This window comes from Thamnophis elegans, chromosome 12 (genome assembly GCF_009769535.1).
Source record: "Thamnophis elegans isolate rThaEle1 chromosome 12, rThaEle1.pri, whole genome shotgun sequence".
Taxonomy (NCBI): domain Eukaryota; kingdom Metazoa; phylum Chordata; class Lepidosauria; order Squamata; family Colubridae; genus Thamnophis; species Thamnophis elegans.
This window is the reverse complement of record NC_045552.1, coordinates 46,774,382-46,845,819: the sequence shown is the minus strand read 5'-3', so window position 1 is coordinate 46,845,819 and position 71,438 is coordinate 46,774,382. Positions and strand designations below refer to the sequence as shown.

Genomic DNA, 71,438 nt, shown 5'->3' with positions numbered 1-71,438 from the left:
TTAAAAATTATTCTTCCTTTTCCCTTCTCCCTTCCCCACAAAACAATTATGTGCAAGTACCATATTCCGTTGCACTGATATGATTCTGATGAAATTAATTCCTATACATAAAAACAGGTGCCACAATAAATTGGGTGGCATTTTAATAATGTCGGTTGGCTGCACTTAGAAAAGATTCCATCCTTATACTTCTGTGTAAAGACACCTTCATTCTTTGTATTGTTGTGACTCAAATAATCCACCTTTCACAACTACCTTGAACTCCAGCCTCCTCCTCCTCCTCCTCCTCCTCCTCCTCCTCCTCCTCCTCCTCCTCCTCCTCCTCCTCCTCCTCCTCCTCCTCCTCCTCCTCCTCTTCTTCTTCTTCTTCTTCTTCTTCTTCTTCTTCTTCTTCTTCTTCTTCTTCTTCTTCTTCTTTTTCTGGACCAGAGTTTTGACTCTGAGTTTACTATGTTTAAATTTCTCTTACTGAAAGTCTGCACCAAAATACATAAGGAGTTTTCATAAAGGGCCAGTGGCCGAGCTTCCTAGCTTGGCCACAATAAATCTACTGGTTTAAAAAATTGATACAGGCCATCCTTCCAGGGAATTCTGTGGAAACCATTTGCTACAGTAAGAGCTGTGGTGGTGCAGGGGTTAGAATGCAGTATTGCAGGCTAACTCACTGTTCACTGGCAGATGTTCAATCCTGACCAGCTCAAAGTTTACTCAGTCTTCCATCCTTCCCTGGTTGGTAAAATGAGGACCCAGATTGTTAAGGGCTAACTCTGTAAACCGCTTAGAGAGGGCAGGAAAGCACTGTGAAATGGTATATAAGGCTAAGTGCTATTGCTATTAGGCGCCCTGATGGTGCAGTGATTAGAATGCAGTATTACAGCCTAACTCTGCCCATAGCCAGGAGTTCGATCCTGACCTGCTCAAGGTTGACTCAGCCTTCCATCCTTCTGAAGTCAGTAAAATAAGAACCAGATTGTTTGGGGGGCAATAGGCTGACTCTGTAAACCACTTAGAGAGGGCAGTAAAGCACTGTGAAGTGGTGCATAAGACTACTGCTATTTCTATAGCTCACACATAGACCAATATTTCTCTTGGGAACTTTAAGGTGTGAAAAAATTCCCTAGCATGCTGGCTTAGGAAATTCTGAGAATTGATGTCCACACATCTTAAATTTTGTCAAGATTGAAATGCATGGTAGCAGAATATGCTGTTTTGCCGTGGCCTTTTGGGTGAACCCAAATTATGGCTTGTAAACCAGGCTTTAAGCCTTTAAACATGTTTGAGCATTAAGCTGAATGTGATTGAAATGTTTTTAAAAAAGATCCTTCAAAAGACCTCAGGCAATGTGTAAATTAACGATGGTTCCTCAGGTGTGCAATAGACAAGTCACTCTGCTTTCAGGGTCTTGATTCTGCCATTTGCCACAATTTAGCAATAGCAATAGCAGTTAGACTTATATACGGCTTCATAGGGCTTTCAGCCCTCTCTAAGTGGTTTACAGAGTCAGCATATTGCCCCCAACAACAATCCAGGTCCTCATTTTACCCACCTCGGAAGGATGGAAGGCTGAGTCAACCCTGAGCTGTGAGATTTGAACAGCCGAACTGCAGAACTGCAGTCAGCTGAAGTAGCCTGCAGTGCTGCATTTAACCACTGTGCCACCTCAGCTCAGCTGTAGCTGGTAGACCAATTTTCATTTCTGCAATCAAAACTGCAATAAAAATCTCGGTTCTAATGTTTATGAAAGCTGGGACATGACCACTGAAGTAAAGACAAGGCTAGAGAAAGCTCAAATAGCATTTCTTCAAAACGAAGGAGGTCTTCTGCAGTTCCCGACATAAGCCTAAGACTGAAAATCAGGGTCATCAGATGCTATATCTTTTCTACCCTGCTCTACGGAGTGGAGAGTCGGTCTCTGACACAAAGCCCCTTGAAGAGACGAGAAGTATTTGAAATGTGGATTTACAGGCAGCTGTTACGTATAAGTTGGGTTGACAAAATCAGAAATGAGGGGGTGATAAGCCACCTGGAAAAGCCAAGGGAAATCATCAAATCCATTAAAAATTGAAATAACAAGATTGGCTAAAATGTACCCAAACATGAAGCCGACCTGCTGGAAGTGTAAAAAAGTACAAGGGACTTATTATCACATATGGTGGACCTGCCCGGAAACACAAAAATATTGGACAAAAATTTGGAAATGGGTGCAAGAAATTACAGGAGAACAGATAAAATACAAACCCGAAATCTTTCTACTGGGAATAATCAAAGGGAAATATACAAAGAATATTAAGTACATTTTAACACATCTGCTAACCACAGCTAGAATAGCATTTGCCCAATGCTGGAAACAAAATAATACTCCCTCGGATGAATCAGTGATAAAAAAAAAAATTTGGATTGTGCAGAGATGGACAAATTAACCCTGAAATTAAAAGATAAAGAAGAGTCAGAATATTATGAAATTTGGAACAATTGGTACAAATGGCTGCAAAACAGGAATAAAATTAATTAAGCCAAGAAACAATATATATAAATATATATAGAACTGTGTTTAAAGGTGTGTAAATATAGAAGCGAAATATTAAATACATGTACAGGTATGATGACACAACAATGTTGTGTTGCAGAAGGGAAAAAAATAATTTAAAAAATCTGCTACCAAAAAAAAGTGAAATAATATTTTGGACATGTGATGCGACACCCAGAAAAATACAGCATCCTTCACTTAATCCTCCAAGAAAAGATTGAAGGCAATCCAGGCAGAAGAAGACCATCGTGGCTTCAAAATCTATGGGACTGGTTTGGACGAAACTCAGCCGCACTTCTTCGTGTGGCTGTTGGTAAAAATAGGATTTCCAACATGATTACCAACATCAGGTGACTGATATGGCACAAGAAGAAGATAATAGAAACTGATTTGTAAATTTTCCTATAGCCTCCTTCATAAGATAAAGGTAAAGGTTCCCCTCCACGTGCATGCAAGTTATTTCTGGCTCTAAGGAGTGGTGCTCATCTTCGTTTCTAAACCGAAGAGCCAGCACTGTCTGAAGACGTCTCCGTGGCCTTGTGGCTGGAATGACTGAACATTGAAGGCACACGGAACACTGTTACCAGAGGTGGGTTCCTACCAGTTCGCACCTATTCGATAGAACCGGTTCGTCAAATCTACCGAACCGGTTAGAAGAGGTTCCACCAGTGGACCCGGAAAGCAGGCCACACCTACAGAAGAGGTTCCAAAATTTTTTGAAACCCACCACTGGTACTTGGATATGATTATTCTACACTATCATGCTCATATTGTGGGAGCAAGCCACTCCCACAAAGGAGGCCACACCCACAGAGTAGGTTCGAACAATTTTTGAAACTCACCACTGACTGTTACCTTCCCACCAAAGGTGGTTCCTATTTTTCTACTTGCATTTTTTACGTGCTTTCGAACTGCTAGGTTGGCAGAAGCTGGGGCAAGTAACGGGAGCTCACTCGGTTATGTGGCGCTAGGGATTCGAACTGCCGAACCGCCGAGCTTTTGGATCGACAAGCTCAGTGTCTTAGCCACTGAGCCACCGCGTCCCTATATAGTATTCCTATAATACTATAAACTGGGACTCTATTTGGGGAGAGAATCTCTCCTTTTTCTTAAACCAGGAATCTTCCACTTAGGAGGGTTGGGTAGGGAAGAGAAACGGAAATAAGCCAGCTCGTGAGAAATCCTTTCCACATTGTATGGTCAGAGCTTAAAAGAATATGCATGGAAAATTCTGATTAATTTAGCTACCGCTTCCTTATAAGATCTAATCAAAAGGAATAGAAAGGGTGGGGGGGAAGAATGGAGAAAGCCTCCAATGACTCTTAGGGAAAACATTGGTATTTTTCTTCCACACCTTTCCTTTTGGGGTTTCCCTCCCTCCTCCTTTGCTGCAAGCCGACAGCACCAACACTTTGTGTTGTGTCCAAGGTTCCCCCACTGGGAGGACTGGCTGTGCTCGGCGATCCTTTATCTCATTTCCTGAACAACTCACAATCGCAGACCCCGAAGACGAAGAGGGCTACAATAGGCTGGCACGCCACATGGGGAGTTTTCGGTATTGCTTTCACCCCTGATCCAGCCTGCACCTAAGGAAGCGGAAATCATGTGCTATTTGCTTTGAAAACAAGAACAAAACAGTCATGCTCTCTTTCAGTTAAGGAAGATCTTCACGGGCAGCACAGATCGGCCTGAGATAGGACTGGGTCAACTTTATGAAGGAACCCAAGGGTGGTTTTCAAAAGACGACTGGACCTTTCTTGGTTTTTATGTTTGGAAATATTTCACATCTCATCTCGTTCTGAAGAAGCCTCTTAGAAGAGAAGCGAAAGGTTTTCAAGAAAAAAAAAACAAGAAAGTCCAACTGTCTTTTGAAAAGCACCTTTGGGGACAACCATGACCCCGAATGGTTGAGAATCTCCATAGTCTTCTGAATGTGCAAGAGAAGGTGAGAAGCTCCCAATAACAGAATAGCAGAGTTGGATGGGACCTTAGAGGTCTTCTAGTCCAACCCCCTGCTCAGGCAGGAAACCCTATACCCGGGATGGCGAACCTATGACACGGAGGCGTTGCCCAGTCAGCTGGCCAGTGCACATGTGCGCGCTGGCCAGCTGAGTTCAGCCTTTTTAAAAGTCATTTTTCACCCTCCCCAGGCTCCAGAGGCTTTATAGGAGCCTGGGGAGGGTGAAAACAGCCTCTCCTGCACCCCCCCCCCCCGGTCCCCGAAGCCCTCCGGAGGCTTCAGGAGCTTCCCTGAAGTCTCCGGAGCGCAAAAAAACGGCCCTATGGGCAAACCAGAAGTTCAGGAACGGATTTCTGGTTTTCTCGGAGGGCCGGTTTAAATCCTCCAGAGGCTTCAGGGGGCTTCCGAAGGCTTCCTTAAAGACTCCAGAGGACTAAAAACGGCCCTACGAGCAAACCAGGTCACTTCTGAAGTCATTTTTAGTCCTCCAAAGGCTTCAGGGAAACTCCTGAAGCCTCCGGAGGGCTTCCGGGGGAAGTGGCAGGGCTGTTTTTGCCCTCCCCAGGCTCCTATAAAGCCTCTGAAAGCCTGAAGAGGGCGAAAAAAGCATGCAAAAAATGGGGGGGTGTGCGCTGTCATGCATGCGCACTGGGGGTGGGGTTCGTGCATTGCATTATGGGTGTGGTACACTCGCGCACGACCCCCCTGCACTCCCCCTGCTTATGGCACGTGAGCCAAAAAAGGTTCACCATCGCTGCCATATACCATTTCAAACAAATGGTTGTCCAGTCTCTTCTTAAAAACTTCCAGTGTTGGAGTATTTACAACTTCTCCAAGGCAAGTTGTTCCACAAGTACAATGAAATATGAAGCCCCACAGATGTCTTAACTCCCATCCAGGATTTGGCATACAGATTAACAGAGTTGGAAGGGACCTTATACAGTAAGTCATCTAGTCCAAGAGATCCTACACCATTTTTGACAGATGGCAGTCCAGGCTCTTCTTGAAAGTTTCCAGGCATGAAGCTCCCACAACGTCCGAAGGCAACTTCTGTTCCATTGGTTGATTGCTCCCACTGTTAGAAAATTTCTCCTTGTTTCTAGGTTGAACTCTCTCCTTGTTCAGTTGTTTTATGGTTATGGAGAAAATGAACAACTCAGGGTTGAATTGTTGGGTCCCTAATGTTCTTTGAGCTTATTTCTCTTTCTCTATTGTTAGGTTAGGTAACTTTATCAGCACAAGGGATGGTTAAGGTTTGCTGGCTGTTTTTTTTTATGGCCATTTGTTCAACCAGCCATCTAAAACTATACCCAGCGTGAGATGAGGACATGCATTTAAGGCCCAGCGGGGAATGAAGCTGTGTCTGCTTGTTTTTTCCTGCCCTTTTGTTGTTGTTGTTCAGAAAACTCCACTTCTCCATCACGTTTCGATCACTTAAACATGAGCCAGCAGCCAAAAAAGCTAATACAATCCTTGGTTGAATAAACAGAGGCATAGAATCAAAATCGCATGACGTATTAGTTCCGCGTTATAAATCCTTAGTAAGGCAATACCCGGAATGCTGCATCCAGTTTTTTTTTTAAATATAAATTTTTGTTTTTATTACACAGACAACACATACACACAATAAAACAAAAACACAAAAAAGCATCATCACATACAGCATGTTGTTTGGTTACAGGTGTTTTAACATCCATATTCTCGAATAACATTTACCATCACAGATTTTTCATCTAGTATAACTAAATGCCTCACTTTCATTGTACAGTATATGTTCAATTACAATTAGTATTATTTTTCCCCAATAAATCATAATTCCTTTACATTCTTGATTGTCTATTTGATAACAGTATACCTTTATATAATCCCCATGTGAAAGAAAAAAAAATTACCAACCATTTATATTTATATATCACTATTTTCAATTACGCATAATTCCACCAATCAACTATCAGGTATGCTTATGTTCATTGTTATCCTTGTACTCATACATTCAAACAGAAATCTTATTCCTTCATTTTTCAACAAAATATTCTAAATAGCTCTCCAACAGCTCTCCCTCCAAAGGCAGAATATTTCTCTGGATGTGAAAAGGAAGAAACATGTTTTAAAAGACAGAATAGCTGCCTGTAGCTTCCTGCCCATCCCCACTTTGTCAATGGGCCATTAAGAAGGCCAAGCTAGTCCCTTTACATAATAAAGACTTCTCCACTTCAGTTCCATGGAGATGGGATCAAGGCATGATAATATTGGCCCTTTACTCAACTGACCACATGGCATCTGAGAAGTCAACCAAACCTGGATTCAAAACGCAGCCTAGAGGGGTTGCCCGGGCATGGCCCCATGGGAGTCTGACAACCAATCAGAATACAAGCTCAAGATCAAAGGCCAGAGAGGGCATAAAACCAGAGACTCAGCATCTCAGTCCTTCCTTCTCTTCTTCTCCACCAACATTGAAGCATGTGATCACCTTTTCTGTTCAGGGCTCAAGCCACGTGGTCCTGTCCACCAATAAACCATCTTTCCAAGCAGCCTCCATATCTCCAGTGTCTTTTTCCCCCACTTGGAGCCGAACCCAGAAGGACATTCCTTTCATCACTACAAGACCTCTCTAAGGTATCTTCCAACTCTATTCTTGATTGAAGTTAATTAAGCCTGACTGGACAAACAAGTCATGTACAAACAGCAGCAAACTTCCCTCCCCTCCATTCATTGTTTATATTATCTAGCTCAGTAACAAAAGCACATCTGTACGAAGACTCGGGAGAGGAGAGGTTGGTGTTTCAAGCATTTTCAATGGTGGAGGGAGCTCCATTGTCATCAAGGTGTCGTTTTTCTGCTGAGTTGATTCAAACAGAAAAGAAAGGCTCTAGCATGAAATTCCAGGGGTTTAACCCCTTTGAGGAGAGCAGAGAGTCAGCATCTAGAAAGCTAGACAAGTCGGGCTCAATCTAATTGCTTGTTGCCGGGAAAGTGTCACTCAGAACAAATATATCGCTTTTTGGTTTTAGATTAGATTGACACAGTTGGAAGGGACCTTGTAGGTCAGCTAGTCCAGCCCTCCACCTAAACAGGATACCTTACACCATTTCTGACAAATGGCAGTCCAGTCTCTTCTTGAAAGCCTCCCGTGATGAAGCTCCCACAACTTCTGAAGGCAACTTCTGTTCCATGGATTGATTGTTCTCTCTGTCAGAAAAATTCTCCTTTATTTCCAGGTTGAATCTCTCCTTGTTCAGTTTCCATCCATTATTCCTTGCCTGGCCTTCGGGTGCTTTGGAAAATAGCTTGGCCCCCTCCTCTCTGTGGCAGCCCCACAAATATTGGAAGACTTCTATCCTGTCTCCCCTGGTCCTTCTCTTCACGTCATGCCCAGTTCCTGCAACTGTTCATCAGATGTTTTAGTCTCCAGTTCCCTAATCATCTTGGTTGTTTCTTCTCTGTACTTTTTCTAGAGTCTCAACATATTTTTTATAGTGTGGTGACCAAAACTGGATGCAGTATTCTAGGTGTGGTCTTATTAAGGCTTTATAGAGTGGTGTTACTACCTCCCTTGATCTTGATTGTATCCCTCTGTTAATGCAATTTAGGATTGCATTGGCTTTTTTGGCTGCCGCTGTACACTGCTGACTCATATTTAGTTTATTGTCCACTAAGACTCCAAGATTCCTCTCATAGTTCCTGCTATTAAGCCTGGTTTCACCCAGTCTATATATGTACTTTTGGTTTTTCTTGCCTAAGTGTAAGACTTTAATTTTCTCTATGTTGAACGTCATTTTGTTAGATAGGGCCCAGTTTTCTAGTCTGTCATTCCTGTCAGCTTAGTATCATCTGCAAATTATTAAGTTTCCCTTCTTTTTTATTAGTATGTCAGTGCAGAAGAGTTTTCCTTCCTTCCCTTCTCATTCCCTTCCCATTTCCTTCCTTCCTTCCCTTCTCATTCCCTTCCCATTTCCTTCCTTCCTTCCCTTCTCCTTCCCTTCCCATTTCCTTCCTTCCTTCCCTTCTCATTCCCTTCCCATTTCCTTCCTTTCTTCCCTTCTCATTCCCTTCCCATTTCCTTCCTTTCTTCCCTTCTCATTCCCTTCCCATTTCCTTCCTTTCTTCCCTTCTCATTCCCTTCCCATTTCCTTCCTTTCTTCCCTTCTCATTCCCTTCCCATTTCCTTCCTTTCTTCCCTTCTCATTCCCTTCCCATTTCCTTCCTTCCCTTCTCATCCCATTTCCTTCTTCCCTTCTCCTTCCCTTCTCCTTCCCTTCTTTCCCTCTTTTTATTCTCTTCTCATTCCCTTCTCGTTCCCTCCCTTCCTTCTTCTCATTCTCCTCTCATTCCCTTCTCATTAAGTTCCCCTTCTATTCCCTCACCTGTCATTTATGAAGATATTCTTTTGTTTTGTTTCTATGGCAGGCTGGCTTGGATGGACAGAACATTGGAAATTGCCCCTTCTGTCAAAGCCTCTTTATGGTGTTATGGCTCAAAGGTGTCAGATTTAATGTCACCACCGTAGATATGACCAGGTAAGAGGGACGGAGGCGAGATTTCATGCATTCGCCATTCATTTGTGAACACAACTAAAGTCTTGCGTTTAAACCAAACTAGAATCAGAAAATGACTGAGTGAATAGAATTGTCAAGGCAGCCTCCCTCAGTAACCAAGAAAGAAACCACTCAACTCCATTTTGCAGAATTAAGAGTACTTTTACTAGTTATGAGTAGATAGCAGCTAAGCAAAGCAAGATCTGAGACAAAAGCGTGCATAATCATAGATATCAATATGTGACCCAACTCCTTCCCCCTGGTAACCCCATCCCATAGTCCAATCCCCAAACCCCTCAGGTGTCATGTGGGTTTCATCTTCAAAAAGCATCATCAGGTTGGTATGCCGGACAGTTGGCCTTGGCGTCAAATCCACTAACTTCAGACGGTGTGAACAACTCCCTTTTTACAATCACTCCTATACTGAAAGCTTCCCCTTCCAAATACCATGCCATCTGTCCCCCGTCCCCCCATTTCAATGGCAGCCGAAAGCAAGTAGCGAAGCAGAGGCTTTCTTGGTCAAATGTGATTGGACACACAAGGAATTTGTCTCGAGTGCAGAAGCTCTCGGTGTACATAAGAACAACAAAGGGATAAGTCACATATCATAAATCATAAGCTACAATCATACATCATAAGCTTCAATCATACATCATAAGATACGAATGATTGATAAATCATAAGATACCAATAGTAGTAGATGAGAAGATGGAAGAGACGAGAAGATGACAGGGATAATAGCAACACAACCTACTTACTACATGAGTCAATATTATTAATGGGACCTTGATCAAATCCTGCAACATATACTAAGGAAAAGTCTGTACAAAAATGTTCAGGTTTGTGAAAAGATGGTTAAGAGAGGCAGCATATTGGGGAAATTACAAACTCAGTTGCAGACATATTTATACAAGTGTCCACCGAAACCCAGGCAAATTTCGATATTTTTTTCAAAATCGGTGAAGATTTTTGTCCACCCTTTGCAGATGGATCTCTAGGTATTCCTAGGAGTTAAATGAAGGCTGATCTAAGGAAAAAGAAGAAGAAAGTAAGATGGAGTAAGATGGGGAAATAAAATCAAAGTCAGGACCATCTTTATTTATTTACTAGCCAATAACCCAGCATTGCCCAGGTATTTATTTATAGGGGGAAAATGTCCGGATCAAACACAATTTCTAATGTTGGATTTTCCCGCTTATTGGAGGGATCCTCCTAGAGGAGCACTGTGAAGCTGTTACCATGGCAACTCCACTGCACTGCACAGTAGAAGCCATTTATGGCAGTACAGTAGAAGCCATGTTAAGGCACAACAGGCTGTATGTTAACAGAATACACACCCCGAAGGGTGTTAGGGATGTCTTAACCCCCCACAGGACTTGTTTCCAGAGAGTAAGTTATCTATGTACCAAGTTTGGTTGAAATTGCTCCAGGCATTCCAGAGTTATGCTGGAACACACATACGCACACACATACAGAGCCATTTATATACTGTGTATATATAGATTTTCTTCCTCTCTGTTGTAATTTCTGTTTAGGAAACCAGATGAGCTGAAGGATTTGGCCCCGGGCATCAACCCTCCGTTTTTAGTCTTCAACAAGGAGCTGAAAACAGATTTTCTGAAGATTGAAGATTTTCTGGAGCAGACCCTCTCCCCCCCTAAGTATCTTCATTCCCTATTTCGAACGTCCATTCCCTTTTCTTACTCAAATTTCTTTGCCAATTTTATGTAGTGCAACTTGGAGGTGGAGACCCTTTGAGACCTCTGGATAATAGAGTTGGAAGGGACCTTGGAGGTCTTCTAATCCAACCCCCTGCTCGAGCATTTGACCCCATATCATTTCAGACAAATGATTGTCCAATCTCTTGGATAACCATCCAATTCACCTGAAGGTAGAACAAGAAGCAATGGATGGAAACTAATCAAGGAGGGAAGCAACTTAGAAATAAGGAGAAATTTCCTGACAGTGAGAACAATTAATCGGTGGAACAACTTTCCTCCAGAAGTTGTAAATGCTCCAACACTGGAAGTTTTAAGATGCTGGATAACCATTTGTCTGAAGTGTTGTAGGATTTCTTGCCTAAGCAGGGGGTTGGACTAGAAGACCTCCAAGGTACCTTCCAATTCTGTTATTCTATTCTATTTGTTGTCTCTTCTTTAAAAACCTCCAGAGTACTCACAGCTTCTGGAGGAAAGCCATTCCTCTGGTTAATTGTTCTCACTGTTAGGAAGTTTTTCTTTAATTCTAGGTTGCTTCTCTCCTTGACTAGTTTCCATCCATTGTTTCTTGTCTTCTGGTTCTTTGGAAAATAGGTTGACTCCCCTCTTCTTTGTGGCAGCCCCTCAAATATTGGAAGACTGCTATCAAGGTTCCCCCTCGTCCTTCTTTTCTCTATACTAACCATACCCAATTCCTGCAACCGTTCTTCATCTGTTTTAGTCTCCAGGCCCTTCATTGTCTTAGTTGCTCTTCTCTGCACTCTTTCCAAAGTCTTTTTGGAATTGTTGGAAGAAATCTCCTTCTGGGTTCAGTTCCAAATGGGGAAAAAGACACTGAAAACATGAAGGCTGCTTGGAAAGATGGTTTAATGGTGGACCAGATCACATGGCTTGAGTTCCTGAGCAGGAAGGGGAGAATCACATGATTCCAGATGTTGGGTGAAGAAGAAAAAAAAGAGAATGAGATGCTGAAAGTCCCTGGCTTTATGCCCTCTCTGGCCTTTGATCCTGAGCTTGTATTCTGATTAGTTGGCAGACTCCCACGGGGCCACGCAGGGACCACTCTCTGTGTGGAGTCCAAGTTTGGTTGAGCATTGCTTCTTCCCAGGTGCCCTGTGGTGAGATGGGCAAAGGGTGAATACTATCATATCTTAATCCCATCAACCTGGAGCTGAAGGGGGAGATCTTTGTTATGTAGAGTATACTGGTTCAGGCCTTTTAATGGCCCATTGACAAAGGTGTGGGCTATTAAGAGTAAGGTCTGTTTCCTACCTAAGAGCCTGTTTCTCCATTTCTGACCCAGGGAAATATAATATTCTGCCTTTTTCAATATTTCCCAGGAGATTTCATTTTTCTAGGAGAGGGATGGGCCCTAACTTCCTACAGTCTCAACATACAACTAGGCGCATTCAAAAGTCTGCTTTGCTCAAGGTCATTTAACCTCTTGCTTGGGAATTCTGAATTGCTGCTGACACTGAAGGACCGAGGCATGTTGCAGAGATGGCTTCTGGCAGAGAGGCTGCGACCCGATTTCGCGATGAGAGAGGGACAGCTTGCAAGAGCCATCTGTTTCCCACCAGGACCAGGGAGGAAATGGGGTGGCCAGAGAGATTAAAAACAATGGAGGGAAGTCAAGCATCGGGCGGAGGATGAATGGGAAGGCTAGGGGAACAGAGAAAGATGGGCGAGTTTTCTTTCAAGGGGGTGCAAATGCTGCAGAAAAGGGTCAGATTTGTGGCTTATGTGGGTAGTGTTGTGTCTCTTTGCAGAGCCACGGAGGCAGGCTTGTTTAAGATAGTCCCCTCCTCCCTCCCCCCCCTCTCTCTTTTTTTAAAGGATTAAAAAGTAGCCACGGAGCCAAAAGAAACGCTCCGCTCCAAAGGTTCGAAGGGAGGCCAAGATGCGCTCATTGTTGGCAACCACTGTCTGAATTGTCTGGCTGCAGCTGCAGTAAACAGGAGGCTCTTGAAAGGACAAGAGCCCCAAAGGAGAGCATTCCTTGCAGCGCGTCACACATGTGTGTGGGGGGAGGGGGGGGAGAGGGAGGCATAATCTGTCTTTTTAAGATACAAGAACAGAAAGTTTTATCCTCGCTTAACATGGCAGCCAAGCCCAAATATTTCAGTATTCAGTATGAAGTGGAGAGAAGTAACAGGTTTAGTGTTATCTCTTTCTCTCTTCTATTTCTCTCTCTCTTTCTCTCTCTGTGTGTCTCTCTCTCTTTCTCTCTGTCTGTCTTTCTCTGTCTTTCTCTGTCTCTTTCTCTCTCTGTCTCTCTCTCTTTATCTCTATCTGTCTCTCTCTTTCTCTCTCTCTCTCTCTTTCTGTCTCTCTCTCTCTCTGTGTCTGTCTTCTCTATCTGTCTTTCTGTCTGGCTGTCTGGCTGTCTCTCTCTTTCACTCTGTCTCTCTGTCTCTCTTTCTCTCTGTGTCTGTCTCTCTCTCTCTGTCTCTCTGTTGGTTTGTCTGTCTCTCTCCTCTCTCTATCTCTCTCTTTCTCTCTGTCTGTTCCTCTGTCTGTCTGTCTGTCTGTCTGTCTCTCTCTCTCTCTCTCTCTCACACACACACACACACACACAGAGAGAGAGAGAGAGAGAGAGAGAGAAACTGCAGTCCATGAAGTGGGCTTCCAATAAGCACCCCTTCTGATGTCTCGGACTACAATACTCATCATCCTCAGTTGGCCCGATCTTTAATTTAGGGGAATAAAGCAGCCCAGGGTCGCTTTAGATTGCGAGATGGGCCACATATTAAACAAACAAACAAATGTTGAGAACTGTAACCCATCCCATCCGAAAGGGACCACACTGGGGAAAACTACCAGGAGGAGAATCGTGTTCTTTTTAATGCTCTCGGTTTCTCAGTTACGTTGTGGAAACTCACCAGAAAAGGCACTAAAATATTCAGAGGCAAATGGAAGGATAAGAAAATAGAGACGGCATGGTAATGGTGCCCTCTAGCGGCCAAAACTTTTAATTGCTTGTATTTAGCTCTCTCTTTTTTGCTGAACGCCACCACACCTCCTCCCCCTCCTCCTGCCCCCTCCTAGGTGCAGAAGACCTGCAACCTTTAATAATTTCCAATGCTCATAAGAAGATTTCACATGATGAGTCGTGCGGTGGCCTATAGGTGGTGCTCTCCCCTCACTATCAGGAGGCTGTGAGTTCCATCCTAGGTAGAGGCAAATATTTCTCTCTCTGGGCACAATGAGAATATATCTGCTGAACAAAAGTCCACATTGGCGATAGGAAAGGCATCCAGCCAAAAAACACTCAGCTCCATTCAGTTGCCGAGACTCCACCCCCGCAAGGCATTATTGGGTCATAAAAGGGAGATGATAAGGAGATTTCAGATGATGCTCTTTGGCTTCTAGGCTGCAGTGGCTGAAATGCACAGCTTGCAATTGAGTAGTCCTGCTCTCCGTGATGAAGCATTTAATTATTTCCTTGCTCAATGTGTCTGACCCCTTCTCACAAGCTTGCTTTTAATCTGCTGGGTTCTATCCTCTTAAACTGACTATTTCTATAGTATGTGGAGTTGCAAACAGATAAAGATATTCCTCCATTTCGCCCTGTATCTTTGTAGCATCCTCAAATTTCCATTCCCGTTTTCCTTGTCATTGTGATCTAGCCCAGAGATCTCCAAACTTGGCCACGTTAAGACTTGTGGACTTCAACTCCCAGAATTCCTCAGCCAGCATATCTTCCCCAGCCATGGCTGCCTGGGGAATTCTGGGAGTTGAAGTCCACAAGTCTTAAAGTCGCCAAGCTTGGAGACCCCCTGATCTAACCTAATAGTAATTGTAATCTAATAACATCCTTGGTTATTAGTCTAGAATTCTATAATAAATTGCTTCTTGCAAGAATTAGGCGTTACTTACTTTGTAATGGTGGAGAAAGACTGTTCTTATTTCTTATCTATCTAGGGCTCTGGTTTATTCAGGTTTTTGATCCCAGGTGTATCATCGTAACATTTTCTGCATTAAAAATCTTGTTTCTTCAGAGATTTGAGTTCTATAACAATTGATTTGGAAGCAAATGTCTTGTGTTATTCATTGGCGTGGTGGAAAACTAACGTTGACATTTCTTGTTAAGGTACCCACAGCTCACCCCCCAAAACAAGGAGTCCGTGGATGTGGGCAGAAACATTTTTGCCAAATTCTCTGCATACATCAAGAACCCCCATAAGGAAGCAAATAAAAGTAAGGAAGAAGGGAAACACTCTTTAAAAAAAAACTCTTACAAATGCTAAGCCAGTGTTTCTCAACCTTGGCGACTTTAAGTCCTGTGGACTTAAAGTCGCAAAGGCTGAGAAACACCGCACTAAGCAAAATTAACTACCATTCACCATTAATTTACAACCATTCATTTAAGGACCATTCGAAGTCACAACAGCGCTGAGAAAAGAAACTTATGACCAATCCTCCCACTTACAACCATTCCCCATTCCCCATGCTCCCCTGATCCAAATTGCACGAGTTGGCAAACCGGCATGCATTTAGGATGATTTAATGTCCCAGGTCAGTGATCACCATTTGTAACCTTCCCAGATGGCTCCCCGAAAAGCCAAGTCGATAGGGAAAGCTGGTTTTGCTTAACAACCACATGATTCACTTAACAAGTGTGGTACCGAAAGACCCGTGGTGGCGCAGTGGTTAGAATGCAGTACTGCAGGCTACTTCTGCTGACTGCTGACTGTCTGCAATTTGGCACTTCGAATCTCATCAGGCTCAAGGTTGACTCAGCCTTCCATCCTTCCGAGGTGGTTCAAATGCGGACCCAATTGGCTGACTCTGTACGCCGCTTAGAGAGTGCTGTAAACTACTGTGAAGTGATATGTAAGTCTAAGGTGCTATTGCTATAGCTAACTCTGCCCACTGCCAGCAGTTTGATCCTGACCAGCTCAAGGTTGACTCAGCCTTCCATCCTTCCGAGGTGGGTAAAATGAGGACCCAGATTGTTGGGGGCAAGAGGCTGACTCTGTAAAATGCTTAGAGAGGGCTGTAAAGCACTGTGAAGCGGTATAGAAATCTGAGTGCTATTGCTATTAGGAGCCGTGATGGTGCAGTGATTAGAATGCAGTATTACAGGCTAACTCTGCCCATAGCCAGGAGTTCGATCCTGACCAGCTCAAGGTTGACTCAGCCTTCCATCCTTCCAAGGTGGGTAAAATGAGGACCCAGATTGTTGGGGGGAATGGGCTGACTCTGTAAAATGCTTAGAGAGCGCTGTAAAGCACTGTGAAGTGGTATAGAAATCTGAGTGCTGTTGCTATTAGGAACCCTGATGGTGCAGTGATTAGAATGCAGTATTACAGGCTAACTCTGCCCATAGCCAGGAGTTCGATCCTGACCTGCTCAAGGTTGACTCAGCCTTCCATCCTTCTGAGGTCAGTAAAATAAGAACCAGGCTATTGCCTTTCTTTCCTCCCTCCCTCCCTCCCTCCCTCCCTCCCTCCCTTCCTTCCTTCCTTCCTTCCTTCCCTCCCCCCCTCCCTCCCTCCCAGTGGTTAAAGTGCAGTATTGCAGGCTAATTCTGTCCACTGCCAGCATTTCGATCCTGATCGGCTCAAGGTTGACTCAGCCTTCCATCCTTCTGAGGTTGGTGAAATGAGGACCCCAATTGTTGGGGGCAAAATGCTGACACTGTAAACCGCTTTGAGGGGGCTGCAAAGCCTTGTGAAGCGGTATATAAGTCTAAATGCTAGTGCTATCACAAATCAACCACCTTGGTTAGCAATGAAAATTCTGATCCCCACTGTGGCCGTAAGTCAAGGACCATCTATAATCCATTAGAAGTGAAGAATGATGCATTGGTTTCCACGTCTTTTTTCTTGTGCTTCAGGTTTGGAGAAAGCTTTAGTGAAAGAGTTCCAGCGCTTGGATGATTATTTAAGAAACCCCCTGCCTGAAGAAATTGACCAGAACTGTGCTGAAGACATTCTGGTTTCCGAGAGGAAATTCTTGGATGGAAACCGGATGACGTTAGCAGACTGCAACCTTCTGCCCAAACTCAACATCATCAAGGTGAGTGTGTCTTGCTCTCTGATGGACTTCCATTTCTTTTTCTGAAATGAGTTGCAGCCCCTGTGTTTTGTCTTCCTTTCTCATCCAAATTTGTGGGGAAGAAGTTTATTGGTGAATTGTAGCAGCAACCCTTTGATCTCAGTCTCTCCGGCCACTATTGTTTGGAAATTTAAAAAGGAAGGAAGGAAGGAAGGAAGGAAGGAAGGAAGGAAGGAAGGAAGGAAGGAAGGAAGGAAGGTAAAGGAAAGCACAGGAAGGAAAGGAAGGAAAGGGAAGGAAAGGAAGGGGAAGGAAGGAAGGAAGGAAGGAAGGAAGGGAAAAGAAAGGAAAGGAAAGGAATGCAAAGGAATGCAAAGCAAGGCAGGCAGGCAGGAAGGAAGGAAGGAAGGAAGGAAGGAAGGAAGGGAAAGGAAAGGAAGGAAAGACAGGATAGAAAGGAAAGGGAAGGAAGGGAAAGGAAGGGAAAGGAAGGAAGGAAGGAAAAGAAAAGAAAGGAAATGAAATGAAAGGAATGCAAAGCAAGGCAGGCAGGCAGGCAGGAAGGAAGGAAGGAAGGAAGGAAGGGAAGGGAAGGGAAGGGAAGGAAAGGAAAGGAAAGGAAAGGAAGGGAAAGGAAGGAAGGAAGGAAGGAAAGGAAAGGAAAGAAAAGGGAAGGGAAGGGAAGGGAAGGAAAGGAAAGGAAAGGAAAGGAAGGAAAAGGGAAGGGAAGGAAAGGAAAGGAAAGGGAAGGGAAGGGAAGGAAAGGAAAGGAAGGGAAAGGAAGGGAAAGGAAAGAAGGAAGGAAGGAAGGAAGGAAGGAAGGAAGGAAGGAAGGAAGGAAGGGAAGGGAAGGAAAGGGAAGGAAAGGAAACGAAAGGAATGCAAAGCAAGGCAGGCAGGAAGGAAGGAAAGGAAAGGAAAGGAAAGGGAAGGAAAGGAAAGGAAGGGAAAGGAAGGGGAAGGAAGGAAGGAAGGAAAATTATATCTGAATAACAAATAACCATATACACTCTTTTTATGATCCTGTAATTCCTTAATTCAGGGTAAAGTCAGGCAACTGGATGGAGCTGAGCATTTACTCGCCGGATGCCCTTCCTGGTGCTTACATGAAGTTCACAGCAGATTTTTTTTTTCTTTGCATGCTAAGACATTTGCCACTATCAAGGATTGAACTTTCGACTTTCCAAGGGGGAGGCGAGCGTCTTCACCACTAGGCCATTGTGCTGCTCATAAATACACATGTATATAAAACCTGAAGCTAGGTTGTGTGTTGTAGTGGCAACGGGGAAGACCACTCTTATCCCGAGGAGTTTAGTGACACATTTTGATTTTGTCTTCATATTAAGAATTTTTTTTAGAAGTTTAGAGCTTGTTCTCAGCTAATTTGCTTGTTCTCCACTCTTGCTTGCTGAATAAAGAAGATGGGAGGAAAATCTTCATATAGCAACAGTGCTTCGACTTATATACTGCTTCACGGTGCTTTTACAGCCCTCTCTAAGCGGTTTACAGAGTCAGCATCTTGCCCTCAACAATCTGGGTCCTCATTTTAGCTGCAAAACGGTTAAAATTTCCGACTTTCATTTCCCATTAATAAGTAATAAGAAAGCTTAATTTTTTCCCCTTTATTTACTGGTTTGCTCATTGTCTCTGGATCCAAAAGAACCAGTTGCCTGGATACCTCATCATTTGCTCCGACACTTGGGAAATCTGCTTATTTTTCTCACTGGCCAATTTTTCTCCATTGCTTCTCTCCCATTTTCTAGATTGCCGCCAAGAAGTATCGCAACTTTGAGATCCCTTTGGAGATGACTGCAGTTTGGCGCTATCTCCACCAGGCTTATGCGCGGAATGAGTTCAGCCACACTTGTCCAGCTGACGAGGAGATCGAACGCACTTATGCCAGCGTGGCTAAGAAGATGAGCTAAAGACCAGGCTCTGGAAGTTGGTGCCTGCAAAGGTCTACCAGGGAATTGGGTGTGCAATACTAACCCCAAGCTGAATATTCCTCATATGCTAGTCTTAAAAAAAAAAATACTTTGTATTTTTAGGGGGAGAATCATTGTAGTCATCTTTTCCTGCCAAACCTTTTGACCATGAGTTGGCCATATATGAGAGATTCTTCTCTTGGCGTTTCTTCACCCACATGTACACTTTTCATGGAGCAAAGGAAGTTAAATCTGACCCTCCAGCGTGGTTAGTTCTGTTAAGAGATTCCGAGACATTTTTGCAAGGCTTCCAAGAATCAACTGATCAAACACTACCTTGTTGAAGAAGATTACTTGCCTCTGCACCTAGGAAGGATCTTTTTTTCCCCATCCAGACTTCTAGGTTGGGGTTTATAAATAGCCTAAGCACCATCCAGAGGTAGTTATTCAGTCAGTTCGGACCAGTTCACTCAAACAGGTAGTGGAAATCGCAGGTGGACGAAAGGGGAGTGGGCTTAGCAATAGCAATAGCAGTTAGACTTATATACCGCTTCATAGGGCTTTCAGCCCTCTCTAAGCGGTTTACAGAGTCAGCATATTGCCCACAACAACAATCCGGGTTCTCATTTTACCCACCTCGGAAGGATGGAAGGCTGAGTCAACCCTGAGCCGGTGAGATTTGAACAGCCGAACTGCAGAACTGCAGTCAGCTGAAGTAGCTTGCAGTGCTGCATTTAACCACTGCGCCACCTCGGCTCTTTTGCAGGAAACAATTCGTTCGTTCGTTCATTAGATTCGTTTCAGGAGTGTGAAGATCTGTCCGTGAATCTCAGAGACTCTGTGCCCAGTCTTTCCACGCACAGCACCTCATTCGGAAAATATTTGCATGGCAGCTTTCCAAGATAGATAAGGTCTGTGGTCATAAATACTCCTTTGAAAGACTGTTTGCCAGGCCTTTGCTGAATGTGAATGAGAGGAAGTCACATTCGTTTAATAGAAGGGTTTTGTCGGAACCAGGATTCTGCCTCCTGCTTTTTGGGGAAGCCTACGTCAGAACACTTACTCCAGCTTTCCTTTGCTTTACACACCTGTGAAGGTCACAGATGCAAGGATTGGTCCTTTCTCATCACTATCATAGCTTCGAGATCAGTTCACACACGAGACAGTTACTAAACAAGGACAACCTGTAAGAGAAGACACTGATGTGTAAGAAGGACACACTCAAGAGGGAGGCAAAAACAGATCTGTGTGTATCGCTGGGGGGACTGGCAGAAATACTCGCATTAACCTGGTTTGTAGATTATCCTAAACCGTGCTTGTTTTTGATCTCAGCATGGCATGCGAGCCAGGTGGTTTATTTAACAAGCTTTTTTTAAATAAATAAATAAATACTGGCTTAGCTTTACCTGCAAGTCAAACCATGGCTTGCCTGGTTAAGAACTTTAGGGAACCGTTATCATCCTGCTTATCGTTTTGCGCCATTTTCAAGTTCCTTGGCATCAGGGCTCTGCCTGATGTGACCTCTCTTCGGGAAACAGGTATTTTGTAAGTTAAAGTGCTCCATCATAACATGAGAAGATACTGTAGGTCAGGGTGTCCAACCTTAGCGACGTTAAGACTTGTGGACTTCAACTTCCATAATTTAGATCAGTGTTTCTCAACCTTGGCAACTTGAAGATGTCCGGACTTCAACTCCCAGTATTCCCCAGCCAGCGAATGCTGGCTGGGGAATTCTGGGAGTTGAAGTCCGGGCATCTTCAAGTTGCCAAGGTTGAGAAACACTGATTTAGATACAGATAGAGCATCTGTACAGAGTTGGAAGGGACCACGTAGGTCATCTAGTCCAACCTCCCACTCAAGCAGCCTTTCTGACAGATGGCAGTCCAGTCTCTTCTTGAAAGCCTCCAGTGATGAAGCTCCCACAACTTCCGAAGGCAACTTCTGTTCCGTTAGTTGATGGTTTCCACTGTCCGAAAATTTCTCCTGATTTCCAGGTAGAATCTCTCCTTGATCAGTTTCCATCGATTATTCCTTGTCTGGCCTTCGGGTGCTTTGGAAAATAGCTTGACCCCCTCCTCTCTGTGGCAGCCCCTCAAATATTGGGAGACTGCTATTCTGTCTCCCCTGGTCCACCTCTTTTCTAGACTAGTCATGCCCAGTTCCTGCAACCGTTCATCATATGTTTTAGTCTCCAGTCCCCTGATCATCCTGGTTGCTCTTCTCTGCACTCTTTCTAGAGTCTCAATATATTTTTGTATATTATGGTGACCAAAATTGGATGCAGTATTCTAGGTGTGGTCTTACTAAGGCTTTATAGAGTGGTATTGGGACCTCACTTGATTCCCCAGCCAGCATGTCCACAAGTCCACAAATCTTAAAGTTGCCAAGCTTGGACACTCCTGCTGTAGATGAATAAGAGCCCCCTTCCAAAGCAAAGATAAGTGTCTGTTTACTTTATATTCCTGTAATGATAATAAACTTTATTTTACATACAACCTCCACTGCTGACTTAGATGATATTTATGGTAGTTAAAGGTAAAGATTCCCCTCGCACATATGTGCTAGTCGTTCCCGACACTAGGGAGGGATACTCATCTCCGTTTCAAAGCCAAAGAGCCAGTGCTGTCCAAAGACGTCTCTGCGGTCGTGGCACGACAAAACCACGGTCCACTAAAGCGCGCCCGATTAAAGCGCGTCGCTGATGTCATCAGCAGCGCGACAACAGCGACCGCGGAGAAAAAAGAGCGCTTTAAAAAGCGCTTTGAAAGCAAGCCGATTCACGTTAAGGTAAGGGTTAGGTTTAGGTTTAGGGTTAGGGTTAGGTTAAAGGTTAGGGTTAGGTTTAGCGTTAGGTTTAGCGTTATGTTAAGGGTTAGGTTTAGGGTTATGTTTAGGGTTAGGTTAAGGGTTAGGTTTAGGGTTAGGTTAAGGGTTAGGTTTAGGGTTAGGTTTAGGGTTAGGTTTAGGGGTTATTTTTAGCTTTAGCGCTCACTGTTACCTTCCCGTGGGTCCTATTTTTCTACTTGCATTTTTAATGTGCTTTTGAACTGCTAGGTTGGCAGAAGCTGGGACAAGTAACAGGAGCTCACTCCGTTATACAATGCTAGGGTTTCGAACTGCCGAACTGCTGACCTTTCTGGTCGACAAGCTCAGCGTCCTTACCACTGAGCCACCACATCGCTTTTATGGTAGTTACTGATATGTAAAATAAACACATGGGTTCAAAGTGTTTCTTCCATCAAACTCAGCTACAATGTCGTAGACTGTTCAAGAGATGTTAAAGTCACACGTTACATCCAAGAATGCACAGATCCAACAGAAAATACCTTCCAGAAATGATGTCCCTTAAGGTGCTTTTTCAAAAGGCAACTGGACTTGTTGTTTTTCTTGTAGATGCTTTGCTTCTCATCCAAGAAGCTTCTTCAGTTCTGTCTGAATGGTGGAGAATGGAAGGATTGATATTCCTTTGCATAATCTAGTCTGTAGTACTGTCTCTGAGTGATAACGGCAAGGAATATCAATATTCTTGCAAACAGCTTTGAGGAAAAACAAAGTCCAGTTGCCTTTTGAAAAATTTGGGACAACCATGATCTGGAATGACTGAGAATGTCCACAGACTTCCAGAAACAATAGAACTCTTTTGAGGCTCACTATTATAGAAATTGCTGAAGATTTGATGCAAATGGAATTTGATCAATCTCAAACCAAACTAAGGTAGTAACAGAGGTGGGTTCCTACCAGTTCACACCTATTCGGTAGAACCAGTTCGTCAAATCTACCGAACCGGTTAGAAGAGGTTCCACCAGTGGACCCGGAAAGCAGGCCACACCTACAGAAGAGGTTCCAAAAATTTTTGAAACCCACCACTGGTCCTTGGATATGATTATTCTACGCTATCATGCTCCTATTTATAAAACTCAGTGCCTCTGTGAAAGGTAAGGATGACTACTGCGTTTGTGGTGCAATCAGAACACATTGCGTGTGTTGAAGTTGTTTTAACGCAAACCAAAGATGCCTTTTAAAAAACTAGTTTACATCCTATTCTTATGCATGCCAGTGCTGTGTGTGAGGTAATTTAAGGCGGTTCTGACAAGTGTCGTCGGCATCGTCATATCCGGTCACGTGGGCGGCAAGCCACTCCCATCCGGTCACATGGGCGGCAAGCCACTCCCACAAAGGAGGCCACACCCACAGAGTAGGTTCGAACAATTTTTGAAACCCACCATTGGGTAGTAAGCCAGACTTTCCCCTGCAATGCCCCTTCATTCTGAATAGTTTTCTTCCCAGGCTCCTTCTCATGAACAGTTGGAGTTCCCCACAGTGATATTTACAAAACAGGTGGAGCAGGAAGGCGAAAAAGAATAGAAACATTCTTCTAGCTTGTTGCGCATCATAAATCTGTCAGAAAGGTTGTTGAACTTTCTCTTCGTTGAAGAAACAAAATTAAATCTTATCTCCAACTGTTCATGAAAAGGAAGCTTCAGTTTGCAGCTCCAAGTATGGCTCATTAAACAGGAATAGCTAAAGTTCCAGGAGAAGAGCCTAATGCTGGGAATGATTGAGGGCAAAAGAAGAAGGGGACGGCAGAGAATGAGGTGGCTGGATGGAGTCACCCAAGCAGTCGGCGTGAGCTTAAATAGACTCCAGAGGATGGTAGAGGACAGGAAGGCCTGGAGAAACGTTGTCCATGGGGTCAAAATGGGTTGGACACAACTTTGTGTTAACAACAACCAAGTTCCAGGAGGAAAGCCATGCTAGGCTGTGGTAGCCACAGATCAGAAGGTCCCTGGCAGCAACTATTCAGAGGAATAAATTTTGTTGAAAGCATAAACTTTCATGAACTTTGACTCCCTTCATCCAATTACAGGTTAAGATTTGGAAGGGATCTTGTAAGGCATCTAGTCCAACCCTCCACCCAAGCAGGAGACCCTACACCATTTTTGACAGATGGGAGTTCAGTCTCTTCTTGAAGGCCTCCAGTGATGAAGCTCCCACAAATTCCGAAAGCAACTTCTGTTCCACTGGTTGATTGCTCTCTGTGTCAGAAAATTTCTCTTTATTTCCAGGTTGAATCTCTCCTTGTTCAGTTTCCATCCATTATTCCTTGTCTGGCCTTCAGATGTCATGGAAAATAATTGCTTGAGCCCTTCCTTTCTGTGGCAGCCCCTCAAATATTGGACGACTGCTATCATGTCTCCCCTGGTCCTTTTTTTCACTAGACTAGCCACACACAGTTCCTGCAACTGTTCATTGTATGTTTTAGCCCCCGGTCATCTAATCATCCTGGTTGCTCTTCTCTGCACTCTTTCTAGAGTCTCAACATCTTTCTTACAGTGTGGTGTGGAGGATCTACATTCTACAAGTTTCATCAGATTCATGGAGTTTCTGCATTTCTGCATGAAATGAGCTTCTGCTTTTTAATCATATCCGTATATCTGAAAAAATGCTACCTTGAGTCAGCCATGTGCTGCAGCTGCCAAAAAAGTCAGTTCTAGCCTGCAATAACAGAGCAATAGAATCAACGTCAAGTGTTAATACCACTTTGTAATGCCTTGGTAAGGCCACCCTTGGAGCACTGAGCCGAGGTGGCACAGTGGTTAAATGCAGCACTGCAGGCTACTTCAGCTGACTGCAATTCTGCAGTTCGGCTGTTCAAATCTCACCGGCTCAGGGTTGACTCAGCCTTCCATCCTTCCGAGGTGGGTAAAATGAGGACCCGGATTGTTGTTGGGGGCAATATGCTGACTCTGTAAACCGCTTAGAGAGGGCTGAAAGCCCTATGAAGCGGTATACAAGTCTAACTGCTATTGCTATTGCTATACTGCATCCAGTTTTGGTCGCCACAATGTGTTAAAGACGTTGAGACTCTGGAAAGAGTGCAGAGAAGAGCAGCAAAGATGATTAGGGGATATCGGGGGCTAAAACTTATAAAGAACAGTTGCTTGAATTGGGTATGTCTAGTCTGATGAAGAGAAGGACAAAGGGTGACATGATAGCAGAGTTCCAATATCTAAGGGGTTGTCATGAAGAAGAGGGGGGAAGCAACATATTCGCCAAAGCACCTGAGGGCAGGGGAAGAAGCAATGGGTGGAAACTCATCAAGGAGAGAAGCAACCTAGAACTACGGAGAAATTTCCTGACAGTTAGAACAATTAACCAGTGGAAAGACTGGCCTCCAGGAGTTGTGGATGCTCCAACACTGGGATTTTTAAAGAAGACATTTGACAACCATTTGTCTGATATGATAGGGTTTCTTGGCTGATCTGGGGGTTGGACTAGAAGGTCCCTTCCCTTTCCTGGCTGCCTATTGGTCTCCGGATACGCTTCAAGGCGCTAGTCGTCACTCATAAAGCCCTTCATGGTATTGGACCTGGGTACTTGGGAGACCGCCTACTGCCAATTACCTCCACTAGACCAATTAGATCCCACAGACTAGGCCTCCTCCGAATTCCATCCGCCGGCCAGTGTCGACTGGCGACTACCCGGAGGAGAGCCTTCTCTGTGGCTGCTCCGACCCTATGGAACGAACTCCCCATGGAGATTCGTACCCTCACCACCCTCCAGGCCTTCCGCATAGCCCTTAAAACCTGGCTGTTCTGACAGGCCTGGGGCTAAAGATTCGCTGCCCCTATCTCGAATGGTATGATTGTTGTGCTTTTTAACTATGTATAGTTTTGTGTTCTTGTTAAACTGTTTGCATCCCCCCCTTCCCTTTTTGAGTTGTGAGCCGCCCTGAGTCCCCTTAGGGAAAAGGGCGGCATACAAATGAAATAAAACTCTAAACTCTAAACTCTAAACTCCATACTCTGTTATTGTTTTGATAAGATTGGGTTCGTGATTCCAGTGGGAAGATGCTTGAAATACCTGTCATCTCTCTTTTACAAGACAGAGTAGGACAGCACCTTCTTTACAAATTGCTCACTATCTGAAGGCTTTCACAGATCATCATCATCATCATCATCATCATCATCATCATCATCATCATCATCATCATGTCCTGTGTGGAGCACATGGGGCAGCGAGTGTTTTCCAGAGGTTTTGCTCACTCACAACATCTTCGGCATTTTCCCAAGAGGCATTAATAATCTTAACTCCACGCAATAATTTTATTTAAGCTTAATTATCTTAATAACTAAGGGATGCAGTGGCTCAGTGGCTAAGACACTGAGCTTGTCGATCAGAAGAAGGTCAGTAGTTCGGGGGTTCAAATCCCTAGTGCTGCATAACAGAGTGAGCTCCCGTGACTTGTCCCGGCTTCTGCCAACCTAGCAGTTCGAAATCAGGTAAAAATGCAATTAGAAAAATAGGAACCACCTTTGGTGGGAAGGGAACAGCATTCCATGCGCCTTCAGCATTTAGTCATGCTGGCCACATGACCACAGAGATGTCCTTGGACAGCGCTGGCTCTTCGGTTTTCAAACAGAGATGAGCACCGCCCCCTAGAGTCAGGAACGACTAGCATATATGTGTGAGGGGAACTTTCCCCTTTACCTTATGTTAATAACTGCAATTGGGCCAACTCTGTTTTGAGATAAACCAGCTGATCCCAAGTCCTGATAAATTGAAGGGGGGTGGGTGTTGGGCATAGGGTAAAACAAAGACATTGCTGAAGAAATAGGAAGCAAACTGAAACTCACAGAGTTCAGAAGTGTTTTATTTACAGGGCGAGGTGAAGTATTTAACCGTAACCAACATGACTTTGCTCATCTGGATTAGATGGGGAAGTGATGGGTGGCTGCAAAAGAGAAACCCACTTTCTGGAAGGATTGATCTGAAGATGTTTTCTTGGGGGGGTGGGGGGGTGGAAATTGCAGTTTGAGCAGACAAGGCACAGCTCTTTCCCAAGTTCAGTTGGTGACACAATACTTCCAGAAACAAGCTGAAAAAAAGAAAAAGAAGAAATGGATGAACAGCAAGGAACGGTCTGTGTTTCTCTTCCTACAGAAGGTTTCTGCTGTTAGAATTGCAGTATTATGAATTCTCAAGCTACCTTCCACTCTGGTTGGATGAGAATTAGAGCAGTGTTTCTCGACCTTGGCAACTTGAAGATGTCCGGACTTCAACTCCCAGAATGCTGGCTGGGTAATTCTGGGAGTTGAAGTCTGGACATCTTCAAGTTGCCAAGGTTGAGAAACACTGAATTAAAGGGACTGGAGTCCACACATCAGGAGAGCATTGTGGTAGAGGAAGCTCTCCTCTGGGGAGATATAAATCAAAGCAATCAATCCCCCTGGATTCTCCCCCAATCTCATCCTCATTCGTGGGTCAGATGTGTTCCTAACTATGAAGTCGTCTCCCTGCAACCAAAATTGTTAATTGTGGGCAAATGGTGACCCACTCAGCGGTGTCCATGTTAACCTGCAATGACATCAGGGTGACAATACATGAGTCACAATCTCATTGAGCAGATGGCGCAACTAACGTAATGCAGTCATGACGTCTGATCCCATATGTCAGTTCCATCATTTACATGATGAAGGCATGGTATCTGTATCCTCCAATGTCCCTCTAGCAACCAAGTGTAGGTTCCACTAGAGGAGCCATGAATAGTTGGCAGCTCCATGTGTTTGTTTGGGGCATGTTTTTTTTTTAAAGGAAACGGGCATGGTTTCACTTTAGGGATGTAGAATATCCTTTCCATTCTTATTTTTAAGAGTTGAATTTCTTTTTTAAAAAAATCTCCCCAATGCAAATGTTTTGCTTGTGTTGTGGCCCGTCAGCAGATCTGGGAACAGATTCGGACAGTGAGGAGGTTGGGGAGGAAGATAGGCCAGTCCTGGAGTCTGGGGAAGGCTCTGCGTCAGAGGCAGAGACGGGACCAGGGCCGTCTGACAGTTATCAGCTGCCTTCGGAATCAGAGATCAGTGGGCAGAAGAACAGCTGGAGCCTGTTCTCCATGCACAGAGTTGCCAGGCAAAGAGAACGGCTAAGGAACAAGAGTCGACTTGGGAGTAAGGCCACAGGTGGATGATGAATGGCCCCTCCCAGAGGAAATAAAAGAGGAGCGAAAGGGGAGTGGAGTTTGCAGGAGGCAATTAGTTCATTCCTTCATTCTTGCCAAGTATTGCGGCATCTGAAAGATATCGGCCTGGCCACTCTCCAAGCCTGATCAAGGTGGGTAATTGTGAACTATCTTGAAAGACTATGGGAGAGGAAAAACTTTGCTGGAGGGGGAATTCACTGTAAATTAAATAAAAGGGGTTTATTGGGCCAAGGACTCAACTTCATGCTGCTGGGGAAGCCTAGATCCGAACAGCTTATGCTACAATATCAAGATTCTTTGGGAGTCTACAAGTAAGCTTCAGAGGGGTAACTTATGGATTGCCCATCCTTGTTCTATACAGGCCACAGAGTTCTTCAACTGAGGTAAGGACCAAGCTAATTTTGGCTGATCTCAAAAAACTAAGCAAAATCAGGATTTGTTATTGTCTGTGTGGGAGACCACCAGGAAGTCCAAGAGCTGAAGACTAACTTAGGGAACGGGGGAAAAAAAACATCCTGCAAGAAATCAATGACAAACCATCTTGGGGAGTTGTCCATGAAGTCACCAGTGATGGAACTCAACTCCGTTCAAGAAGGAGGCTGAAAGATAGCTCACCTCTCTTGTTTGGTTTCTGAGGAGTCTGATCTGCTTTGACAAAAGCTTGAGTCCGGAGCTTATCTGCAGCTTCCAATTTCCATAGTATTGACTTGACATCTTCAATCTAAAAAAATAAAAATAACATTGCTACAATGACCAATGGCTTATTGGGGGAAATGACCCTGCTAAACCTGACGAATGGAATGGAATGGAAGAGAAGGGAAGGGAAGAGAAGAGAAGAAAGAGAGGAATGGAATGGAAGAGAAGAGAAGAAAGAGAGGAAGGGAAGGGAAAGGAAGAGAAGAGAAGATAGAAAGAAATGAAAGGGAAGGGAAAAAATAGAATAGAATAGAATAGAAGCAGGACAGAACAGAATAAGAATAGAGCAGAATAGAACAGAATTCGAATAGAGCAGAACAGAACAGAACAGGAATAGAGCAGAATGGAACAGAATTCGAATAGAGCAGAACAGAGCAGAACAGAACAGAATAGAATAACAGAGTTGGAAGGGACCTTGGAGGTCTTCTAGTCTTCCTGCTTAGGCAGGATAGTTACATCACTTCAGACAAATGGTTGTCCAATCTCTTCTTTAAAACTTCCAGTGTTGGAGCATTTACAACTTCTGGAGGCAAGTCGTTCCACTCTAACTTCTTATTGTAACTTTTTGGTTATGGGAGAAACATTCTTCAGAATTTGACCTACTCTGAATTCTGCAATGTGTCCCATCAACAGAAGGTGCGTCTTTGGTGAAAATATGTGTTCCAGACACGAGGGAGGTGGGGGTGGGAATTATCTTTCAAACTCATGAACACTGGCTAATCTTGCCAGTGAGGAAACACCAGTTTGAAGAAATAGGCACAGCATTTTATACAGATGATCATGCATTTTTCAATTTAAAAAAGCCTTCCCAATCCAAATGAGATCAGAGGAAATGAACTTATGATTGGAAAGAGTGAGAAAAAGAAGAAAAATGGATTGGACAGGTTCAGCCATTTTTGGCCTGTGCATGCAGAAGATGTGTGCACTATGTAAAATTGGTCCTTTATTACACACCACAAATTGGGCAGAATTGCCTAGAAGCCTCACCAGATTTGAAGGGGCATCATCCTGGTTTGATTCTTTTCCTCCTACAAAGAGACAAAGAGATCTAAACATAGTTATCTCCCCCAAACAGCGAAGAAGAAAGAGAGAAAATGAAAATTTGTACCACTGAAATCTTGTGGGGTCATTTTGCAAGAACAAAAGGAGAGCGAAGACAAGGAGGGCGATATTAGTGGAACATTTTATGATCTATGCATCTGTCACTGGACTCCGTCAAATCACCAAATAGATTTGAATAGGAAGAATGCCTCCTTCCTCTTTCTACTTTAAGCCTCTGGATTCCTGATTGCATCTGATTTTTTTTTCTCAAACATTTTTTTTAATTGCATCTGGTTTTTTTGAAGTTGCACCATACAGTGTTGAAGAGCTCCTGGAAATAGGTACAATTAGATGAGCACAACAAAGAATGTTCTTTCTGCACCAACTCAAAAAGCTCAAACTGCCCAAGGAGCTACTGATACAGTTATATAGAGGAATTTTTGAGGAGAAACTTCCTGTCAGTTAGAACAATTAATCAGTGGAACAGCTTGCCTCCAGAGCTGTGAATGCCCCAACACTGGAAGTCTTTAAGAAGATGTTGAATAGCCATCTGTCTGAAATGGTATAGGGTTTCCTGCCTAGGCAGGGGGTTGGACTAGAAGACCTCCAAGATCCCTTTCAACTCTGCTATTGTATTATTGTATTATATAATTATTGAGTCTGTCATCTGCACCTCTATAACTGTCTGGTTTGGTTCTGCAACCCAACAAGACAGACATGGACTTCAGAGGATAATCAGAACTGCAGAAAAAACAATGGCTACCAACCTGCCTTCCATTGAGGACCTGTATACTGCACTAGTCAAAAAGAGGGCCGTGAAAATATTTACAGACCCCTCGCATCCTGGACATAAATTGTTTCAACTCCTATCCTCAAAATGACATTATAGAGCACTGCACACCAGAACAACTAGACACAAGGATAGTTTTTATCTGAACGCCTTCACTCTGCAAAACAACTAATTCCCTCAACACTGTCAAATTATTTACTAAGGCTGCATTACTACTACTATTAATCTTCTCATCATTCCTATCACCCATCTCCCACCACTTATGACTGTAGGACTGTAACTTTGTTACTTGTATCATTATGATTTATATTGATTGTTTCCTAATATGTTTTGATTGCTCTTACCTTAGGATTCTTGATGAATGTATCTTGTCTTTTTATGTACACAGAGAGCATCTGCACCAAAGGCAAATTCCTTGTGTGTCCAATCACACTTGGCCAATAAAGAATTCTATTCTATTCTATTCTATCCCTATCCCTATCCCTATCCCTATCCCTATCCCTATCCCTATCCCTATCCCTATCCCTATCCCTATCCCTATCCCTTGCTATGCTATGCTATGCTATGCTATGCTATGCTATGCTATGCTATGCTATGACACTTGAGTTTGTCCACTAATGTTATGCCAATGCAAATTTCAAGAAATCCATGGATCCATTAATCTTGGTGAAGCTAGTATTAGTATTTAGTATTTATTAAACTTGTATGCCGCCCTATTCCCAGGGGGACTCAGGGCGGCGAACAAACACATGGGGAAGGGGCAATACAAAAATGAACAAGACAAACAGAATACAACAAATGCAGCAATTCAAGTGGGGCTGGGAACTCAACAGCCCCAGGCCTGCCGGAACAGCCAGGTCTTGACGGCTATGCGGAAAGCCTGAAGGGTGGTGAGGGTCCGAATCTCCACGGGGAGATCGTTCCAGAGGGCCGGAGCAGCCACTGAATAAATACTGTTTGAAAACTAAGACCGACAGATTTAGCAACCCTGTTCTGTATCATTAGGAATAGTTCCATGATCCAAACACAATTAAAGACATACATTTTAAATGGATGGACTGACTACGATTAACACAAAAAAGCTGAATTGAGTTCTTGTTAATAATCCTACAGTTATCATATCTAAGATCAACATTATGTGTAAGAATGTAGTAAATTGCAGGATGGACATTCTCATATTTATAATTGACTTTAGAAAATGGTAAGGAAGGAAAAGAAGAAAAAGGAGAGAAAACAATATCAGGCATCAGTTCAGATCTCCCTGAATAAATTAAATGAAACTCCCTTCCTTTCATATATTGATTCGTTTTTTTAGTTGTAAGAGTAATTGTAAGAACCTGAAAAACATAGAGCAGAAGTGAAAGTACTTTACTTCCTAAGTCTTTTTATGCTGTAGTGTAGGAGGACATGTACAAATAAATAGCTAATTGTATACGGTATGGAAATACTTCCTGGTTTTCTTCCAGTAAAGAGAAAATGAATTATGCAGTAAGGATGTCCTTAATTAATTCAGGAAGAAAAAAAACATTCTAAATTAGATAGAGAATACAGAATAACAAAGGGATGTGGTGACTCAGTGGCTGAGATTCTGAACTTGTCGATCAGAAAGGTCGGCAGTTCGGTGGTTCAAATCCCTAGTGCCGCGAAACAGCATGAGCTTCCATAGTCAGGAACGACTAGCACATATGTGCAAAGGGAACCTTTACCTTTTACAGAAAACAGAGTTGGAAGGAACCTTGGAGGTCTTCTAGTCCAACCCCCTGCTCAGGCAGGAAACCCTGCACCAGACAGGTGGCTATCCAACATCTCTGGAGGCATGTCTGATTGTTCTAACCGTCAGGAAATTTCTCCTTACTTCTAAGTTGCTTCTCTCCATAATTAGTTAAACACTTCACACTTAAATCAATCCAGATTCTACACCAAAACCTAGATAACCAATGAGCCTTAAACTAAATTGTTTTTTTTACCTATTTAACACATGCAATATAATGTCATGCATTTAGAAAAGCTGAAGATTTTGAAATTAAAAAAAAACAAAACTAGAAACCCAGACAAGGGATCAAAACCCCAGATACTGAAGATGGAAATGCAACGAAGACTGAGATTAAGATGCAGTCTTGTTCAACACATTACGTGCATTGTCACAATGAAGTGGGTAGGAGCAAGGGGAAGGAGAGGGTGGCAAACCGTTCATCTTCACTAACCATTCCACCATCCACCTTTCTGGATCTTAGTTTCTTCTTCCAGAACAGAGTGAGCTGGATTCGTGTTCCGAGGTTGACGAAGCCCAATGGAAGGTACGTCATCAGGTACAAAGCTCATTGTATTGTCTACCAAGTTAAAATCTGTAGGCACAAAATCTGAGCAGAAGTGATGGGGTGGGATGGTTTCCAACTCTACGAACATCTTAAGGAGAAGCAGACAGACCAGGGCACACATGGACAATACTAAAAACAGAAGCTGTTTGGGGCTTATGGTATTATCAGGAAATAATGTCTTGGTAATCATATCAACCCAAGTCAGAGATGAGCTCCATGGAAGACTAAAGATTCTGGGATAAATTTAAGCCAATTTTCTTCATCTGGAAGAATCTAAAGAAAATCATCTATACATTTTAATAATAGATCATTGCATTAGATAACTTTATAGCTGAAGTAGGCAAAGCCTGGAGGCTGGCTTTATTCCTCCTCCATGTTCTGACCGAGGCTTCCCAAGAGCATGAAGCAAACTCCAGGTCCAGGTAAAAACCCTTTTATTAATTGACGTGAATTCTGCTCATTCACAGCCAGCCAAGTCTTTCAAGGGAGGATTTACAGTCACACTTATCTGGCTTGGAAAGCTGCCAGGCTGATATCTGCTAAATTTGGCAAGGAGTCTCAGAGAGTCATGAACCAATGAAGCGAACTAATTGTCTCCTGCAAACTCCACTCCCCTTTCGTTCCCTTCATCTGGCAACTCTGTGCATGCGCATACTGGGAACAGGCTCCAGCTGTTTGTCTGCCTCACTGATGCCTGACTCTGAAAGCAGCTGATAACTGGTATCCGGCTCTGGCCCCCTCTCTGCCTCCGACACAGAGCCCTCATCAGAGCCTTCCCCAGACACCAGGACTGGCCCATGTTCCTCCCTGACCTTTTCACTGTCCAAATCTGCTGCCAGTTCCACTGGCTGCTGGAGACCCACAACACTACATGGGATTTGGTTGTACAATACTGAAGCCAACTGCTTGGATTCAATAAATGTATAATCTACCTTATAGACTCCCCAAACGCATAGCCACTTTAGCAAACCAGAGGGTGCCCGAGGTCCATCTTCCCCCTACCGATCATCCTCCAGCTGTCTTGGAAGAACAAGCCCCTTAGTTCCCAGATGGAGGGCAGCCAACGGGATAAGACCTTGATCCAACAGGTTCTTCTTACACCTTCTGCACTTGAAAGCTAATACGAAATTCGGATTCGTGATAAGCAAAGGTCCTTACCTTGCATGCGATCCATATCTGGATAAACTGGGTAAGCGTTCATACAGCAGTTCGCGGAAAGCATAAACAGGACATACAATATCTGGGGATGCATCTCTGTTTTTTTCTGACCCCTTTGCAGCTTGGATCCGTCATGAGAATGACGAGCAGAAGGGGACTCCTTTTATACCTTCTCCATCCATCTATCTCTGCAGGATCAATACGTTATCATCAACTTGCAAATGACTCTCATTGTCCAAGCCATCCATCCACTTCAGTGACAAACCAACAAGCCCTTATTGCCCATTTTGTCATCCTGGTGCATCATTTTCACCCTCCCCCTTTTGTACTTCAGTGGTATCATTGCTTGAACAGGTAGCCCTTAATAAATATTTGGCCTGAGCTGGAGACTTCATCACTGTTTATTTCAATCCCGACATACTTGGAATAGAAGCAGTAAATTGACGTCAAATGCTCGTGGAAATTGATGGTTTTGGCCTGGGCTGAATGGGACTAAAAGTGAAATGGGTAGAAGCTTTCTTTAGGTATGAGTAACTAATCAGCATTTCCTATTTATATACTACTTCTGTGCAAAAGCCATCTTCCCCTTCCATTAAAGAAAAGCTTCTAATATCTCTCCCTTAGTGATCTATTTCACTCCCACTTCTTTTTTTTTTAGAGCGTTTTATTATTTTTCAATTACAAAAATAAACATTCCATCTTTCCTTAGGAAATATGTCATCTGGGTACAAACATCTTTATGCAACATCGTTCCTCTTTTGCCACATCTTTCATATTAATATTATTTCCCTAAGATTAGTATTATAATATATGAGCATTTAAACATTATAAAACTCTCCATTTTTCTTTTACTATCTTCTAGTAATAATATATCAACATTAAACATCATTATTCTCATCATACACATACTAACAGTTTTGTATCTTTATCTAAGTGCATTGTATACTTATTTTTCAGCTTTCTTCATTTCCAAACTTTTTTTTCTCTCCAACCATTGGTAAAATACTTCTCAAATCATATAACATTTAGTTTGTTCTTTCTCCTTAATTGCTAATGTTAATCTATTCGTTTCTGCACATTCTAATATTTTCCTTATCACCTTCTCATCAATAGGGATCTCTACACTTTTCCAATGTTGTGCAAATTCAATTCTAGCTGCAGTTAATGCATGAATGATTAAATATGCATTCTCTTTATTATAAATTTCAGGTAGAATTCCTAGCAGAAATATTTCTGGCTTCAGCTCAATATGTTGTTGTATTATCTCTTCCAACTGTGTCTTAATTTTTGTCCAATACTTCTTTGCCTCTCCACATGTTCACCACCTATGATAATAAGATCCAGGTGTTTGGTGGCATCTCCAACATTTAGCTGAGTTCACTCCCACTTCTTAATAAAGCTTTGTTGGAATCAAGAACCCTTCAACGGATCCCACAACAGGTAGAGTTGTGAAATGACGCATAAGGTATAAGGAGGGTTTGTTAGAATAGTGTAGACTCCAGATATCACAATTGTTGTAACCGGGGTGTGATTCTATAGAAGGGCTTAGCCTTGATCACTTCCGGAAGACATTAATTGACTGCCTTTGTTGGCTTCTGTTGATGGATTGATTGCGTTAGTGTTGGTGATTGTTCTCCAGGCATTTCTCCAGAATGATCTGTCTTCAACGTGGCCTTTTAGGTCTGCTAATGGTTATCTCTTTGCTGCTCTATGTCTCTTCCTCGTTTTCCATTGACTTTTCCCACAATGATTAACTGGAAACTGTGTCTCTGCATGATACATCCAAAATATTATATTGCCTTGATCATTAAACTTTCCTGTGAGAATTACAGAGGATTTGTTCTGTGGCCCATGTGCCTGTTTTCCTGCTTGCTTCTCTAGCACCAAAGTTCAATTGCTCGTCCTGTCTTGTTTCTTCCAAATGCAGCTTTAACATCCATACAATTTAACAGGGGGGAAACAATTGTTGGCTGAACCATTCTGAACTTCACTGGTGTAGGTGTATCACAGCAGTTAAATATCCTTCCCAGAAAAGCAAAGACAACCATCTTATCTTACCATTGCCACAAAAGATTCAAGTCTCTCCCCTCCTGAATTCCATTGACCCGTATCTAGCACAGGGCTGTTCCTTGCCTACATTCTTGTGTATAGCAATGGAACTAACACTCAGATTTATACACCGCTTTGCAGTGCTTTACAGCCTTCTCTAAGCGGTTTACAGAATCAGCCTATTGCCCCCAACAATTTGGGTCCTCATTTTACCCACTTCGGAAGGATGGAAGGCTGAGTCAACCTTGAACCTGGTGAGATTTGAACTGCTGAACTGTAGTCAGCTGGCAGTCAACAGAAGTAGCCTGCAGTAGTGCACTCTAACCACTGAGCCACTGCGGCCCATATAGGCTTGGCTAATAAGTCTTTCTGAATTGCAACTTAATCGGTGGTACTGATTTTTTTTCTCCAGACAACCTATGTCTAATTATGGGTGTGTGTAGGTGTGTTTCCAAAATGTGTGTGTTTCCTTATTACACAAGGAACAAACAATATTGGAAGATCCATATTGTGGCTGGATGACCCAAAAGTAGCATCTGCCATGTCTTGTTTCCCTCCATCCCATACTTCTGGCCACAGTATATTTGATCATTAGATCTTGGATCTAATGGTTTAATGGGGTGGGGGCACTTTAGAAGACCACACATCTCTATTTCTTCATATGGGAATCCAACTTTGCTTCATTTGGTAGTTGAACTCCAAACATCCACCTCAAAGTTCAACTATGGTAGCCTCCTCCTTCCTTCCTTCCTTCCTTCCGTCCCTTCTCTTCTTCTCCTTCTTCTCCTCCTCCTTCTTCCTTCTTCTTCTTCTTCTCCTTCTTCCTTACTCCTTCCCCCCTTCCCTTCTTATTCTTCTTCTTCTTCTTCTTCTTCTTCTCCTTCTCCTTCTTCCCTTCCCTTCCCTTCTCTTGTTCTCTTTCTTCCTTCCCTTCCCTTCCCTTCTTCTTCTCTTTCTCCTTCTTCCTTCTTCTCCTCTTCCTCCCTATGGCAGGGTTTACTTTTCTGTAGTGTAGTAGAAACGAGACAAAGACTTCCATGAACTTGTTCAGAAAAGTTATGGAAGTTCTTTTGAAACTCATTTATCATCCTCAGTGTTGAAAGACTCATTTTTCCCTCTAGACGTGCATCTATGGCTCATCTGCGAGGAGTGGCAAATGACAGATGATCTCCATATCCTCATCCATCTTGACTTGGTGTGCTGGAGTAGCTTATTGTTGCTTGAGTTCCCTCGCCCATAATCGCATCCATCTCTGCCTGGCCTTCAATTTGCTCCTTTTTTACTGGATGTCAGGCATCTTCAGATGAAAAGTATTTAATCTGCTATGGCTAGTTCAAGGCAAAATGGGGCATGAAAGAAAGCTGCCCAAAGGTAGGGATGTGGAAGTATGGTTTTCCATTTTCCTCCTCAATCAGCCAACACCTCTTAAACATTTGTTTAGATCTCACTTTATCAGAAGCAATCCTAATGCAGCTTTGAAGACACAAGCACAATGAATCTATAAAGGGGGTGGGAATGCCCAACACTCAGTTAGAGGGAGGAAATCATCTTCCCATAGATGGGGCTTCACTTGTTTATGCAGTCCTTTTCTGGCATGCCACAGACCAATGCCATTCCACGGATGGGATTGGGGACCATTATAGAATATTCATGGATGACAGGATGCTATGATTGGCTTTGAAGTATCTGGGGATCTTCTCATACTTATCATGAACTTGACTTTGGGGTGATGTCTTTGGCCCCCAACCTTCTCACATTTTGCAAGCAGGTAAAATCAGGTTTTTAGGGATGCGGTGGCGGTGCCTAAGGTGCTGAGCTTGTCGATCAGAAAGGTTGACGGTTCGAATCCCTAGCGCCACGTAACGGAGTGAGCTCCCATTACTCATCTCAGCTTCTGCCAACCTAGCAGTTTGAAAGCACGTAAAAATGCAAGTAGGAAAATAGGAACCACCTTTGGTGGGACGGTAAGTGCTCCATGCAGCTTTGGCGTTTAGTCATGCCGGCCACATGACCACAGAGACGTCTTCGGACAGCACTAGCTCTTCAGCTTTGAAACGGAGATGAGCACCATTCCCTAGAGTCAGGAACTACTAGCAAATATGTGCAAGGGGGACTGGTGTTCTTTTATCTGTTGTTTTGGTAGCAATTTTTCCTCCCATCCCTCCAGGCCATTCCCTTTACACACTAAAGGCTCTTGAAAGGGTGGCTGTCACAGAACTTTCGGCTACTGCTCTTGATTATTGATTATTGCTTCTTACTGCTAATTGAATGTTTGTCTGTTTGTTGGTTTCTACCCAGACTGTACTCGGATTAAGGCAGGCTTTAAACCTTGTTAAACCAATCAATAATTCAACTTTGCCCATACTTCTTTTTGTGTCCCTCTGGACAACAATTAGAACACAAATACTACAAATGGCAAGAGATATAAGATTGTATTACTCATTGGATGGATACAGGATGATGTAATGAAATGCATAATAAAAATAAATTTAAATTTGGTTAAACTTAGACTACTATGCATAAAATGAAGTAATAATATAATATAAATGATTAAGAATGATAATAGTTGTGTGTGTTTGTGTGTATGTTGTATTTGTGCTGATAAATAAATAAAGCGAGACTAGTATAGATTTATTTCAAGCTATTTAGCTCTCATCAGCTAGCCATACCCTTACTGGGATTCGAACCTGGGCTGTATTACATATTAGGCAGATGTATTAACCACTAAGCCACAGGCTGTCCTCCGTTATCAGCTGAGCCAGGGAGAAAGGTATATATTTAAAGTCACAACCCCTGGTATGCCCAAATATGGGAGGAAGTTCACTGCTTCCATTCTCTGTCCATCGGCTCGTCATAAAAGACCATCCAGACAGAAACCCAATATTTTTACTGTTGCCTTTTGTTACATTTGTGTAACAAATGTAACAATATATATATATATATGATTGATAATATGAAATTTTATATAAATTGTAAGCGAGGACTATGGAGAGGATACATAAAATTTTTGTAACCAAAGATAAACAATTTTATGCAGAATAAAATATACAGATGTTATATTACTGGATGATTTTGGGATGATGTGATGAAATGCCATAATGTAAATTTATTCTAAACTTAGAATACCTCACGTAAAAGGAAGTGACAATGGTTGTAGTCAAATAAATGTTTAATAATGATAATAATTGTGTGCATATATATTAGATTGATAATATGAGACTCTATATAAATTGTAAGTGAAGACCGTGGTAAGGGAGCACAAATGTTTTGTAACCAATCAACACACTGTATGTAACTGGAGGATGGTTTTTGTTTTACGTCTGATTAGGTTTGTTTGTTTAAAAATAAAATTAAAATTAAAAAAAAAATACCACGCTCTGCAGAATTGTTCCCAACAATTGCAAGATGTATGGAAAGTTGGGTAGGCATCCTGATACATCATTTGGTATCAGTCGGGGTCTCTCCTCCACCCAATTCCAATCTAAAAAACATTTCAAAAAATTTCTTTAATTTCTCTGTAAAAATAGGATAAGTACATTGACATATAGTGGAAATACACCAAGGGGAGGAGGAGTGGGATAGAAGAAAGATGGGTACAGAGGGTGGGAGAGAGGAGGGGAGGGAGGGTGAGAAGGAAGGGAGGGAGTGGATCGGGAGAGAGGAGTGGTAGAGGGAGAGGGGAAGTAGGGTAGAGGGGGATGATGGAGGGAAGATAGAAAGTTGGAGGGGGGTGGAAGAAAGAGGTGTACAGAGAGTGGAAGAGGTATATTGGGTTTCTATTTTTGGGGGTATTGTTGACAAGAGGAATTGCTGCGATTATTGTTTAATGTTGTACGGCTCCGGCTATGCACAGTATATATGTGAGTGTATGAAAATGAAAAAATGGAAAATAAAAACCTTTTACAATGGAAAAAAAAGGCAAACTAACAAGCTGTGGAACATCACACTAATTATTTATATCATGGCCCTCTTAGGACGTCTTAAAAACTAAACACAGCGATAAAAATCACCTTAAAGTTTCATCTGAATAATTCTTAACTGCCTAGAAAAATACGTATAAAGCAATACAAATCAGCAGAGGGCGTAGTGCAGGGACTGTAGTACAGGTAGAGCTTGTGGGTGGCGTCAAGAGAGGAATCAGCGTGGAATCATTACGTTCCCACAAGCTGTCAAGGTCCAGCCCTTTTTAAAATTCCATTGATTCTTATCATCTTCTTTGAATGACCCCATAATCCCTTGCGGGGTGGAGTCTGGGCAATCAAATGGAGCTGTGTGTTTACTGGCCAGATGCCTTTCATCTTGCCAATGCAGAGGGTTTTTTTCCCCAGCAGATATATATTCAGTGATTCTTATCTAGCACCGATTTGATGCTGAGTGCAAGTTGACTAGATTATTTGTATACGCATGAGCAACAAATCACCTTAACTAGAATTTAACATGCGGCCCTGATACTTCGCGCTTGACAAGGGGGATCAGTGAGAGTTGCTGGCCAATTGACCCAACATCAGTAGCTGGAGTTCTGGAAAGCAGGTGGTTTACAGCTGGCGGTGTCCACCCTGGAAGTCATTTTGTGAGGACACTCTCAAAATCTCCAGCAAAGGTTGACTGTCCCGCTGTAAAGTGCTGAAATGTCTCTTCGGACACCACTTCCATTTGGGGGACAAGATATCTTGACACACTTACGGAGGGCTAAAGTTGAGAACAGGCCTCAACATCTTCAACCGTGAGCATGTTTCAGCCACTTGATTCCTGACAGGTACCAACAGCCTTAGATGATGTTCACAGATGATAATGGTTTGAAGTGAATAAAAAAAAAGTCAACGACTACAGATCTCCAGGATCAGGTAATACATTACATTATATTGATTTGTCAAGGACAGACAGCAATACATATTTCATCCTAGTGGGCCCATGAGAATCAACTGATGGGACCACAGTTTTCCATCACAGGCACCCCAATCCAAAGAAGTGGTGCGTGCAACACAGTTAAGGATCAACCATCAACAGAATAAAGTCCTTTTGGCAACATAAAGCATGAGTTGGACTCCTGGTTCCAAAGACCCTCATCTGATTGCTACAGAAGGAGGAAGAGGAGGAGGGGGGGAAAACGGTTGAGATGATTGTAGAGGAGAGAGGGGAAAGGAGTTGGGGGCTGCAAAGCAAGATTTCTTGGTCCTTCATCCCAGCCTAGGCTCCCCAGGTCTGGCGTGGAAAGCAGTTCAGGGTAGAGGGGACCCTTGAACCCCTGGATAAGCCTGCGGGAAAAGCAGGCTCCCTTCTCCTGTTTTCCCCAAAGCATCGTGCCTGCCCAGCAGAACCAAAGGAGACGCAGCTGATTGTGCAAAGTGGCATTCAGTGATCCGAAAAGTGGGCTCTGCACCTGCTGGAATATGCTAGGAACAAGGAGGAGGAAGAGGAAGAAGAAGAGGAGGAGGAGGAGGAAGAAGAAGAAGAGGAGGAAGAGGAAGAAGAGAAGAGGAAGAAGAGGAGGAGGAGGAAGAAGAAGAGGAGGAGGAGGAGGAAGAAGAAGAGGAAGAGGAGGAGGAGGAGGAAGAAGAGGAGGAGGAGGAAGAAGAGGAGGAGGAGGAAGAAGAGGAGGAAGAGGAGGAAGAAGAGGAGGAGGAAGAGGAAGAAGAAGAGGAGGAGGAGGAAGAAGAAGAGGAGGAGGAAGAAGAAGAGGAGGAGGAGGAGGGGAGGAGGAGGAAGAAGAGGAGGAAGAGGATGACGAAGAGGAAGAAGAAGAAGAAGAAGACGAAGAAGATGACGAAGAAGAAGAAGGAGGAGGAGGAGGAGGAGGAGGAGAAGAAGAAGAAGAAGCCGCCACTTAGGCAGAAACACTGAGACACATCAGACTCTCCCAGAGGTTTTCTTGAGCCCATCAACATGTCTTTCACTGGGCTTGGTTCCTGCCTGTGCTTCTCCCAGTGACGTCATCAACATCAACCTCCACTTGAGTAGAAGTCCATGAAAAGGTGAAGCAAAGCCAAGGTCCCCGGGCTCTTTCTCCGTGCAAATCGAGAGGGGAACCTTGATTCCTCCTGTTCTTTCTACCAGAGGAGTGCAATTCCATCAAGATCTCTCTTGGTCTAAAATTATTTTCTACGTAGGAAAAAAGAAGGAACAGCAGCAGAGGACACCCAATCCTACTCTACCAATGAAGGGTAAAAAAGGGGGGGGGGGTTCACCCCCCAACACCCGTCCTTTGCTCCCAGCCTTGCTTTCCCTGAGGCAGCATCCTCCCCACCAAAATCTAGCAAGGAAGTCAAAGAGAAGAGCCAATGGACTCCTTCTCCACTTTGGCTGGGGCCAGCAAATGATCTAACCTGGTGAACACATTCATGGCCTCATGTCTACTCCCTTGGGTTCTGTAGAAAAGGTGGACACAGCCCTTCAAAACCTCAAGCCCAAACCCCTAACTCCAGATTTCACAGGTGGAGAAGCATTCTTCTTCTTCATGTCCTCCAGGTCCCGGGAAAGTCGTGTTAGGATTGGCCGGGGGGAACCCAACCACCAAAGGCCTTCTCCAAGTATCGTGCCACGGCCAAGGTCAAGTGGTCATTATGAGGTCCGGCCACCACCTGGATCCCTAAAGGGAGTCCATCCTTGCTCAAGCCGAGAGGACACTGCGTCACCGGCAAGCCCAGAATGTTGAAGATGGCTGAAAAGAAGAAAAGGACAACAACAGAGAGGTCAAAGATTTGGAGCGCTTTTCTGTAAAACAAGAATAAAACATTTGAAGAGGAATCTTTTAGAGCAGTGTTTCTCAACCTTGGCTACTTGAAGATGTCTGGACTTCAACTCCCAGAATTCCCCAGCCAGTGAATGCTGGCTGGGGAATTCTGGGAGTTGAAGTCCAGACATCTTCAAGTTGCCAAGGTTGAGAAACACTGTTTTAGAGCAATCCAAAGGGATTCCAAAGAGGATTTTCTGGGATTATGAGATCAAAGTGGGCCTTAAAGGGGAGAAAAGCTTATGATCATTGTTTAGGAACGATGTTGTGATACAGTTAGTTGGTAAAGTCCAGCCTTCATTGTTGGACTTATCTACAGCAAGAATGCAAGGAATGCTGGATAAACCAGCATCCAGCATGAAAGACCCAACGACTCAGAAGAAATCTATGTCCCTTGTAAAAGGGCAACACTGCTAGAGGGTCGAATGCTGCCCTGATGTAAATAATAATAATAATAATACAACCTTTAACACTTCCACATCTGCCTATCCCCGGCCCTTGGGAAGGATTTGATAGGTGGATAAAATGTCAAATCCAATCAATCTAGAGTATTATACAACTAACAACAACAACGATAATAATAATAGTAGTAGTAATTGGAGCCCTTGGAGCAATACCTAAAGGGCTACCTCGCTATTTGGACATTTTAAATTTATCAGATTTGAACATTCTGATTCTACAAAAAACCACCCTACTTGGAACAGCTTATATCCTCCAATGCTACCTTAACAGTTCCTAGGTCCTTGGTTAGGACTCGAGCGGTTGAGCTACCAACCAGCCCCAAAGGCTGTGAATCTCACCAAAGATTAATCACATAATAATAATAATAATAATAATAATAATAATAATAATAATAATAATAATAATAATAATAATTTTATACATTGCCCAATTCCTAGCAACCCTGGGCGATTTACAAATTGTTCAATATGTTGAAATGAGAAAGCAACACAAACACACACAGACACACAGACTCAGGAAGAGAGTCAGAGAGAAAGTCACAGAGACAGAGACAGACAGAGAGAGAGACAGAGAGTCAGAGAGAGAGTTAAAGAGACAGAGAGACAGATACAGAGACAGACAGAGAAACAGAGAGACAGAGAGATAGAGAAAAAGACAGAGACAGAGATACAGAGACAGACAGACACACAGAGAGAGAGAGAGAGGGAGGGAGGGAGGGAGGGAGGGAGGGAGGGAGGGAGAGAGAGGGGTGGCAGAGGCAGAGGCAAAGAAAAGAGAGCTTCAGTCATGAAATAGCAATAGCAGTTAGACTTATAAACCGCTTCATAGGGCTTTTAGCCCTCTCTAAGCAGTTTACAGAGTCAGCATATTGCCCCCAACAACAATCCGGGTTCTCATTTTACCCACCTCGGAAGGATGGAAGGCTGAGTCAACCCTGAGCCGGTGAGATTTGAACAGCCGAACTGCAGAACTGCAGTCAGCTGAAGTAGCCTGCAGTGCTGCATTTAACCACTGCGCCACCTCGGCTGCTTACCAAAGACCGAGCTAAAGATTCCAATCAGTTTTAAAGTATGTTCTGAGCCATCCTTCCTTTCACTCAGAACACTGTCAATATTCTCATAGGATCAGTACTGAAACTACAATTTCTAGCTAGGTTACCTCTCTTCTCCATGGCACCCCAATGAAACAGCAGAAGAATTTTGGGACTGCAATCTATATTGTGCTGCATTTGCTCTTGTGAGGGGAAGGGGAAGTGCACGCATGCATGTCTACACTTGCCAGGAAATTAAGTTTCATGCCAACCATGTGGTAAATCCTAGGCAACTCCAGCTATTTTGGACCAGCTCTCAACTGCAACGGCCCAAGGCTGAAGGGAATCAATGGCGCCTACTGCTTTGCTATCAGAAATGATACCATGAATGAAATCATGGGGTCTTGCACAGATGGGGGTTTTAAATACAGATACATACTGTATAGATTCAGATTAACAGAGTTGGAAGGGACCTTGAAGGTCATCTAGTCCAACCCCCTGCCCAAGCAGGAGACCCTATACCATTTCTGACAGATGGCAGTCCAGTCTCTTCTTGAAAGCCTCCAGTGAGGAAGCTCCCACAACGTTTGAAGGCAACTTCTGTTCCATGAGTGGATTGTTCTTACTGTCAGGAAAATGTCTTCCTTATTTCCAGTTTGAATCTCTTCTTATTCAGTTTCCATCCATTGTTCCTTGTCTGTCCTTCAGGTGCCTTGGAAAATAGCTTGACCCCCTCCTCTCCGTGGCAGCCCCTCAAATATTGGAACAGGGCTATCATGTCTCCCCTGGTCCTTCGCTTCACTAGACTAGCCATGCCCAGTTCCTGCAACCCGTTCATTGTATGTTTTAGTCTCCAGTTCCCTAACCATCCTGGTTGCTCTTCTCTGTACTTTTTCTAGAGTCTTAACATCTTTTTATAGTGTGGTGACCAAAACTGGATGCAGTATTCTAGGTGTGGTCTTACCAGTGGTGGGTTTCAAAAATTGTTCGAACCTACTCTGTGGGTGTGGCCTCCTTTGTGGGAGTGGCTTGCCAGCCATGTGACCGGATGGGAGTGGCTTGCCGCCCATGTGACCGGATATGGAGATGCCGACGACACTTGTCAGAACCACCTTAAATTACCTCACACAAAGCACTGGCATGCATAAGAATAGGATGTAAACTTGTTTTTTAAAAGGCATCTTTGGTTTGCCTTAAAACAACTTCAACACACGCAATGTTCTGATTGCACCACAAACGCAGTAGTCACCCTTACCTTTCACAGAGGCACTGAGGTTTATAAATATGAGCATGATAGTGTAGAATAATCATATCCAAGGACCAGTGGTGGGTTTCAAAACTTTTTGGAACCTCTTCTGTAGGTGTGGCCTGCTTTCCGGGTCCACTGGTGGAACCTCTTCTAACCGGTTCGGTAGATTTGACGAACCGGTTCTACTGAATAGGTGCGAACTGGTAGGAACCCACCTCTGGGTCTTACTAAGGCTTTATAGAGTGGTATTAGTACCTCACTTGATCTTGATTGTATCCCTCTGTTAATGCAATTTAGGATTGCATTGGCTTTTTGGTTGCCGCCACACTGCTGGCTCATATTTAATTGGTTGTCCACTAAGATTCCAAGATCCCTCTCATGGTTACTGCTATTAAGCCTGGTTTCACCCAGTCTATACATGTACTTTTGGTTTTTCTTGTCTAAGTATAAGACTTTACTTTTCTCTACAATGAATTTCATTTTGTTAGATAGGGCCCAGTGTTCAAGTCTGTCAAGATCCATCTGGATCTTGAGCCTATCTTCTAGGATGTTGGCTATTCCGGCCAGCTTAGTATCATCGGCAAATTTGGTAAGTTCTCCTTCTATTCCCTCATCGAAGTCATTTATGAAGATATTGAATATATCTTGTTTATAGAAGGGCGTGTTAAAATATCCCCTTATAGCCCTAGCAGCTGCTACATTCTAACTAGGAAGATAGTTCATCATTAAAGCAGTGACTTCTTTTTCCAGGATTTTGCACAGCCTTAAAAAAGCAGCTGCTTTAATAAGTCAACTTCTCAAAAGAGCATCTTTGAGGACATAGATGCCTTGATGAGAGGTAGAGTGATGCTTCTCCCACATCAGGTGGTGCTTATCTCCGTTTCAAAGCCAAAGAGCCAGCACTATCCAAAGACGTCTCTGTGGTCATGTGGCCGGCATGATTAAAAGCCGAAGGCGCACAGAACGCTGATACCTTCCCACCAAAGGTGGTTCCTATCTTTCTACTTGCATTTTTACGTGATTTCGAACTGCTAGGTTGGCAGAAGCTGGGACAAGTCACGGGAGCTCACCCCGTTACACGGTGCTAGGGATTCAAACCGCCGAACTGCCAACCTTTCTGACCAACAAGCTCAGCCTCTGAGCCACCACATCCCAAAGCCAATCTGGTATAGCTACATTAAAATTCCTACTGTAGCAACCTTGCTTCCTTCCGCCAACAATTTCCACCCAATTTCCCAATAGTAGCATGTTAAGACTTCAATGTCTTCAAAGCAGGCAATTGGCCTCTTCCAATCTATAAACTGAAACATTCGGAAAGAGTGTGAAATGAATCACAGCGATTCAGACAAGGACGGGAGCTTCCTACCTGTGTAGGCAAAATTGAAGGGCATGCCCAGTGGTGCGTGATGCTTGGGAGCTAGTACAGGGTGTGAAGGGTATAAGAAGACGCCATTCTCTCCCAATAATTCCACCATCTCTGTCTGCAGGCTCTGTGCCATGCTTGCTAGCTTGGCATTTGCCTTGGAATTGTATTTCGTCAACTTCTCCGTTATTCCTAGTGCTGAGGGATAAAAACATATTGAGGCAGACCCATTCACAACAAAAAACGATTTGTTTCACATGCGCAAATAGACTGTGCTACGCCATGCATTGTGGGTGTTTAGATATATGTGGCTTTCTTGATTTTGGGGAGGTGCAGGTCCCCCTAGGAATTTTACCAGACCAGGGGTCTCCAAACTTGGGAACTTTAATGCCTATTGCTGGCTGAGGGATTCTGAGAGTTGAAGTCCACAAGTCTTAAAGTTCTCAATGTTAGAGACCCCCACACTGGAGGGATGAGTAGAGTTCCATGATGTAGAATCATAGAATTCTAGGCTTAAAAGCAGGGTGGATTTGATTTAAATCAACTCGATTTAAATCACGATTTAAATCACTAGTAAAAAGGCTTGATTTAAATCAACTCATTTTTGAAGGGCAACTATCATCTCCGTCCCTCAGCGGCTCCTCCTCTGATCTGCTGTTGACTCACCAACACTCCCAATATTGCAGAATCTACAGCCTCATATACTACGTAACTAAGCTTCATTTCATGATGAATAAACTAAATTATTAATGTATCTTACATAGAAAGCTAACTTTAGATATTTACTCCCAAAGCGTGTTAACATTAATATTAAGCATTAACCAATTCCGTTGTATACATGGTGTACAATGACAGTAAAGGCTACGCTATACTATTTTATTAAAATAAATTTGATAAAAATAAAAGAAAATCCGATTTAAATAAACAAAAATCATTTTTTAAATATATTTTTTGAATCATTGATTTTTATCCACCCTGCTTAGAAGGGATGCTGGAAGTCTTCTGGTCCAATCCATACCCTGCCTAGATCAAAATCCTTAGGTGTTAAAAAATAGAAGTGGCAAAAGTAACGAATATGAAGAACTGCCCCAGGTCTTCAGTTCTTACCAATGGCTGGAAATGTGTGAGAAGAGAGTCTCATCATCCACTTCACCAGTTCCCATGATGGCCATACTGGTTTTCCGTGGTCACCAAGCAAATCAGTGAAAGTTTGATTTTCCTAAAAGGCAACGTGGAAAAAGAGGCATAGATAGATAGATAGATAGATAGATAGATAGATAGATAGATAGATAGATAGATAGATAGATAGATAGATAGATAGGGGGGGATATTTCCTTCTTTTGGCTCATCTCTTCATTCTTAGTATCATTTTTATGGAAAGTTGCAGCTGTATCTGCGTTTTCAGAGGACAATTAAGTAACATGTTGCAGGATCCAATCTGGGTTGGTTCACTGATACCAGAGGTTTAGTCTTTTGCGCTTTTCATGCTGGAGGCCATCCTCAGAAATCTCCTCTCTACTGAAATTGTGTGCTTTTGGGCTCTTCTATGTTTAGTACTTGTGTAGTGCCTGGTTGGTTGATCGGGGTGTTGATGGTTGGAGATTGGCTATCGTTTTCCTTGTGCTGCTGAGCACTTGACTCCAGAGATGGCATTCAGCAGCTTCTGACCAGTCACAGAGAACCAGTAGTGGAAATTTTGAGTAGTTTAGAGAACCGGTAAATACCATCTCTGGCTGGCCCCGCCCCCCATCTATTATCTGCCTCCCGAGTCCCAGCTGATCGGGAGGGAATGGGGATTTTACAGTATCCTTCCCCTGGAGTGGGTGGGAATGGAGATTTTACAGTATTGTTCCCCTGCCACACCCGCCAAGCCACGCCCACCAAGCCACGCCCGCAGAAACGGTAGTAAAAAAAATCTGAATCTCACCACTGCTTGACTTCTAAGTACCAGATAGGTTTATGATAAATCAACACTCCTGTTGACTGATAAAGGGCCCCTTTCCCAGGCTTCAATCATTTCCCTGGCTATTTTTGTACCTTCTCAGCCAACAATCTTGTGTTCTTGCAATCTCCTTGTCTGTCCAACATGGGCAATCTATGCATACCAGATCTTCTCTTGGCAGGGCCCAAAGTTGGATGCCCCTGTTTTAGAGGATCTTTCATTTGGGGGGTTCCACTTAGGGGGTCTGTGCTCCATCTATACTGCTCCACCTGTACCTTTGTTCTGGGGGGAGGTGTCACTCATGCAGACTGGAGAAGATATTTTGGAAAGGCGGTTGCTTTTCAAAAAATGGTACGACATCAAGGCCAGGAATGGTATGGCACTCCTTGCCCTTCTAGATGTTTGCCTTTTTTTCAATCCCTCACTTCAGGCTGCTCCGTGCCTGGAATCACCAGCCAGCTTGAGTATCTGTAATAATGTGTGTGTGTATATCTGGGCGTGCATATTTAGATGTGATGTTCAACTCAGTGTTAAGTGGATTTGCCTATCCAATAGCATGCATACCAGATCCCCTGCATGAATCCCCTGTGATTTTGTAGGACAGATGTGGAGGGAGGGAGGGAGCTGTTCTGAGCAAGGCTTCCCAAGAGCCTGAAGCAAACTCCTTGTCCCGATAAAAAAACCCTTTTATTAATTGACTGTGAATTCTGCTCCTTCACATCCAGCAAAGTCTTTCAAGGGAGGATTTACAGTCACAGACCTTATCTGGCTTGGAGAGCTGACAGGCTCCCTGAGGTCAACCAGAGCCCTAATGCGGCCCTCAATGAAGTTGAGTTTGACACCCCTGCTCTAATAGATTTCCATCCTTGGGGAGTGGGGGGGGGGGGAAGAGGAAAGATTTGCTTTTGACATACCTGATTATCACTGCTCTTGGAAGACATCATAACTGACCAGATTTGGAAGGAATATTTCATTTTGCTGATGGCCACGTTCTCCACCTCAACCCCCAGGTCCGTCTCTAAGTGTGCCACCGTCTTTAGGACAGCAAAGGGGAGGAGAAAGAGAAAAGGGCCGTCAGCTTCGGTCTCAAACTTTGACATGAAATATTAACGGAAGGAGGAGGAACTCTGACAATTAAACGGCTACCCTGAAATCTTGAAAGGTTTTTAAGCAAGAAAATAAATAAACCACACATATGAATATATTGCTTCGCTGAAGAACCACAGTGTTCACTTAATGACAGCTGCAAAAAATCCATAATTCACTTGGGTGCTTTGATTTACAACCGTCGGGGCTTACAATGGGAATTCTAGGCGTTGTTATGGCCGTACGTCGAGGACTTCTTCCTGTACTGTAAATTTCCAGGTCTCAACTCAGCTGACTTTCTACTCCTGCTTTGGGAGATGCCTGGATTTGAACCCAGGAGGTTCTGCGTACAAAACTGGTGGCCCAACACGTTGAGCTACAGGCCTTTTTATGATTCTCAACAAGACAAGGACCAGATCTCTCAAGTTACAAGAGAGAACTAACCCAACGAATTTCGGCCCAGCTGACAACACTGCCATTGACAGGTAGTCCTCGACTTACAACCATAACCCAGCCCAAAATTTCTGTTGTTAAGTGAGCGATGTGTTAAGTGAGCGTTGCCCCATTTTATGACCATTCTTGCCACACTTGGTAAATGAATTGCTTTCCGTTAATCACCCTGCCGTTAAATGAATCTGGCTTCCCCATCGACTTCGCTCGTCAGCAGGTTCACAAAAGGGGATCACGTGACTCTTGGGACACAGCCACGGTCGTAAGTGTGAACCAGTTGCCAAGCCTCTGAATTTTGATCCCGTGATGCTGAGGACGCTGCAAAGGTCGTAGGTGTGAAAAATGGCCACTTTTCTCAGCGCCTTGTCACTTTGAACGAGGGACGCGGTGGCTCAAGTGGCTAAAACGCTGAGCTTGTCGATCAGAAAGGTCGGCGGTTCGAATCCCTAGTGCCGCAAAGCAGAGTGAGCTACCGCTACTTGTTCCAGCTTCTGCCAACCTAGCAGTTCGAAAGCACGTAAAAAATGCAAGTAGAAAAATAGGAACCACTTTGGTGGGAAGGTAACAGCGTTCCGTGCACCTTCGACATTTAGTCATGCTGACACATGACCATGGAGACATCTTTGGACAGCGCTGGCTCTTCAGCTTTGAAACGGAGATGAGTACTGCCCCCTAGAGTCGGGAACGACTAGCACGTATGTGCAAGGGGAACCTTTACCTTTAACTTGGAACAATCACTAAATGAATTGTAGGGCCACCTGTATTTAAACTGCTATCTGATTTCTGCAATGGCACTCAAGCTTTGAAGCAACCAAAGTCAACTTCTTCTTACTTTCCGATGACCTTGGAGAATCTCTTTATCGACTGGTAAGAGGAAAATGGAGCCTCCATCATGTTCCATGGAGTAGAACTTGATCTTCTGCAAAGAGACCGGGTCATCCAGCTTCAGTCTGAAGAAGAAGGAATGAGATGGAAAGGGAAGCCGTGAAGAACAATGGAAGCTCTCCTGTCTTAGGAGATCATCCATCTGAAATGGGCACATTGGATTTGGTTTAATCCAGCTCCTAGATAATATAATCCAGTAGATCAGGGGGGTCAAACTGGATTTCATTGAGGGCCGCATCAGGGTTGTGTTTGACCTCGGAGGGCCGGGGGTGGGCCTGATCATGGTGGGCGTGACATGGGACTTGTGTCAGGGGGAAGGCAAGTGCTAGGGCAGGACTTCCCTGAGACCCTCCCTCCCTCTCATTATAATCTCCTTCCTTCCTTCCTCCCTCCCCGCTGCCTCCCTCTCCTTCCATTCCTTCCTTCCATCCATCCATTCCTCCCTCCCTTCCATTCCTTCCTTCCATCCTTCCATTCCTTCCTTCCACTCTTTCCATTCCTTCCTTTCTTCGATTCCTCCCTCCCTTCCATTCCTTCCTTCCATTCCTTCCCCCTCCCTCCTACTCCTTCCATTCCTTCCATCCATCCATTCCTTCCTTCCATTCCTTCCTTCCTTCCATTCCTTCCTTCCATTCTTCCTCCCTCCTTCCATTCCTTCCTTCCTTCCATTCCTTCCTTCCCTCCTTCCCATTCCTTCCTTCCATCCTTCCTTCCATCCTTCTATTCCTTCCTTCCTTCCATTCCTTTCTCCCTCCCTTCCATTCCTTCTTTCCATCCCTTCCTTCCATCCTTCTATTCCTTCCTCCCTCCCTCCCATTCCTTCCTTCCTTCTTCCTTCTAATTTCTTCTTCCTAATTTCTTTCTAGTTTGTTTTGCTAGCCTCTGCCAGCGAAAACGAGGCATGAGGGGGGCTCACGCATTCAGGCACGCACATGCGCGCACACACACACAACACCCCGTTTTCACTAGCAGAGGTGCCGTGGGCTGGTCCTTTGCTATTTCCAGGCCAGCTCTGCGGTCCAGATCTAAGCACCCCACGGGCCGGATCCAGCCCATGGGCCTTGAGTTTCACACCCCTGTACTAGATGCTCTTCTCATCTTTTGAGAAGACGGTAGTAAAGCTTGAAGTGACCACAAAAACCTAGAGTACTGCATCCAGTTTTGGTCACCACCCTATAAAAAAGATGTTGAGACTCTAGAAAAAGTGCAGAGAAGAAGCAATCAGGATGATTAGGGGACTGGAGGCTAAAATATTTGATGAACGGTTAGGACTAGATGACCTATAAGGTCCCTTCCAACTCTGTTAATCAATTAGCATTAAATTTTCAGATGACCATGTTCATGGACAGTCCCATGATCCTCTAAGAGAACATGTCAGAAAATGGTATCAGCAAATGAACTTTAATAAAAAGTCAATTCTTAGTTACCTAAACAGAGAAACAGAATGACTAGATAAAAGACGCAGTGCAGGTGGGGATGACTTTTGACTTCCAGCTGGCTTCCCCATTGACACTGTTTGTGGGAAACTGGCAGGGAGTGTCATATGCCCCGCGGATGCTGCAACCATCATAAATACATGCCTGTGACCAAACACCTGAACATTGATCACATGACTGTGGTGGTCAGTCACTTTTGTTGTTGTAACTTTGAACCATTGCTAAACAAATGGTTTTAAGCTGAGGGCTACCTCTACTGCAAATCAATGAAAGCCACCTACTTGGAAATGTTTGGCCCAGCCATCACTCTCAACAGGAGCTCCATGTCTTCTGCATAACGACACATAGGTCCAGTGCACAGGAAGTTTATACGATGGCCAACCGCATCAGGAAACTGGCCGTCATTGGGCACCACGCCTACAAAAACCCACAGAAGCAAAGTTCAGTCCTGCACGACAAGCCACATTTCTCCTAGTCTGGCATTCGCAGTTGCTTCTTTTCATAGGTTGTGTTGTGACTCGGCAGAAACCTCCTATGAGTTGTTTCGGGATGCTCACAGGAGATGTTAACGAGCAGCTGTGGCTCGTTAGGATCTCTCCTCCTGCGGATAAAAGACTGATGGTGCCACGCCCTAGTTGCAGAAGTCAATGTTCCATTCCGTTCCGTTTCTGTTCTAGTCAACGTTCCCTGAGAAACCAACTTGGAGAAGTGGTTTGCTGTAAGAGTTTGTTTTTGCATTTGCTGCTTAACTTTTTGCCAGAGAATTTATCTGTGTTTATTTTGGGCTCGCAGCCAGCAAGAGCCGGGACTGATAAAAATATTCCTTTGGACATTCTGTCTGGCTGTAGTTTTTGAACGGGCAAGGTGGGGGTCAGAACAGGTTGTCCTCAACTAACAATGACTTGTGTGTCCCCCCCCCCCAGGAAACTAATCTTTTAATATCAATTTTCCAAGGTATATTGTTTTTCTCCCACGTAACAAAGAAGTAGTAAACCCAGCTGGTCTACCTCCCACCATTGTCCAATTAGCTTGGAGAAAATGAACTGCCAGCAGTTCGATCCTGACCCAGGCTCAAGGTTGACTTAGCCTTCCATTCTTCCGAGGTGGGTAAAATGAGGACTCAGATTGTTGAGGGCAAGATACTAACATTTATAAATGGGTTAGAGCAGGGGTAGTCAACCCTTTTATACCTACCGCCCACTTTTAGCAATAGCAATAGCAGTTAGACTTATATACCGCTTCATAGGGCTTTCAGCCCTCTCTAAGCGGTTTACAGAGTCAGCATATTGCCCCCAACAACAATCCAGGTCCTCATTTTACCCACCTCGGAAGGATGGAAGGCTGAGTCAACCCTGAGCCGGTGAGATATGAACAGTCGAACTGCAGAACTGCAGTCAGCTGAAGTAGCCTGCAGTGCTGCATTTAACCACTGCGCCACCTCGGATCTTTGTATCTCTATTAGTAGTAAAAATTTCTAACTGCCCACCGGTTCCACAGTAATGGTGATTTATAAAGTAGGGAAGTCAATTAAATTAAAAAAAGAAAAGTGCTTCAGTATCGGACAAAATCCCTACCGCCCACCATGAGAGCTGGAATGCCCACAAGTGGGCGGTAGGGACCAGGCTGACTACCACTGGGTTAGAGAATGCTGTAAAGTACTATGGAGTGATATATAAATCTAAGCGCTGTTGCTAACCACAAACTTTGTCATTAGAACTGCTTCTAGGGAGGGATAACCAGGCAATACCTGTGGTGGGCTTGTGTCCAAAGATCCCATTGAAGAAGGCGGGCATACGGATGCTGCCCCCGACGTCTGAGCCGATACCAATCACAGAACCAGCAGCTCCTAAGATGCAACCTTCACCCCCTGCACGAAAACAAACACCAGATTGGCACTCCAATAAAGACCAAGTCAAGAGTATCATACAGTTCTGGAACATCCATTCTGGAAAGAGCAGTTTTACTACTCTGGCATTGACAACTTATGTTAATAAGTTATATAATAAGTTATGTTAGTGCTTATGTTAATTTTTTGATTTATCTGCAAAAATATGCATATCCAGCTGAGTTATAAGCAGGTTTCACACGCACAGGCTTATAAAGTTGTTTAGGTCAGTGTTTCTGCTTTACACACAGACACACACACAGACACACACACTCGCTGACTCTGCTTAGAGAGGGCTGTAAAGCATTAGATCTCACAGGGTTGGCCTCCTCCGGGTGCCATCTACCAGCCAATGCCACCTGGCTATTACCCGGGGGAGGGCCTTCTCTGTGGCAGCTCCGGCCCTCTGGAATGAACTCCCCGCAGGGATTCGGACCCTCACCTCTCTCCAGGCCTTCCGAAAAGCCGTCAAAACCTGGCTTTGCCGGCAGGCCTGGGGGTGATGAGTTCCCTCCCCTCCCGACATGTATGGCTGTGCGACTGTTGTCTACTTTTATTATTTGTATTTTGTCTTTTATGTTCCCCCTTTTTTCCCCCTTGAATTGTTCGCCGCCCTGAGTCCTCCCAGAGAAGGGCGGCATACAAATAATAAAATACAAATACAAATACTGTGAAGCGGTATACAAGTTTAAGTGCTTTTGCTATTAAAGAAATTAATAAAAAAAATAATAAAAGCAATATATATTTTGAGAAAGAGTTCAGCAAAGAAAATGAAAAGTGAAAAAAGAGGGAAGGGGAAAGGGAAGGTATAAATATCTTCTTAATATCAGTAACAAGTACATTTATGATGTTATCTTCTCTGTAAGGTTACCACTTACTTTTCTACTTTCCATTGTTTACTCTTTCTAATCATCAAAACCAGTGGTGGGTTTCAAAAAATTTTCGAACCTACACTGTGGGTGTGGCCTCCTTTGTAGGAGTGGCTTGCCGGACATGTGACCTGGTGGGAGTGGCTTGCCGGCCATGTGTTTTCTTTCTCTCTCTCTCTCTCTCTCTCTCTCTCTCTCTCTCTTTCCTTCCCTTTGTCCCTCTGTCCCTTTTTCCTTTTTTTCTTTCATCTCTCTCACTTTTTCTTTCTTTTTTCTTTTTTTCTTTATTTTTTTCTTCCTTTCTTTCTCTTTCTTTCTCTCTCTCTCTCTCTGTGAGTCTGTCTGTCTGTCTGTCTGTGTGTGTGTGTGTGTGTGTGTGTGTGTGTGTGGTGGGTTTCAAAATTTTTTAGAACCTCTTCTGTAGGTGTGGCCTGCTTTCCGGGTCCACTGGTGGAACCTCTTCTAACCGGTTCAGTAGATTTGACGAACCGGTTCTACCGAACTGGTGCGAACTGGTAGGAACCCACCTCTGCATCAAACCCATCGGGCAAAAAGACCATGAACGGTTTCCAGATTCTAATAAATGTAGTCATTGCCCTTCCCTTAATCAAACTAATCCTTTAGGCCAACGTTTCTCAAACGTGGCAACTTTTAAGATGTGTGGACTTCCATTCTCATGGCCGGCTGGGGAATTCTAGAAGCTGGAGTCCAGCGTAACTTCAAAGCTGCCCAGTTGGAGAATCCCTGACTCAGATGGGGGACAGCTCCTTAGGCCAATTCACTCAACTGAGTGGACTCCTGCATTACATTCAGCCATGCCTTGCTTTAGCAATGCGAATAAACTCCAATGATGGGTTTGCACAACTCAACCCAACAAAACCCAGAAAATCTGATTATAGTTTAGCCTGCTGCGTGAACCAGGACACTCTCAAAATCAGCTGGAGAAGAAAATACTTTCTGGTGAGACCAGTCTACCAGGGCAAGATGGTCTACCTAAATATGGGATGGAGCATACTGCATACTTTCAGCCCCAATCCAGGATTCTTCGCAGGCAGTCACTTCTGCAACAAACTATTTTTGTGTTAAATCTAAACTGACCGACAAAGAATTAAAGGGAGACTAGTATAGCTATTTCAAGCTGTTTAGCTCTTGTCAGCTAGTCATACCCTTCTGAGATTCGAACCCCGGGCTGCTTGCATATTAGGAAGATGCATTAACCTCTAGGCCACGGGCTCTCCTCACTTTGTCGAGTGTATCAGGGGGAGGGATTAAGTATAACCAGGGCAACCTGGTCTACCCAAATATGGGACGGAGCATACTGCTTCTACTTTCACCCTTTCAGTCCCAATCCAGGAGCCTTCGCAGACAGTCTCTTCCATGACAAACTATTTTTGTATTAAATCTAAATTGACCGACAAAGAATTAAAGGGAGACTAGTATAGCTATTTCAAGCTGTTTAGCTCTTGCCAGCTAGCCATACTCTTCTGGGATTCAAAACCTGGGACGCTTGCATATTAGGAAGAAGTATTAACCTCTAGGCCACGGGCTCTCCTCACTTTGTCGACTGTACCAGGGGGAGGGATTAAGTATAACTAGGGCAACCTGGTTTACCCAAATTTGGGACGGAGCATAGTGCTTCCACTTTTGTCCTTTCAGTCCCAATCCAGGAGCCTTTGCAGGCAGTTGCTTCCGCGACAAACTATTTTTGTGTTAAATTTCTATTTCTTTGTCGGTAAATTTAAATTTAACACTTCAAACTTAATAGCGGTTTCTGCTCGGGAGTTCTCTCCTTTCCTCGGCGGTTAAGGATTCCCGTTCCATCCCGTTAAATCCAGACTGGGCTGATCCACGATCTACTCACCTGAGCTGCCTCCTACAATGCAGTCAAGATTGTAGGGGTTGTTAGATCGTCCGTAGACACAATTGCTCGATTCAAACCACATGCACAGCTCGCTGCAGTTGGTCACCCCCAGGGGAATCGCGCCCGCCTGCTTCAACCGGGATACCACAATAGCGTCCGTGGTGGAGATCACGTTGCGGCGGTTAACCAATCCAGAGGAATTGGGCATCCCTACCAAGACGCAGAAACGAAGACTTGAAAGTGGTCAGCGTTTCACCTTGTCCGAGAACCCACAAAAAAGGAAAAGGAGAAAACAAGACACTTCTTCGAAGAGCAACATGGCTCTTGAAACTGCACAGTGGCATTGCAATGAAGGATACACTTATGTGACAACTACGTACACGAGGGAATTGTGCAGTTTCCTTCTCATCTGTGATGAAGCATGAAGTTCGGGGTGTTATAACGTGCATATATGCAGGGATGAACCTACATATATTCAGGTTGTGTGAAATGTGTCGCACATTTCTTCTTTCTAACCGCAGAAACCTCCCTTCCCTCATTGTTTTAACCAAGCCTGCCCTACCAGCGGAAAATTCCCCATTTTTTAAATTTCTGCTTGTTTTCTTCAGCACTGGCCCTATCTGACACCCAATTTTCCAATGGTAGGGCAGGCTTGTTTTTCTTTTTAATGTACCGTATTTTTCGGAGTATAAGACGCACACCCTTTTCCCTCAAAAAAGAGGCTGAAAATCTGGGTGCGTTTTATACACTGAATACAGCATTTTTTGCCTCCTGAAACCCTGCTCCCTTCACCAAAATGGTCATGCAGACCCTTTAGGAGGCTTTCAGACAGCTCCTGGGGGTTGGGGAGGGAAGAAATGAGGGGAAAACGGGCTGTTTTTTGCTAAATTTTGCCTCCCCCCTTGCTCCCAGGAGCACTCTATAAGCTTCCTAATGCCCTTTTTTGGACAAAAAATGGGCCCGTTTTTGCAAAAAAAAAACTGCCCGTTTTTTGGGTCCCCACGCTCCAGGAACATTCTACAAGCCTCCTAAGGGCTATTCATGCACTTTTTTTTGGGGGGAAAGGGCCCATTTTCGCGAAAAGCGGGCTGTTTTGGGGAGGTTTGCAGAGTGCACAAACTTTTTTTTTTTAAATGCCTCTTTAAAACCTTGGTGCATCTTATACTCCGGTGCGTCTTATACTCTGAAAAATATGGTACTTCTGAGTAGGGGTTTTATTTTTAATTGTCATTTGTCCGCAGACAACAATCTTACAGACCAGAGCAGTGGTGGCTAATCTTTTGCTCCTTGTGTGCCCAAATCACAGGTGTGCACGCGACAACACGCTCGTGCATCCACACCCATAATGCAATGCGCTCCACCCCCTGTGCGTGCATGCACAACCCCCCACACTCCTCCTGCACTTGCGCGCAACTCCCCTGCGCCCCGTTTTGGGCCTAGCAGATCTCCCTGAAGCCTCCTGAAACCAAAAATGGAGTGCGGTGGAGTGCCACACCCCCTCACCCCCTGCATGCACATGCACCCCCCCCCATGCACATACATCTCCCGAAAATCAGAGACCCGAAAATCAGCTGGTTGGCGGGAGGTGCATGCGCAGGGCAGCTGAGCTGGGTGACGGCTCGCGTGCCGTAAGTTCGCCATCATGGGACTTGAGCATTTAACTGCAAAACTATTAGATATATCTTGTGATCTGCTAAGGAGGGTCTGTCCTTGCCCTTTTTCTGCATACCCAAAATTCCTAACTTTGTTATAACTTTGCTTCATGGAAAAAACTTGAAATTCTGGATTACATTCTTTTTTTTCCCCCAGAATTTTTTCCCCCTCTTATATACCATTGTAAGTATACATTCACATAATTGTTATTCTTCTTTACATTTGTCATTCTTATACCTTTATTATTTCATTTAATAGGTTGTAATATACAGTTTGGGTTGCTTTATTACCATCCCTTCTTCCTGTTGTAACACCACCTTATTTCCCCTTTCTTTTCTCCCTCCCTCCCTTCTCTACTTCCTTCCTTCCTCCTCTACTTCCCCTTCCTTCTTCCCTTCCCTTCTTCCTACTCTTCCTCTTCCCTTTCCTATCCTCTCTCCTTCTCTTCCTCTCCCTTTCCTCCTCCTCTCCTTATCTCTTTCTTCTTTCCCCCATCTTCCTTTCAGTCTCTCCTCCTCTCTCTCTTTCTTTTCTATTATTTTAGGTGTCTCTTTCAGATCTCCGTTTATGTTTCCTTGGGATGGTATTTCCGCAAACTCAAATATAATTTGATATCATTTCTTATTCCCTTACCTTCGCTAATCTATCCTAACTATATTTTCCTCTCCTTTATATCTCGCTTTTGGATATACACTTATATATTTAATATTTTCTTTTTTGTTTTCCCCTTCTCCCCCACTCCCCTTTTCCATTTAACAGCGCATCGTTGGGGTTCTATATCTTCTCCCTACTTTCTTTTCTAGTTTCCTTTCTTTAGCCAATCATAAAATCTTCCCCATGTCTTGAAGTATTCTGGACGGTTCACCGACAAATGCGCGCACAACAAAACCACGCCGACAAAAGCGCAGCAAGAAAACCGCGACGTCAAAATCGCTCCCACAACAGCGCGCCGACAAAAGCGCGCCATCAACAAACAATGTGAAAACAAGGTAATAACCCTAACCTTAACCCTAAACCTAACCCTAAACCTAACCCTGAACCTAACCCTAACCTTAACCCTTACCTTAACCCTAATCGCGCTTTTGTCGGCGCGCTGTTGTCAGTGTGCTGTTGTGGGCGCGATTTCAACGTTGCGGTTTTCTCGCCGCGGTTTTGTCGGCGCGCTTTTGTCATGCACGCATTTGTTGGGTCACGCTCTGGACTACATTCTACCGCACCTTAGGTTGAAGACTGAAGTCGAAAAACAGTGGAAAGAAAAAACGACCCAAAATCCAGCTACTCACCATATAACGCAAAGGCTTCCTTGACAGTGACAGGAACGCCCAGCAAGGGGAATTTTTTCTGGAGTGATTCTTCATCTTCTTGTCCGTCAGAAAGCAGCTGGTCAACCACCTGGGCCTCCTGCAAGGCAGCCTCAAACCTGAGCAGATGGGTAAGGAAAGAGCAGGGAGGTTAATAAACGGAGATCTCTAGCTAACGTTTTAGGGAGCTGGAGGCTAAAACATATGAAGAACGGTTGCAGGAACTGGGTATGTCTAGTTTGATGCAGTGGCTCAGTGGCTAAGACGCTGACCTTGTCGATCAGAAAGGTCGGCAGTTCGGTGGTTCGAATCCCTGGCGCCACGTAACGGAGTTCGAAAGCATGTAAAAATGCAAGTAGGAACCGCCTTTGGTGGGAAAGTAACAGCGTTCCGTGCGCCTTCAGCATTTAATCATGCTGGCCACATGATAACAGAGATGTCTTCAGACAACACTGGCTCTTCAGCTTTATAACAGAGATGAGCATCGCCCCCTAGAGTCGGGAACAATTAGCATACATGTGTGAGGGGAACCTTTACCTTTACCTTATACTTGATTGGAAAGAGTGTGGGAATTGTTCCTGACATGTGGGAGTCTCTGCCACTCATCAAAGCAGCTATGCTTCGAGCTTCTGCTGAAGTTAAAAGATGCTGCTTTGAGAAGTTGACTCATTAAAGCAGCTGCCTTTTTAAGGCTGAGCAGAATCCTGGACAAAGAAGTGACTGCTTTAATGATGAACTATCTACCTAGTTAGAATATAGCACTAGCTCTTTGGCTTTGAAACGGAGATAAGCACCGCCTGATGTGGGAGAAGCATTGCTCTACCGCTCATCAAGGCATCTATGTCCTCAAAGATGCTGCTTTGAGAAGTTGACTCATTAAAGCAGCTGCCTTTTTAAGGCTGAGCAGAATCCTGGACAAAGAAGTGACTGCTTTAATGATGAACTATCGACCTAGTTAGAATATAGAATATAGTTTGTGTGAGAGCTTGGGTATGAGTGATTCGGAGGACCTGGCGGGGTATGCGGGGGCCACCGGGGTGGTTGGGGGGGCTATATCCACGGGAGAGGGTCGGAGCATTGCGGTCATAACAGGGAGAGGCAGATATGGCGGGGACTTTAGGGCAGGCCATCATCGGGGAAGGAGGGCTCGCTGTGTTATAGAGATCCCTCCTTCCGGCCCTAGGAGTCCCACTCCAAGGTCAGATGGCGCGAGTACTCAGGACCCTGGTCTCAGGCTGCTGTCGCTAAATGCCAGGTCTGTCGTTCATAAGGCCCCCCTCATCCGGGACTTGATAACTGATGAGGGCGCAGACCTGGCATGTATTACTGAGACATGGCTGGGCACGGAGGGAGGAGTCCCCCTCGTTGAGATGTGCCCAGCCAGATTTCAGGTGCTACACCAGCCGAGAGCCCAGGGAAGGGGTGGCGGTGTGGCTATTGTAGTCCGGGAGTCTTTAGTACCTCGTAGGATCCCTGCTCCGGAGCTTGTCGGGTGTGAGTCCCTGCTGGTGAAGCTGGACCTCAAGGGTCAAGTGGGTCTGCTGCTTACGTACCTGCCTCCCAACTGCATTGCAGCAGCCCTCCCCTCGCTCCTCGAGTCAGTAGCCGAGCTGGCAGTTGAGTTCCCTAGACTTATAGTTCTGGGGGACTTCAACTTGCCTTCGCTCGGTGAACACTCTGATGGAGCGCAGGAGTTCATGGCCTCCATGACAGCCATGGGCTTGACTCAAGTAATCCGAGGCCCAACTCACTCAGCGGGTCACACGCTCGACCTCGTATTCCTCTCGGAGCAGTGGAGTTACGATCTTGGTCTGAGGGGTAATGAGATCGTACCCCTGTCGTGGTCAGACCACTACCTACTGAGGCTAGACTTCCGGAGGCCAAACCCCCACCGTAGGGAGGAGGAACCGATCAGCTGGTTCCGCCCCAGGTGACTGATGGATCCTGTTAGGTTCCAGACGGAGCTTGGGGTTATTCCTGATACCCTCGCCCACAGTTCGGCGGAGACCCTCGTCGCTGCCTGGCACTCGGCAGCTTCGGAGTCTCTAGACCGGATTGCGCCGCTACGGCCCCTCCGGGTCAGCGGCCCCCGGAGGCCTCCTTGGTTTACTGAGGAGCTCCGGGAGGTAAAGCGCCGGAGGAGACGCCTAGAACACTCGTGGAGATCCGATAGGTCTGAGTCGAAACGGGCACTTTTAACAGCATGCACCAAGGAGTATATTCGGACTTTAAGAACAGCAAAAAGAACATATATTGCCTCCTTGGTAGCGTCCGCCGAGTCCCGCCCAGCCACCCTGTTTAGGATAACCCGCTCCCTCCTAAATAGGAGGGAAACGGGGGACTCCCTACAGGGTAAGGCTGAGGAGTATGTCCAGTTCTTGGCGGACAAAGTTGCCCGGTTTCGAGCGGACCTGGACTCCACCCCAGTAGATCCAGCCGAGACACAAGGAGAAGACTTGGCAAACCATCTCTGGGTTGAGTTTCAGGAAGTTGCCTCCGGGGATGTGGACAAGGCTATGCGAGCTGTGAGTGCCTCCACCTGCATACTGGACCCGTGTCCCTCCTGGCTGGTTGCCAACAGCAGTGAGGTGACACGAGGCTGGATCTAGGCGGTTGTTACCGCCTCTCTTCGGGAGGGGTACTTTCCCACCGCGCTCAAGACAGCGGTGGTAAGACCCCTCCTGAAGAAACCGTCCTTGGATCCAGCTGTTCTTAATAACTATCGTCCAGTCTCCAACCTCCCCTTTGTAGGGAAGGTTGTTGAGAAGGTGGTGGCTCTCCAGCTTCAGCGTACCTTGGAGGAAGCTAACTATCTTGACCCCTTCCAGTCTGGCTTCAGACCCGGTTACAGCACAGAAACCGCTTTGGTCGCATTGACCGATGATCTCTGGAGAGCTAGGGACGGAGGCCATGCTTCCATCCTAGTTCTCCTGGACCTCTCAGCGGCTTTCGATACCATCGACCATGGTATCCTTCTGCGACGACTGTGGGAGATAGGGGTGGGCGGCACTGTTTTGCAGTGGTTCTCCTCCTATCTCTCGGACAGGTCGCAGTCGGTGTTGGTGGGGGGACAGAGATCGTCCCTGAGGCCCCTAACTTATGGGGTGCCGCAGGGATCGGTCCTATCCCCCCTACTATTTAACATTTACATGAAACCGCTGGGCGAGATCATCTGAAGGCACGGGATAAAATACCACCAATATGCGGACGATACACAGTTGTATCTGTCCGCCCCGTGCCAACTCAATGAAGCGGTGGATGTGATGAACCGGGGTCTAGAAGCCGTTAAAGACTGGATGAGAGCAAACAAGCTGATACTCAACCCAGACAAGACCGAGTGGCTGTTGTGTTTTCCTCCCAAAAATTTGATCAACATACCATCACTCAGGCTGGGGGGACAAAACTTACACCCCTCAGAAAGGGCCCGCAACTTGGGAGTCCTCCTGGACCCACAGCTGACTTTTGACCACCATCTCTCAGCTGTGACCAGGGGGGCATTTGCCCAGGTTCGCCTGGTGCGCCAGTTGCGGCCCTACCTGAATCGGGAGGCCCTCACAACAGTCACTCGAGCCCTTGTGATCTCCAGGCTGGAATATTGTAATGTGCTCTACATGGGGCTGCCCTTGAAGAGCATCCAGAGACTTCAGCTAGTCCAGAATGCGGCCGCGCGAGTGATTGTGGGCGCACCACGGTTCGCCCACATAACACCGATCCTCCGTGAGCTGCACTGGCTACCTGTCGATCTCCGGGTGCACTTCAAGGTTCTACTCACCACCTATAAAGCGCTCCATGGTAGTGGATCTGGCTATTTGAGAGACCGCCTTCTGCCAATTACCTCCCTGCGTCCCATCAGATCGCATAGAGTTGGCCTCCTCCGTATTCCATCCGCCAGTCAGTGCCGACTGGCGACTACTCGGAGGAGAGCCTTCTCTGTTGCGGCTCCGACACTATGGAACAATCTCCCCGTGGAAATTCGTACCCTCACCACCGTCCAGGCCTTCCGCACAGCCCTCAAGAACTGGCTAGCCCGTCAGGCCTGGGGATAAGTTTACTTTTGCCCCTCCCGAATGTTGAGTGAATGTTGAGTTTTACTATTTAATTTACTTTTGTGCACATTTCTTTTTGTATTGTCTGACACTCCCTTCCCTTTTGACTGTAAGCCGCCCTGAGTCCCCTCAGGGAAAAGGGCGGCCTATAAATGTCTAATAAAACAAAAACAAAACAAATAGCACTAGCTCTTTGGCTTTGAAACGGAGATAAGCACCGCCTGATGTGGGAGAAGCATTGCTCTACCGCTCATCAAGGCATCTATGTCCTCAAAGATGCTGCTTTGAGAAGTTGACTCATTAAAGCAGCTGCCTTTTTAAGGCTGAGCAGAATCCTGGACAAAGAAGTGACTGCTTTAATGATGAAGTATCTACCTAGTTAGAATATAGCACTAGCTCTTTGGCTTTGAAACGGAGATGAGCACCGCCCCCTAGAGCTGGGAAGGACTAGCATATATGTGCAAAGGGAACCTTTACATCAGAATTGGAAAAAATTCTGAATGGCCACAAGATGGCAGCTAACAGTCAAACCCTTCCCTTCCTCCCTAGTCAACTCTGGAACTCTGCAACCCAGATATGGAAAAGCCTACTTTATCTACGAAGAAGGCTGCAGAAAAATGGGTCAAGGCAGTGAGAAATTGAAGTAAATATAGATTTATTTAAAAAGGAGGACTGTTTCGATTGTGAGATGCTTTGGATCCAAATTGCTGAACAGGATGTTCTTGGAGACACCCAACGCAGCCTTCCTCCTCCCCTCGTCCATTAAGCAGCTCCTATCTTCTTGTCTTCAATTCAGGGTTGTACAAGGCCAGTGAAATGCTGAGAAAGGGCTTGGAAGGGAGAAAAGCTTGCATTTTTTTTTTTACTTTTGCCAGGCCTATGTAGCAAATCCCCTAGAAGGGGACGTTTGGAAGAAGAATTTCAAGGCACTGCCCCGATAGAGCGAAGGGAAAGGGAACCAGCAAGATTTTGAAACAGGGAAGAGCTTCCTCCAGCAAGCCATACCTGTCTGCTCTTCCCCCCCCCCCCCCAAGATAATAACCCAGAACCTGTTGGACAGAAAGTGAAAGCTTTTCCAGCTTACCTGTCTTTAACAATAGCATTGATGAGCGGGTTCACCTGCTTGATCCTCTCAATGTAGGTTTCAAGGAGATCAACGCACTTCAACTGCGAGGGATGAGAACAAAATTTTAATTACATCAATTATAGATGGACATTGAACATAAGAGATGAAGGAGATACAGAATAGTATTTAATGTGGGTTAGGTTTTTTTTTCAATGGTTGGAGATAAGAGGCAGAAATTAGATGGAGAGGCTGTAAAGGCTGTAACGATGGGGAAAGATGGTCGTTGTCACTTCGAATGGCCACTAAATGAACTGTTCAAAGTTGAGGACTACCTGTATTGATGTAGGGGCAAAGGTTTGGACCTCCCGGCATGTTTAAAGAGGAATAAATGGCCACATTATTTATAAATCAGTTTCATTCCATTTAACCCAGCTGATGTAAAACGCCCTCGAGGTGAGGGAAAACATAAAACTCTTCAAGTAAATGAATAAGAACTCAATGATGTTCTAGGTAGTGTAAATGTTGTGCGGGACGCAGTGGCTCAGTGGCTAAGACGCTGAGCTTGTCGATCAGAAAGGTTGGCTGTTCGGTGGTTCGAATCCCTAGCACCGCCTAACAGAGTGAGCTCCTGTTACTTGTCTTACAGCTTCTGCCAACCTAGCAGTTCGAAAGCACATAAAAATGCAAGTAGAAAAATAGGAACCACCTTTGGTGGGAAGGTAACAGTGCTCCATGTGCCTTCGGTGTTTAGTCATGCTGGCCACATGACCACAGAGACATCTTCAGACAGCGCTGGTTCTTCAGCTTTGAAACGGAGATGAGCACTGCCCCCTAGAGTCGGGAACGACTAGCGCATATGTGCGAGAGGAACCTTTACCTTTACCTTTAAATAGTGCGCAAATCTCTCTGAAGATCAGGCCAATCTTAGCCAAATAGTTGTTTATATGTTTTCCAGGCTTCCATAAAGAAACAAATGATAATCTGTTTAGTGGAAAAACAAACACGAAACTGGATGTGCAGGTTTAGGAGGCGACAGGAAGTACACCCATTGAAAACTCTTAGGAATTCTGATGAGTAGTATCAGAAGATTTCTGTCTGGTGTTTAAAAATCTACATGTGTAATTAGGCAGCTCAAAGCCTTTGCTTGCTATGGCGGAGTAAGGTGAGCTAAACCTGATTGGATTCTTTGTCAACACCCATACAGGTAGTTCTCAACTTATAACAGTTTGTTTAGTGACCATTCCAGTGGTGGGATTCAGCCAGTTCGCACCTATTCGGGAGAACCGGTTGTTAACTTTCTAAGCAGTTGGGAGAACCGGTTGTTGGAAGAAATCTCCTTTTGTTTTTTCCCACCTTACAGGGCTAATCCTGTAAAGAAGGCAGGAAGGAGACATTCTGGTATTGTTTCTAGCCTAATCTTGATTGCCCTGCTTACAGAAGCTGCCTCTCCAGTTAACCCTTATGACATTGTCACAGCTAAGGCGAAGTGCCCATCGACCCGAGTGACGTTGAGTTGGCCATGCCCATCTAGTCACATGACCACCGAGCCCCGCCTACCCAGCTGGCCATCAGGGCAGGGAACCGGTTGTTAAATTATTTGAATCCCACCACTGGACCATTCCAAGTTACAACGTCATAGGAAAAGGTGATTTATGACCATTTCTCACACTTACAACGAAAAAAGGGCAAAAAACGCCCAAAAATTGCCAACAAAAAGGGCCAAAACCAACCAAAAAACAGGCATGCGTGCCCCGGCCAGCTGGTCTTCAAGTTTTTCGACGCTCCAGCAGACGCACACACATGTACACACATTTCTTTTTGGGCACTCAGTTCCCAAAAGGTTTGTCATCACTGTCCTAAGGCCCCTGAAATTCCCTGCTTTCCCCACATGGAAAGGGAAAAAAAGCAAGTTAGACTATGACAGTATTACTTGTGGTTGCAACTTCACTGCTCTCTTTCTCCTCTGACAATTATGCAAAATTATATATATATATATAATTTTATATATAATATATAAATATATATATTTAGCCCAAAGCTGGAAAGTAAAGTTTTAGAGGGAAAGGTTTGGGGTTCAAAGCAAAGAATTAACTCCTTTGCTTTTTAGGTCATTTTCCAGATAGCAATAGCAATAGCAGTTAGACTTATATACCGCTTCATAGGGCTTTCAGCCCTCTCTAAGCGGTTTACAGAGTCAGCATATTGCCCCCAACAATCCGGGTCCTCATTTTACCCACCTCGGAAGGATGGAAGGCTGAGTCAACCTTGAGCCGGTGAGATTTGAACAGCCGAACTGCAGAACTGCAGTCAGCTGAAGTAGCCTGCAGTGCTGCATTTAACCACTGCGCCACCTCGGCTCTTAGATGTGTAGTTGTCCTTTAGGCTGTCTAAAGCAGTGGTAGTCAACCTGGTCCCTACCGCCCACTAGTGGACGTTCCAGCTTTCATGGTGGGCGGTAGGGGTTCGCTGTAACTCTGCTTTCTAAATTTTATAAAGTAAAGTTACTTCCCTACTTTATAAATCACCATTACTGTGGAATTGGTGGGCGGTTAGAAAATTTTACTACTAACAGAGATACAAAAGTGGGCGGTAGGTATAAAAAGGTTGACTACCTCTGGTCTACAGCAAGAGCGGGTAAATATGGAACTTTTACGACCTGTGGACTTCAACTCCCAGAATTCCTGAGCCAGCAGGAAGTCCACCGTTGTAAATTTGGCCGAGTTGTCCACTCCTGATGTAGAGAGGTTTTTTGGGGTGATCTGGCAGAAATGGGAAAACTGACCTGTGCATCAGAGAACAAACCTTTTTTTTTTTGAAACTCCAGATGTCCTATACAGATGTTTTGCTAAAAGAAGGGGGGGGGAATTAATTGAAGTTTTATGCATTGGAAGACTAAGAAAGACAAGGACTAAAGAAAATGAAGGGCAAAAAGACTTCTAAAATATGGAAGAGGGAGGAGGGAGAATAAGAATGGCCAGAAGTCATAAACATATTTCTTAACTTTGTTTTCTGTTTTTCTGTTTTTTTATTTTAGTTTGTTATAGTATTATAAGACAGAGATAAAAGAGAATACTTGCAGCTCAGGGTTGAAATGAGGAGTCCTTGGTGTTCTCTGTTTTCTTGCAGATGTTTCATCACTCAACTAGGTAATGTCATCTGTTAGTTAGCACTGATGGCATTACCTAGTTTGGTAATGAAATGTTGCAAGAAAACAACCAAGCTCAGAGAACACCAAGGACTCCTCGGTATTACATGCCAATTTTCACTCAATATTTTAAAAAGAGAGAGAGAACATTTCAGGGGAAAGTATGCTATTGTAGATAGGAAGATCAATATATGAAGAATAGGCCTTCCACAAACATGGGACGTCATCCCTCTAAAGGCAACATTGAATTAAAACTTTAGAAAGAGAATCTCAGGGCCAAGATTTGCCCTATTGGCAAGGTGGCCATCATAAAAATGTAATAAACCTACAAACTTTAGAAAAAAGAAACCAAGGCTAATACGCCTTCATCTAAACAAGTGGATTTTATGGCAGGATTTCCTAGAGAGGATTTTGAGAGACCTGTTCAGTCTCTCTTAATTCTTCAGGATTGGAAAATCTCTAATTTATAAAAACAGGGGATGTTTTCTTCTTAATCCCAGATTAGGGATTTTTATTTAGAGAGAGGCTTTTTTTAAAAAGAATGAAAAATAAAAATCCATCCTCATGGGTTTGGGCTTAATGTAGACACACACACCCCAGCCATTGATTCCAGATGTAGAGTGGGAGGCAGAGATATTATTATTTAATAAGAGCATTAAAACTCATGGCCATCTTTAAGTACTTTTCAGGCACCCCAGTACACTGTGGGGCCATTTGGAACTTGCCGATAGGAAGTGGGATCACTGCTTGGTGGCCTATCCAGGCTGGATAGAAAGCATGACTCAAAACACTACTGGATCGCCACTCTTCTCGTCACTAAAAGTGCTTGGCAAGTGATGGGACTTGTAGTCCAGCTCTAAGAGGACCATCTGCAATAAGCCCTCCAGAACACAGTAAACTGTTCAGAAAAAAACAATTAGGACACCATATAAATAAATAAAATAAGCACGTCCTCTTTATCTCTTTCCACCCAGATGGGGCATAGGGAAGCAGGAGAGAATGGGACCTCTAAGTTCAAATTTATGGAGAACCACCTGGGTGGGCTATTCTCCCCCCCAGCCCAAGATATCTTCCATGGATCAAATAGGAGTGGGGGGGCTCTTGAAAGAACTTTCTAAGGCAGTGTTTCTCAACCTTGGCGACTTTAAGTCCTGTGGACTTCAACTTCCAGAATTCTGGGAGTTGAAGTCCACAGGACTTAAAGTTGCCAAGGTTGAGAAACACTGTTCTAAGGGATGACTAAAGGCACACATTTTCCTGCTCCTCCTTCTCCTCCTCTTCTTCCTCCTCTGCTTTTTCCTCTTCCTCCTCTGCTTTTTTCCTCTTCCTCCTGCTCCTCCTCCTCTTCGTCTTCTTCTCCCCTCTTCTTCTTTCCTCCTCCTCCTCTTCTTTTTCCCCTCCTCCTCCTCCTCCTCCTCCTCCTTTCTTCCCCTTTGCAGGTTTCCTGTTTGAAAAAAACTCTTTGCAAAACTAAACAAAGATGCCTGTCTTCTTTCTTTCCTTCTGCTTTTCTCCCTTTTTCCTACCTTTCCCCTTCAATTTGATTTTTTTTCCTTTTTGCAACATCTCAGCAAGCATCAATAAAGCCCCTGGTCTCTCTCCTTCCTTCCTTCCTTCCTTCCTTCCTTCCTTCCTTCCTTCCTTCCTTCCTTCCTTCCTTCTCCTTTCTTCTTCTTCTTCTTCTTCTTTCCCTATCTCGCCCTCTCGATGAGGCTTTTCCCGTTAGCAAAACTCGTAGCAAACCTGAATAAATAAATACCGCGCGTCTTCTTTCTTCCCTTGAACTTTGTTCTTCTTTTTCCTGTTTCTCCCGGTTTGACTTTCCCCGCTTGCAAAACTCTTAGCAAACAAATAAATAAACGCCACTCCTCTTCCAGTTAGTTAGTTAGTTAGTTAGTTAGTTAGTTAGTTAGTTAGTTAGTTAGTTAGTTAGTTAGTCACTCCAAGATAACAGGAATAAGACTAAACATGAATAAGCACACAGGAAATGGGTACAAATAAATGGGGACATTAGGACACTTCTTAGGGGGCGCCCCCCAAGACCCTCGAGGTCTCCTTCCCCTTCCTTACCTCCCTGCGGCGGATGCGCCTGGCCAGCTCCCCGGCGGGAAGGAGCAGCAGCGGCTGGTCGGGCGGCGGGACGGTGCGCCGCGCAGGGCGAGATCCTCGGGCGCCTTTCGCTTTCCAGGGCAACAGGGCGGACACGCGCAGCGCCAGGCTGAGCAGCGTCAGGAAGGCGGCCGAGAAGAAGCGCAGCACCCGCACCAGGCAGCGCTGGGCGCGGGTCAAAGCCATAGCCCGGCGTTGCTTCAAGTCGCTGCGGAAGAAGCCAGCGGCAAGGAGCAGCCCCGGCCGGTAGGAGGAGGAGGGCGGGGAAGCTGCGGGAGGGGGAGGAGGGCGGGGAAGAGCTGGAGAACCGGTTAACCCTTGCAAGCGAAGCGCGGGCCGGGGCGGACGTCGTCATCGCGCATCCAAGTTGAGCGCCGGGGGATTCTGAGCGGCTGCCCCTTTAAGAGGGGGCGGACTTCAACTCCCAGGAGTCAACTGGGAATGGGGGTATTCTGGGAGTTGAAGTCCTCCCTTCTTAAAGGGGCCACGGTTGAGAAAGTAGAATAATAGCATACACCAACACAAAGGCAGGGTAGACTCCAGCATTGCGCATCGAGTCAAGCCCAGGAATTCTGAGCGGCTGCATCTTTAAGAGGGTTGGACTTCAACTCCCAGGATTCAACAGTCAGAATGCTGGCTGGGGCATTCTGGGAGTTGAAGTCCTCCCTTCTTAAAGGGGCCACTGAGAAAGTAGAATAATAGCATACAACAACACAAAGGCAGGGATAGACTCCAGCATTGCCCATCGAGTCCCCCAGGGATTCTGAGCGCCTGGCTCTTTAAGAGGGAGTGGACTTCAACTCCCAGGAGTCAACTGGGAATGGGGCATTCTGGGAGTTGAAGTCCACCCTCCTTAAAGGGGCCACAAGAGAAAGGAGAATAAGAGCATACACCAGCACAAAGGCAGGGGTAATAAGGGGCCACAAGAGAAAGGAGAATAAGAGCATACACCAGCACAAAGGCAGGGGTAGATTCCCGCATTGCGCATTGAGTGTGGCTTCTGAGCTGCAGCATCTTGAAGTAGGATGGGCTTCCCACTCCCAGGATTCAACTGCGGGAGGGTTGGCTGGGGAATTCTGGGAGTTGAAGTCTTCCCTTATTAAAGGCCACAGATGAGAAAGCAGAATAACAGAGTTGAAAGTGACCTTGGAGGCCTTCTTTCTAGTT

The 71,438-nt window shown here is 44.6% G+C and overlaps 2 protein-coding genes across 2 annotated transcripts in view; one reads left to right on the top strand and one right to left on the bottom strand.

Annotated features, from left to right (window-relative positions):
* CLIC2 (chloride intracellular channel 2) overlaps positions 1-19,196 on the top strand; it is a 20,877-nt gene extending 1,681 nt beyond the window's left edge. Inside the window, exons 2-6 of the mRNA XM_032228344.1 lie at positions 8,895-9,004; positions 10,558-10,683; positions 14,834-14,940; positions 16,583-16,764; positions 18,507-19,196. Coding sequence (XP_032084235.1) covers positions 8,895-9,004; positions 10,558-10,683; positions 14,834-14,940; positions 16,583-16,764; positions 18,507-18,668 — 687 coding nt within the window. The 3' untranslated portion in view covers positions 18,669-19,196. The remainder of the gene's footprint in view (positions 1-8,894; positions 9,005-10,557; positions 10,684-14,833; positions 14,941-16,582; positions 16,765-18,506) is intronic.
* A 22,266-nt stretch (positions 19,197-41,462) lies between these two features.
* Positions 41,463-70,618, bottom strand: FAAH2 (fatty acid amide hydrolase 2). The gene is made up of 11 exons (XM_032227100.1): positions 70,233-70,618; positions 65,036-65,118; positions 59,888-60,024; positions 56,952-57,161; positions 54,084-54,203; positions 52,618-52,753; positions 50,848-50,965; positions 49,394-49,513; positions 47,645-47,756; positions 46,541-46,735; positions 41,463-42,361 (listed from the first exon to the last, which is right to left on the bottom strand). Exons 1-11 carry the CDS (start codon positions 70,455-70,457, stop codon positions 42,186-42,188), a joined length of 1,632 nt encoding a protein of 543 aa, XP_032082991.1. The 5' UTR covers positions 70,458-70,618; the 3' UTR covers positions 41,463-42,185.
* Between the last annotated feature and the right edge of the window lie 820 nt (positions 70,619-71,438).

Excerpts from the sequence above, each read along its gene's own strand:
- FAAH2 (XM_032227100.1), bottom strand. The coding sequence starts at position 70,457 with ATGGCTTTGACCCGCGCCCAGCGCTGCCTGGTGCGGGTGCTGCGCTTC. Across the intron at positions 52,754-54,083 it reads TGGACACAAGCCCACCACAG|GCGTGGTGCCCAATGACGGC; the intron begins GTATTGCCTGGT and ends GGGTTTTTGTAG. Across the intron at positions 50,966-52,617 it reads GCTGGGCCAAACATTTCCAA|ACTGAAGCTGGATGACCCGG; the intron begins GTAGGTGGCTTT and ends CTTCTTCTTCAG.